This window comes from Camelus bactrianus, chromosome 16 (genome assembly GCF_048773025.1).
Source record: "Camelus bactrianus isolate YW-2024 breed Bactrian camel chromosome 16, ASM4877302v1, whole genome shotgun sequence".
Lineage (NCBI taxonomy): Eukaryota > Metazoa > Chordata > Mammalia > Artiodactyla > Camelidae > Camelus > Camelus bactrianus.
The window spans coordinates 45802817-45857077 of NC_133554.1; the positions used below are offsets into that span (position 1 = coordinate 45802817).

At 38.5% G+C, this 54261-nt stretch overlaps 2 protein-coding genes, 1 long non-coding RNA gene and 1 other non-coding gene across 5 annotated transcripts; 2 read left to right on the forward strand and 2 right to left on the reverse strand.

Annotated features, from left to right (window-relative positions):
• The first annotated feature begins 985 nt into the window (after nt 1-985).
• On the forward strand, nt 986-38349 carry EFCAB3 (EF-hand calcium binding domain 3). The gene is made up of 8 exons (XM_074342209.1): nt 986-1437; nt 21189-21346; nt 22802-22873; nt 23984-24104; nt 30887-31080; nt 31398-31582; nt 35191-35313; nt 37882-38349. Exons 1-8 carry the CDS (start codon nt 986-988, stop codon nt 38206-38208), a joined length of 1632 nt encoding a protein of 543 aa, XP_074198310.1. The 3' UTR covers nt 38209-38349.
• Nucleotides 9647-9757, reverse strand: LOC123617151 (U6 spliceosomal RNA). The gene has a single exon (XR_006725257.1). It is a non-coding gene; the product is annotated as a U6 spliceosomal RNA (small nuclear RNA).
• Nucleotides 38350-40190: 1841 nt separating the features above from the next.
• LOC141573648 (uncharacterized) lies at nt 40191-42147 on the reverse strand. The gene is made up of 2 exons (XR_012499613.1): nt 42012-42147; nt 40191-41532 (listed from the first exon to the last, which is right to left on the reverse strand). It is a non-coding gene; the product is annotated as an uncharacterized LOC141573648 (long non-coding RNA).
• A 27-nt stretch (nt 42148-42174) lies between these two features.
• Nucleotides 42175-51884, forward strand: METTL2A (methyltransferase 2A, tRNA N3-cytidine). Of its 2 annotated transcripts, XM_074343433.1 has the most exons (9): nt 42175-42331; nt 42537-42628; nt 44347-44696; nt 45724-45773; nt 46123-46183; nt 47448-47587; nt 49099-49205; nt 50784-50849; nt 51428-51884. In XM_074343433.1, the coding sequence occupies exons 1-9, from the start codon at nt 42222-42224 to the stop codon at nt 51580-51582; spliced, it is 1131 nt and encodes a 376-aa protein (XP_074199534.1). In that variant the 5' UTR covers nt 42175-42221; the 3' UTR covers nt 51583-51884. The 2 variants fall into 2 exon arrangements, with proteins under 2 accessions (XP_074199534.1, XP_074199533.1); XM_074343432.1 differs by having other exon boundaries at nt 50784-51570.
• The last annotated feature ends 2377 nt before the right edge of the window (nt 51885-54261 follow it).

Consider the following 54261-nt stretch of genomic DNA (forward strand, 5'->3'; position numbering starts at 1 on the left):
ATTCAAGGTTATTTAAGCATCCACAATTTTTGGTTAGCATACAGACTGAAGCTATTCCACCCTCACATATTAGAAGGTGTGTGGACAATGGGTTGAATCCATTAATAGAGGTGACTATAACAGGGTGGTGGGGTAGAGAAGTAGGGAATGGGGGAATGTTTACAAAAATAAAAGACAAGGTCTTAGCACTCAGATTACATATAGACTATTCAGGATGATAAACCATATACATTTTAAAAGTACTAAAGAATGCCTACAGAGTAGGGTTTAAGATACGATAAGCATAGAAGTGTCACTGAAGGCATTAATTCTTGTAACATTTATTGAGCACTACATACACATTTTTTAGTTATCACAATCCTGGGAAAATTGAGGCTGAGGAAGCATGCATAGTTTGCCCCACTGCATACAATAAAGAGGATTTGAATTTGGATAGATCTGTCTCTAAAGCCCATGCTGTTCACCATATGAAAATAATGGAGAGCTCAGGTTGGATTAAATCAATGTGAACAAATTACCTACATGGTTTTAAAGAAAAGATACTCTAAGTCGTGGGCTTTAGTTCAGCAAACCTTAAAAACGATTAATTTCATTGAATTGGATTTATACATCGTTTTAGGGACTACTGGGGAAAGCGAGGAAAAATCGCTATGCGTCTTTTCTTCTACCATTATCATTTCACCTGCAGAATGCAAGAAAAGAAAAGTTGATTTTCAAAGAAAAGTAAAGCATTTCTTCTAAAAAAAAAAGTGTTAGTCCTTTGAAAGTCTGCCTGGAACAAATCTCAGTAAGGTTGTGGGACAAATAGCTTCGAGCCGCTGTCCACTACCGAGTAGCAGAAACTAAGGATGGACTGTTTTAGAAGAATGGGAGGATGGGAGGTTTTCAAAGGATAGATAAAAGATAAAACTGAAATGAGGTTAAATAGAGTGGGACAGCGCGCCAGGGAATGAACAGAGTGCCAGGAGGGCAAGGAGTGCGTAGAATGGAGGGAGAGAACCAGGCGGGAAAGAAAACGAGGAGAGGAGCCCCGTCTCTCAGGGTCCAGGCCGCCGAGCCCTGTCCAAGCGAAGTCACTGGCCCCTATGAAGTGGGGCAGACGCGCGCGGCCGCAGCGCTGTCCAGTCTGCGCGGAGGCCGCGGCGACCTCAGCCGCTCCCCGGAGCAGCGGATGCCCTACACCGTACCGGCGGCGGTGGCGGTGGCAGCCGCAGCGGCCCGGGTCCCCCAATCGCCCAGCGCAGGGGGATCGGTGGGCGGAGCGTCGGGGCGGTCAGGTGACCTGGGGGCGGGGCCTCGCTGCGCGGGATCCCGAGAAGGAGGCGGGGCGAGAGCGTTGTGCTGCGCGAGGGACCGAGGGGCTGGCTTGAGGATTGGCTACCACGAGGGAGGAAGGGGACAAGGACGGGGCAATCTGGGAACCCGAGGGGGCGGACGGTGGGACCCTTACGGGACAGGGGTGGGGAGGGGAGACTTGCTGAGGCCATGGAAAGAATGAGTATCTGTCGTTGAGGGCAGGAAGAGTGCAATGCGGTGTTAGGAACAAAGAACAGTTGCGAAGGTGAGTGAAGGTTCCAGAAAGGTCGGCAAGGTGACCAGAGTCGAACGGTCAAGGCATAGAGTGAGGGGTGACTGGCCGAGATCCGCAGGTCTCTCAGAAATGAGGGTAGTTCTAGAAGGCTGGCGGTCTCTGTGGCGGGGAAACTTCCCTGCGCCTTCCCATACTTGGACGGTTACTAGAGCTCTCGGTTCAGTCTTGCGGGCAGTTTACTTGTCTGCCTAACTTTCTTCCCAAAGAAGCCATAAGCGTCACAGGAGCAGGGCCTACTGGAATCCTCCACAGCGCGGGGTTTTGTGTGAAGTGGATGTTCACTCAGTATTTGTTAAACAGAGTGGGTGGTGGAGGTGGTGAGGACGAGTTTCACGTTCGAGCGTGAACGGCAGTAGATGCAGTGAAGTGGTTATGTTATGCAGTTGCGGTTAATGGACGTGTGCCGTCGACACAGCAGAGAAGGCGTGAGCGAGTGAGTAGGGTGGTTTATGAAGGAAGCGCTGTGAAAGGAAAGAGTAGAAAGTAATTCATCAAATGAGAAGGTACAACTGTGAAAACACAGTGTAAACCTTAAAGCACTAAACAAAATCAAGAATTATAGTAGTTGTTTGGAGTCAGCATCTCTCTTTTTTCTGCCTCAGTTCTGACTCTTGGTTTACTAAGAAGCAATGGAATTTTGTGAAACTATCCCTGGATTTGGAAGTCAGAGACCTATATTTTGCCACTACGTGTTTTGTTGTGTACATTGTGTGGGCAAATCACAATCTCTTTGTGATCTTTGCATCACTTTCCTCGTATATAATTAAGGGATTAGACTGGAAAGATTTCTAAGATCATTCTAGCCCTGTTATGGATTCTGTGATTTCATGTAACAATAAACAAGGAATCCCCGCCCCCTAGCCCTTAACATATATCCTTTAAATTACAAAATTTTGACAGTTCTATACTCTGTCAAGGACTGGAAAACTCTTTAGTAATAATACAATAGCTTGATCTACATAGGGAATGAATCAGTCATCATATTTTAAAAAATACCTTTGATATGTCAGAGAGTTTTGAATTTTCTCACTTTTTGATAGTCATATGGTGACAACCAAGATGCAAGGGGAAAAGAGAAAGGATGTTTTGTGTTTGTTAGTATAGTGGGCAGAATACAGGGTCTGGATGGTGGTGGCAGTTTTCTCTTACTCTCCCAGTACCACTGGGACCAGATGGGAAATAGATGCCCTTCTTGCTTCTCATAGCTGTTTCTAGACCTTTCTTCCTCTTGTTCTCAAAACTTTTCAGTTTTTCATCTCACATCATCAGATTATACCACCAACTACTAATCCTTGTTGCAGTCAGATTTCAGTTCCAGGCTTTCTACTAAACAATACTTCTGTCATAATTCTTGTGATTTTAGTATTCACATAGGTAATTCAATACCCTGATTTCTCAGTTCCTGCCCTCCTCTCACACAATAATTTCACCTTTCTGCAGTCACTCCCTTCTTCATAGCTTCAACCTTATATTAACAGTAACTGCAACTCCATTGTCTCAATATGTCCCACTCTCCAACCATCACATTTCTATCTTAATTTTTAAAAAAGTTATTAAATGTCCCTTGCCCTCTCTTGTCCTTACTTCCCACCCTACTCAAACCTACTCAGTTTGTTTCATGGTCAGTGATTAAAACCACTCCCTTGCATTCCCGCCACCCAGTTCTTTTATCACCTTTTCAGTTCATTTTACTTTATTGGCTAAATTGTAATTCTAGATTAAATCTAGATCTGTGCCTATTAAGTTTCAGCATTTTTACATTGAACATGGTTGGAGAGACACACGCAACCATGATTACTGGTTTTACTTTAAATTCATGATCACCTACCTAAAGGGCCCTTCAAGCTGCCCAGTAATCATATTGGATTCCCCTGGACTATTAATTCTTTTTTTAAATTTTATATTAGTATTCATTAGTTTTGCCCATTCTTTTAAAAATTTATTTTATTAATCAAAGTATAGTTGATTTATAATATATGAGTTTCAAGTGTACAAAATAGCAATTCAATATTTTTATAATTTATACTCCATTTATAGTTATTACAAAATAATGGGTGTATCTCCCCGTGCTGCATAATATATCCTTGATACTTACTTATTTTATACATAGCAGTTTGTGTCTTTTAATCCCATAGCCCTTTTTTTCCCCTCTTCCCTTCCTGCTCCCTGCTGGTAACCACTAGTTTGTTCTCTGTTTCTGTTTTGTTATATAGATTCATTTATTTTATTTTTTAGATTCCTCATATAGATGATAATATAGAGTATTTGTCTATCTGGCTTATTTCACTAAGCATGATACCCTCCAGATTCATCCACATTGTTGCAAATGTCAGAATTTTATTTTTTCATGAAAATAAGAAATTTTACTGAGAAATATTCCATTATATGTATATCACATCATTTTTATCCATTCATATTTTGATGGGCACTTAGGTTGCTTCTATATCTTGGCTATTGTAAAAAAATGCTTCTATGAATAGTGGGGTGCATGTATCTTTTTGAATGAGTGTTTTCATTTTCTTCAGACATATAGCCAAGAGTGGAATTGCTGAACCATATGTTAGTTCTATTTTTAGTTTTTTGAGGAACCTCCATACTGTTTTTCTATAGTGGCTGCACCAATTTACAATCCCATCAGCAATGTACTAGGTTTCCTTTTCTCCACATCCTAACCAACATTTGTTATTTTTAGACTTTTTGATGACAGCCATTTTGATAGGTGTGAGGTGATTTGGATATTAATTCTTCCACTCTCCTAGATGACTATTTTATAACAATACCTCTCTCCTCAAACCTCTAACACCTCCTCTGGCATCCTCATTCTCTGTTGATTAACTTGCTTCCTGTTTCACTAAGAAAACTAAAGCAATCAGTGATGATTTTCACAAGCTCCCACAACCACATCTACTCACATACTCTACATGTAATTATGCCCAAGTACTCTGCTGTGTCTCCTATTGCTATGAATATGTTCTTAGCCAAACTCTCTCCTCATGCCCTAAATCCCATTTCCTTTCTCCTACTTGATAATATTGTTTCAGTAATTCTCCCCGCCTATGTGATCAGTTTTTGCTCTCTACTAGATTATTCCTATCATCATATGCATATGCCTTTATTTTTTCCCATCTTAAATCTTCATAACCCCTCTTACTCCTCAACTACTACCTCATTTCTCTTTCCTTTTATAGCATAACTCCTTGAGTCATCTCTTTTGGTTATCTCCAATTTCTGTCCCCCATTTTCTCTTAACATCACTCCAATGACATTATTTCCTTATTTGTAATACCTAAATGGCTCCTTTTGGGGTAGTTGGTGCCCTCCATGTTGCAAAATCTAATGAATCGTTCAATACTCATCTTACTTGAACTAACAGCAGCATTTGTCACAGTTGATTACTCATTCTTCTTTTTTTATGTTTTATTTTTAAAATTTATTTGTTTGTTTGTTTGTTTATATTGAAGTATAGTCATATAGACTATCATTCTTCTTTTGAAGTACTTTTTTTTCACTTGGCTTTCAGGCACCCATACCCACCTGATTTTCCTCCTATAGTGACCAGAATGATCCTTTTAGAAAGAACTTTAGATCATGTCATCTCTCTGCACAAAACTCTTGAATGGCTTCCTGTCTCCTCAGAGTACAGGCCAAAATTCTTACTATGATCTAGGGACCTTGCATGATCTGCTTTCTTCCCTTGACCACTCTGATTTCCTTTCCCCTTTGCTTTCTCTGCTTCAGCCTCATGCCTTCCCACCATTCCTTGAACGTTCAAACCCCGTCTTGCTTTAGAGCCTTTATGCTTGCTTTTCTCTCTGGCTGAAATGCTCTTCCCTAAGATATTTATTGGCTCCCTACTTTAATTCTTTCAGGTCTGTACTCTCAAGTCTCCCTTTCAGTAAGGTCTTCCTTGGCCACCCTAATCTGTACCTTGCGTCTCTCCCCCAACACCATACTTAAGATTCTTCTCCCTCACTTTACGTTTTTTCCCTTAGTACTTATCACAGATAACATACTATATATTTTACTTATTTATCTATTTTATTGTCTTCCTCTCTGGCTAGAATGTAAGCTCCAAGAGGACAGGATTTTTTTTTTCTGTCTTGTTCACTGCTATATCCCCAGAAGCCTGAAAGAAAGCCTTGCACATCGTATGTGTGCAATATGTATGTGTTGAATTCATTGATGGAGGTATGAATGGATTGGAGAAAAGGGATACAATCCTTCATTTTTCTTGGTTTATCCTTGCAGATTCACATATATGTCATAGGACTGAAAAAGTTGAGAAACGATTCTGTTGTCAGAGTCATGAGGAAGAGACTTCCTGTGCTTTTTTTTTCTCAGCTTTCAGAGAGAGAGAATTATGTGGTATCTGATTTATCCAGCAGATTAAGACCTGCCAACTTTTTGATAAACTGATCAATAGTTATGTAACAGTTCTTCCTTTCAAGGTTTATTTAAATCTTGCTTACTCTGCTTAACTAAGTACTTTGATAACCTAAGAACTTTTGGTGAGTAAGCTCAGTAGGGAGAAAATTCTTTCTTTCCTTCCTTTCTTCCTTCCTTCTCTCACTCTTCCCTCCCTCCTCCTCCTCCTTCTGTCCTTCCCTCCCTCTCTCCCTCTCTTTTCCTCCCTTCTTTCTGTCCTTCTTTCATAATATGTATATAGCATTGTGCTTGATACTCTGAGAAATAATTCAAAGAATCATAAGTTACCAGCCCATTCCTTAGAAATTTAAGCTTTAGTTGGTATAAGAGCTATACATGTGATAATTAAATAGAAATACAAGGCAAATGATTAATGCCAGTTGAATAATGAAGGCAATAAGAATAGTGAGGACAGTAAGTGCTATGCCAAGAGGTTTAGAGGTAAAAATTGATCTGGTTAGAGAAACTCTACAAGGGGTTACACAGAGTGGGTTACTGGGGAAACCTATATAGCCTTCTAATGTCTTCTGAGATATTTTTTTAACATGTTTTCATTTTATTTTTAACATGTTTTGAATTCCAGGAATGTTGGACATGCTACATTAAACAGAAATGAATATTTCAGAAATAAATTATTTTAAAGTACTATCTCTCTATTAGAATATTAATACTTGAAGTTAAAATTCACAATATGAAAAAGACACTGATAATTGCAGCTAACAATTTAATGTAACTAGCAATGTAATAAACCACTCATCAAATGTGACTCAAATATGAGTAAAAGATATTGTGGAAAATTTGGGAAATTCTAAATTTCTAAAATTGGTTATCATATTTACATGATGTGGAACTGCTAAAACATCTTTTGTTTGCAATAGTATTGTTTTAAGAGGTAGTGTGTGATGCTGAAGACAGTAAGCTGTTGAGTTAGGCTGCCTGAATTCAAATTCTGACTCCACTATTTGTTGGTTGGGTAATCTTGGGCAATTTGGTCTAAGCCTTTATTTTCCTCATCTGTAAAATAGAGATAATGATAATTCCTTGAGAGATAGTTGTGAAGAATAAATGAAATAATTCACTTGAAAACGTTTATCATAATGTTTACTACACAGTAAGCATTCAATAGCATTCGCAATTACTGTGTTAGTAATTCTGCTTAACTGGGTTTATTTGAGTAAATAAATATAACTGAATTTTCTGTCACTTGCTTATTATTTATTTTATTTAGCAGGGGTGAGGGAGATAATTAGTTTTAACTTATTTTTAGAGGAGGTACTGGGGATTGAACCCAGGACCTCATGCATGCTAAGCATGCACTCTACCACTTGGGCTATACCCTCCTCCCCAGCCATTTGAATTTGGCTTTCTCTACTCCTTACATCACAAAAGGTAAAGTTAAGGGACTGGATGATCTCCTGTGATTTATGATCTATAAACTGCTTTTGCTAACTTTTGAATATATATCTGAGTTGAGAAATATCTATTAGGTATTATGCTATAAGTGTTACATTGAAGGAATAACTTCAGGTAGTTAAATATAATTACTTGCATCTCCTAAACAGGGATATGATTTCTTTTTCTTTTTTTGGCAGGAAACCCTTTTGTGCTGTTGTTAATTCACACTTGTTCATCAAGTTATTTGAATCAGTAAGGGCAGAATTTACCTCTAAACAGAAAAATGGAAACTAAAGTACATTTACTTTGCCAGATATTTTTCAAAACAGTTTCTAAAGATTCTTTCCTTTTCTTTCTTTCTTTTTTAAAAATTAGTTTACATTATCTCATATCCATAGTCCGAAGCAGATTTATACAGTGATATAGTGATAAGATCTTGCTTATAACTGAGGTGACTTTTGAACTCTTTTAGTGGACATATATTGAACTCTTATCCCAGCGACCCATGTAGTATCAAAAAATCTGTGATGTGTGACAGGAGTATTTTGGACGGTAGGGACTGGGATAATTTTTCAGGAAACCAAAGGATTTAAGCCTATATGAAAAGTTGTAGATAATGTAATTAATAACATGGGAGTCTAACCAAAAGTTAATTTAAAAGATACTGAGTTTCTCTAGCCTTCTTATCTGTGATTCAGGGGATGTTCTTTATCTATTGGCCAGTATCATGTCAATAAAAAACAAATATGGACTTAGTATTAAGAGATTTTATTCAAAAAGATGACTGCAAGGGAGTAAAGAGACTATTGAAATAGGAGGAGGGGTGACTGTTGCAATAGGGAAAACACTGTGGCCATAAGATCTGCAGGCATCTCAAGGGCTAGGCAAAAAGGGTTTTCCTTTATAGAGATAAGTAAACAAGGCTAAGAACTGGATATGGGGAAATGGGATGAAAGAGTGGCATGATAGGATAAATAGATCAGAGAATATTTTACCAAGAGGCCAGCCTATTCTCTGGAGATGTTGCATGCTGGCTGGCTCAGGCTGAAGGTGGACCAAAGTTCAGGGGCTAGGAGGAAGGAGAGGAGCTTAAAAAAGTTAGGTTAATAAGCATTTTGTTCTGACTAATCAGTGGGGATAAAACACTTCAGCTAATCATTTATGAGGCAAAATAAGGGAATTTTGAAGATGTTTGGCTTGTCCCAGGTAACCAAGAGGGGTATGTAGTGAATCTAAATCATTTGAGGAAAAGTGGTTCTTTGCAGTCAGCTATTATCCAGAGCATAAAAGGGTGAGGGCATTCCTTTAAATTTCAGTTTTTCAGGATCACAAGTCTCAGGTAAAATTTAACGTTGTCATCTGAGAGTCTTAATCTTCTGATTGGCCTAACAGAGCAGTATCTCTAACAGGGAGGTAGCTATTTTTTTTCCCCCCTGAAAAATCCAGTTCCCATCAGTCTGGTAACTGAAGGAAATGGTAAGAGTCTCTTCTCCTTAGGCTTATATATCTTTAACTGTACAGGATGAATTAGATATTACGCTAAGATATTACGTTTTCAGAGTCCACAAATTATGAATCACAATGAGACACAACCTTTTCCTATAAAGCTCCTTTTCTCCTTTGGCAAACTCCAGTACTTCCTATGTAGTACTAATTTTATGAAGACTATCTAGAAATAGATATTATGCCCCATCTAATATTCACTTCCTTTTTATTCTTCATAAAGTCAGAAGGGAATATCAGCATGGGAAATTCTTAGACTGATATGATTGAATTAATTCCCATAGAAAACAGCTATATTCATGCAACATCCCTACTTAAGTATCTTCAGGATTTCCCAATGCTAATAAAGTCTAGACTCCCTTGGCTTAACAATCAAGATGTACATGGATCCACAAAAACCTGATTTAAATGAGTGGCACACTTGGTATAAGAGACTAGAAAAATGAAGGGGACTGTGGTGATCAGGAAACCTTAGGCTCCAGTTGAAGGGGTGACAGTTGCTCTGCTCCTGTCAGTTATTCCTAAGCAGGAATGTCGGCCATATGTTTTCTGATCTTTGGATTTTTCAGAAGTCATAAACTGATAACTCTTAAATTACTTATGTTTTCATTTATGAAATTCAAGTTTTTTAAATGTTATTTAAGCCAAATAAAACATTTGCAGTCTCTTTTCTAATAACGAACCCTAACCCAACATACCTTCTTTTTTGCTCCCACTGTCTCACTTCATGCAATGTTTGTGGTTTTTTTCCCCACAAATTTGCGTGTCATCCTTGTGCAGGGGGCCGTGCTAATCTTCTCTGTATCACTCCAATTTTAATATACGTGCTGCCGAAGCGAACACTCACTTCATGCAATTTTATCCTTTATTGGGACTGAACTATTCCTTGTCTCCTAATCTCCCATGATTACTCCACATGCTTTTGCTTTTCTTTCACTCTAGACTATTCTTCCCTCAGTGCTACAGGCTACATATTAAAATTCTACTTCTCCCTTCACATAAGACCTAAAACTCTGAAGAAAACATAGGAGAAGAGCTTTATGACATTGGGTTTGGCAATGATTTCTTGGATATGACACCAAAAACACAGGCAACAAATGTGAAAATAGATAAACTGAACTACATAAAAAATTTAAACTTCTGTGCATCAAATGACACAATCAACAGAGTGAAAAGGTAATTTATAGAATGGAAGAAAATATTTGCAAATCACGTATCTAATAAGGGGTTAATACTAGAATATATAAAGAACTCCTATAACATAACAAAAAAAGACTTAAAAGTGGGTAAAAGACTATAATGGACATGTTTCCATAGTAGATATACAAATAACCAACAAGCTTATGAAAAGACACTCAACATCACTAACCATTAGGAAAATGCAAATTGAAACCACAAAGAGATACCATCTCACACCCATCAGAGTGGCTACTATCGAAAAAAACAGAAAACAACAAGTGTTGGTAAAAAATTAGAACCTTTGTGCACGTTGGTTAGAATGTAAAATGGTGGCCACTATAGAAACCAATATTTCCTCAAAACATTAAAAATAGAATTACCATGTGATCCAGCAGTTCCACTTCTCAGTATATATCCAGAAGATTGGAAGCAGGGTCTTGAAGAGAAATTGGTACACCAGTGTGTCACAGCAGCATTATTTATAATAGTCAAAATGTGGAAGCAACCCAAGTGTCCATCGACACAAAAATAGATAAGTAAAATGTGGTACATATAATGGAATATTATTCATCCTTAAAAAGGAAAGAAATTCTGATACATGCCACAGCATGGATGAACCTTGAGAATATTATGCCAAGTGAAATAAGCCAGTCCCAAAAAGACTAATACCTTATGACTCTACTTACATGAATTTTCTAGAGTAGTCAAATTCATAGAAGCTGAAAGAATGGTGGTCATTAGCTTCCTTTTGTCTTGGTAGTCCCTAACACAGTCGGTCCTTATTAAATATTTGTTTAACATGTAAATTAAACCTTCCCTTTCCCTCCATACCCCTAGCCATAGTGAAAGGCAATGTACCAAGTTTGGAAAGACTAGGGAAAGGTCAAATTATGCACATAATAAATAAATCCCCAGAGCAGGAATAGAAAACCTCTAGAATTGCAGGCACCGAGTGAAGCCTGAAACAACTTGGGGAGGGGCTTAAGCTAAGCTTCTGCTGCCAGAGGTATCTGTGTTTACCCATCATGAAGACTAGAGACACTCCTAACTCCTATGCTAAATGATTTAAATGCCATGAGACTTGTCAGAATATTAAAGTTACTGATTGAAATAATCATAATCCTTTCTTTGATCACCGTTTTCAATAATACTATAGATTACAAACCTATGAGAGTTTGATTTTTTCCCTCTTCCTGGGTGTAAACAATTAATGAATTGGTTCTTAACTAACATTCAGCCATGGCAGCTGGGTAAAATGTTTTACTTGAACAACTTTTAATTCATCAATGTTTAACATGAAATACATTAATACAGAATTAAAAAAAAAAACTTTCCCTTCCCTAAAATCCCACCAGTGTCAAAAAATTCTAATTCTGTAACCCACCCCCATACATACCTTAACAGTGCTAAATGACCCACACTGAAAACAGTTATTCTAAAGCTGGAAGGAGTTGTAGGTCATTCTCACCTGGGCCTGAGGCTGAGAAGTGAATGAGGTCACAGTTGTGTGATGGAACAAACCCTTCATTGGATTCTTGATCTGACTGAAGCCCAGAAGTTGTAAGTAGCACAGCTTAGAAGTAGGTAAATATACAGATTTTGTAGGAATCTACAAAGAGTCCTTTTTTTTTTTTTTTAATCTGTCATCTCAGTGAGAGATTGAAGGTAGTTTTTTAAAGTAATGATTATTTTGAGCCATGAGGATGATTCCACAGCATCTTTCAAATGCCTAAATTGTCAAGCCTCTCCGGAGTTCCCAGCTCTGTGGTAGGTTTCTAGATTTTGAGCACATGTAATTGAGTTGTTTAAAACAGCTGCTTTCCAGGGTCTGAGGTGAAAACTTGGGAAAACTGATCGAACTCTAAACAAATGTTCAGAGATTTTTTCTTCATAGTCCAGTAGTATATGATTGTCTACTATTCCTAAGCCAGCAACCCAGTTTTGTCAGTGAACTGCCTAATACACTCTATATATTGAAAAGATAATTGGAGAGTTAAAACCAACAATAAAAGGGGAAAGCGCTGCCAACCCAGCTTCTGGTCTACAGGCCCTGACTCTCAAGCTATGCAGAAGTAGAAAGAAAAGACTACGGAGACCATAAGGATTAAAAGTCCATTCAGGAGGGTCTGGGGTAGCAAAACAGCATTATATCCCATCCCGTTCTTACTTTTGAGAAAGATCAGTAGGTTCTTAAGAACTGACGGGACACAGGTGGAACTCCCAGAAAGAAACCCTGGGAAAATCTTACTACCAGGCAGCTACCAACATATAAATGATTCGGTAAATATTTTGCAAATGCTATAACATTTTATTCTCTGTCAATTATGAGATGAAAAATAAATTTTGTCTTTAAATAAATTTTTCTGCATATTTCCAGGATGCTCTACCATTTATTTTTTAAATAGGATCAGAATGATACTATTTGAAGGAGGAGCAATGGCAAGAAATTTTGATTAGAAATCTTGGGATGGTAAAGGGGCCCTTCCACAATGGCATTCCAACTTCGCAAATACCTCTAACTTGAATTTGCACATATTATCATACCTTGAGGCCCTGGACTTCAAACTCCAGGGCTTGAGTTGGGAAAGAATCTTTGCTTTGATCCTTAATTGTATCTTCTGAATTCCAGACAGAAGTACTGGCCACATGGCAGTTTCTGACATTAAAGCAAAACTTGAGCTGAATCCTCTAACAAAAGTACCCAACTTCCATGGCAATAGGTAAGTAATGAATTTATTAAGATGATAAATATATGAAGATAAAGAATTATTAAGGTGATGAATATATTAAGTACCCATAAAGGCCAAGATGAAACAAGTTAGAACGCTCTTCAAATATCTATTCTGTGATAAAGTTAGTTATAAAACAAAATATATGAACTGAAGATAAGGATTCTTTAGGAAAAGTAAAAAATATATATCCATTTTGATTAGAGAAACAAAGAGGTCTCTTTCCTATTCTCCCAAATGAGAGACTATTTTTGTGTGAGAGGAGCCTACAGGGGTTAAGAAGTTGTCACTTATACATTAAGACATTTTAAGTGCCAGTTTAAAGGGGAATAAATTTAGAGGATCATAAAGAAGATCTAAACCCCTAAGCAAGTCAGAGTATAGGCAAAGGGTCTGAAGCTCAAAAATGGCCGGTAAAATGAATCTGGTAAATTAGCTATGACTAATCTTGAGCTAAAATTGAGAAGGGAGGTTTGCCTATGATATTAACAATAATTTTTTTCTCAGTCTGATAACTACAACTTCCAAAAAACAGTAGCCACTAATGACTGAAAGTGAAAGCCTGATGTAAATTTTATCAGATTACAGAAAGAAAAGCCTCTCTCCTCTCACAATTAACCACTTTCTTTGCCACTTTGAGGGTATTTCTCCTAGTGTCCTTGACTATGCCACTGCTACAGGAATACATTACTGACTTTTTTACTGGGACGTGGGTAAGACAAAATCACAAATCCAGCCAAATCCCTTGATCTCATTGTTCCCTTATCTTGCATTACAAGCTGTCTTTTGAAGTAGTGACTTCCTTGTCACTGAAAGTAGTCAAGCAAAGACTAGATAATACCACTTGTAGAAGGAATTCCTACATGAGATGAGAGGCTAGACTGGGTTCATTCCAAATCAAAAGTTCTTTGAACCTTTGAAACACTGTAAAATAAAAAAAAAAACTGTTTCCTATGTTCAATCCAAGGTTTGAAATTCTGCCAAGAGTATTTTTTTTTTTAATGTAGCTAATAAAGACATTTCCTGGCCTTCTACTTTCCTCTTGCTTCTTGAGAACTTCATATTTCTCTATCTACTGCATCTTTTATATTATGCAAAAGAAATCTGTTTATGTTTAGACACATGACAAATATAAAATAACTTATCTGAGTAAAGGCATCAAGTAGGTAATAAAAAGGAAACACCAGGAAAAAAAATCAATGTCAGTAAAAGCTGAGAAAATAAGACTAATTAGTTCAAATTCCATGTCAAAAAAATTGAGAATGGTGCATTTTGAGACCTTATAACCTCCTTTTTTCCAAGGTCCCTCTTTGAAAATGAGTTGATTCTACTACATACTGTACAGAATGCTAAATTAATAAACTATAAATTTTTAATATAACTATCATGTTTTAGTACTTCTTTTAGTTTTACTTTTTAACTGCTTATAAAAGCACAAAAACTAAGGAATTACGTATTTCTTAAAACTTTTAGTTCTACTAGTATCAAAACTAAATGCATTTTAAATAAAATTCATTCATAAAATTATGATTATTATGTTTATTATTACCATATTATAAATAAACCCAGTTTTGTCTAATATATTTTTATGTTCCTAAAATAATAAATTACTGCAGATTTATACAAAATACTCCCAAAGTATGAATATTTTTCCTCTTTTTCCAGATTTTATTTTCCTGAGGAAATGAAAGGTCACCCAGGGTTCCAAACTTTCCAGAACTGTTCTCTCCCAAAGAGAGCTAGATAGATACAGCTGATATAGAGACATCTAGAGAGAGAGAGATCAATCTACCTCTCTCTCTCTCAAATGCTGGTAAAAAATACAATTTGGTAATTAAAGTCACACAATAAACATGAATACAAAAGTTTCACTCTAAGTGTATTCACCATAAGATTATCTAAAGTCATTAAAAATTTGAAACAATGTATTTCTAACAATACGAATAGGTAAGGCTTAGATTCTCTAGCTTTGGAGTCAAATAAATGTGGGTTTGAATCCCAGGACTTCCATTTATTATCTCTGTGACTTGGGACAAGTTATTTAATTCCTCTGAGTGTCTGTTTCCTCTTTTGTAAAATGGGTAAAGTCAGATTTTTAAGGGGGTAAGGGTGATGGGCAAGTATAGGGCAGAGGTGGACCTTAGTAGCCAACATTTTCTCACTGTCCATCCTGTACCTATTGTCAATCGACAGTAATGCTTACAGTCATTCCAGTCAGCAAAAACTAGTGAATGGAACTAATATTTGCTGGTTTCAAATATGTATCTCTTTTTGCAGGGATAAAGATTTACCAGAACCTCTGCCATGCCAACCAAAGCACAAAGAAAGGAAGTTGAGCCCTTCACAAATGCGAGGTAATAACCATCTTCAAAACGAAAGCATAAACAAAAGCCCCTTAATATATCTGATCACTTTTTTCTCGAAGTGAGATCTGGGATTTCAAGGGTTGTCTACGGTACTCTGTTATGTGAAAGCAAAAAATATATATATTTTATAATTCAGTCTAATTTGTGGAAAGGAGATTACTTTTGAGTAGACATCTTTGAGAATTTAGACAATCCTGGCCAAATATTTTTATTCAAATAAGATCTTATGGTGTGGAGAAGGAAAAATACAAGGTCAACAACAAGAATTTGTTGATTGAACCATTTAAATTACAATATGACACAAGTTATGATTGGGGAAATATAGAGTTAAAGGAGCAAAAAAGAAAGTCTCCTAACTTAGTCTCAGCAAGGATAGGAGGGGAGTCCCAAGGAAGGCTGAATAATGAGTAAATCAGGAAAAGAGCACAGAGAAGAGTGTTCTGGGAAGAAAGGCATCTGCAAAGGCCCAGAGAAAAGGGAAAATGTGACATACTAGAAAAACTAAAAAAAAAAAAAAAAAAAAAAGGTCAAGCGTGGCTGTGTTTGGGTTCTGGGAAAGCTAATGCTTCACCCGTCCAAGTTTAGAACCAACTGAGAAATTGATCTAAGAGACAGGAATAAAAAAAATCACCTTTATTGCTGAGAAAGCTGGCTTGGAAAACAGAAAAGACTATCAAGATAAGAACTGTGTTTTTTCACTGTAAAACTGAGCTAAATGCCTTAATAATAACAGTTTATGGCTTTATAAAACTTCAAGTTTTCTAAAGTACATTAATATACATCAGTGCTTTAAGGGTACCCACGATTTGTTTTAATCAGGTATTGTAAGACATACAGCCATAGAAATGACTGTCATGGAAGAAGTTTTTTATACTCAAGAGGTCCCTAGAAATCAGAGGTGCAGCACACCATGAAGAGGGATACAGGGAAGCACCAGAGTCAGTCAGGAGGCAAAGGGTAGAGGGAAGTGGGCAAGAGTCTTAATGTGGTTTCTGCAGGAAGATGAGGCAGGATAAGCAGGTTTAGTATTGGCTAGTTCAGATAGTTTCAGTGAGCTCTGGGTTTCAGTGCTGTCCCTAGTTAAAGGGCTGTCCCTAGTTGTCCCTAGTTGTCTCTGCAGTAATTAGGACAGAGAAACAGTGGCCCAGAGTGTAAAAGCCTGAGAAAGTGGGTGGTTGGGGATATGGTCTCTGCATTGGTTGGTTTGTATATGAAAAACATGCTCACAGGCAAATCTTTTAATATCTCTAGGAAGTCCCTAGCTATGGAGGGGTAGGCCCTCCAGGATCAGCAAGGCCCCAGATATCAAAGCATCAAATACAGACACTAGAAAATGTGGTTGTTGTGAGAATTAAGCACTACGCAATATTAATTTGTCATTCTACAAATATTTATTGAACACCTCCAAATCTCCAACATCTGCTCCCATCCTCACTCTCAACTGATATCTTTGCTTCCTACTTCTCTGTACTCACAGAATTCGGATTCTGCAATCAGAATAAAACTTCCACATCTACCCCCAACCAGCATCTGTGCCCACAAACTCTGTCTTCCTACCTCTTCCACAAATGAACTTTACACTTTTATCTAAAGCCAATCTTTCCATTGTGGATTAGAACCCATCCCCTCTCTCATATTCAAAGATACTACCCAAGAAACTGTCTCCCCCCAACACCAATTTTTTTCACTCTTTATCATTCCTATTATCATACAAATTTACTGTTCTCTCTCCTAAAAAAATGCATTGTGACTTCATTTCCCCCTCCAGTTACCACACAATTTCTTTGCTCTTCTTTGAAGAAAAATTCCTCAAAAGAGATGTCTACACTCATTGTCTCCAAAACTCCTTTTCCTTTTTCTTCTTGTCTTTATCCTACTCACACAAGTGGTGATCTCATCTGTCTTAAGATTTAAATACCTACATGCCAAAAGTCCCCAAATGTATTTTTCCAGCCCAGGCCTCTCCCCAACTCCAGATTCATATCTAACTGCCATATGCAATTGTATATGTAATAGACGCCTCAAATTCAACATGTCAAAAACCAAACTCCTGACAACGTTCCTCTTACTCTTTATTGTAGTAAAATATACATAAAATCATAATTTTAATCATTTTTAAGAGTACATACAGATAAGTGGCATTAAATACATTCACACTGTTCTATAGCCATCACTACCATCCACCTCCAGAACTTTTTCATCTTCCCAAACTGAATCTCCATATCCCTTAACCACTATTTCTCCTTTCTCCTCTCCCCTCAACCTCTTACTTTCCAAATTTGCTCTACCCATAGATATTGATATTTCATCCTTCCACTTGTTCTGGAAAAAAACTCTGGAGTCATCCTTGACTCTTCTCTCTCATCCTACCTCTAAATCCATCAGGAAATCTCACTGCTCTACCTTTAAAATATATCTAGAAGTCAGTCACTTCTTACCACCTCTACTGCTACAACCCTGACCTGAAGCGCTGTTATTGCTCATCTACAATAGCCTCTTACATGAGGCTAATCTCCCTGCTTCAACCCAAACCCTCACAAAAGTCTGTTTTTCTAACAATGGCCACAGTGATCCTGTTAAAATATGTCAGGTGAGGGAGAAAGAGATGCCAACCTAAGTAACATTGAAAATGACATTTTGACTAGAAACTTAATTGACTAGTCAGTTAAGACAACTCAAAAGGAACTGTCCATAAATAACATACTCTGATTTGTAAAGTTGTTTCCCATAGGAGTATAGATTAATAATTCTCAAACTGTCGTACATGTATACGATAATTGAATAAATAAGTTAATGGATGGTAGATGGTGGGAACCAGGTTTCTCACTGTTGGAGTGGGCAGTTTCAGATAAACAAGGGAAGAAGGAAAAAGTGAAGCAGTGGAACTGAATTAGAGTCCGAGACATCAGTGTACACTCATGTTGAGTTTAATAAGTATAAGATGGATAGATCAAGAAATAATTACAGATATGTGTGTACACATGGGTTAATATATGTGCATATATTTCCCAGCTCAGTCTGCTGAGGGGACTTAGAAGCACTAACACCCCCACAGAAGCAAGCATACCCAGCACCCAGATCCTGACGTCCAGCATCAGTCTCCTATCAAAGAACCAGTTCCTTGGATAAACGGCTGATTCTAGGGCTTAGGCAGAGAATATATAAGATGAACCTGGAATGTCTTGGCAGTGCCAGAAAGTAAGAAAGAGTTCAAAATACAAAAGAACAGGAGCATGTCAAAGGGATACAGAAACCAAACTGTAAGAGCTCACAACAGCCAGAGCTGGAACAATTTGAACAACAAAAATAAGTAGAATAGTATCATTAAGATAACTCCTAACTACTTAATATCTGTTGTTGCAGTTCGGAATAGGATCTTATAATCTAATTGGTTTATAGCATTATAATAAATGGTATTAATCTTGTATTAAGCTCTTTATCAAACTCTTATTGAGTCTACTTGTTAATCAATGAGTTTCTTTGAGCTTAACAAGTTTTAATTATAATGCTAGGTACAAGCTTAACAAGCCTAACAAACTTAACAAATTTGTACATAATATTATAACCCATTTCCTAAAGTTTACTTCTGTTTCACTGGCTGTAACTTCTAAAATAACATTCAATATAGCAGTGTAAGGCCCCTTATTTTATGCCTGTTTTTAATAGGACTAGTTCTGCATTTCACGTCTATGAAAAATGTTGGCTATTTATCTGAAATAAAGTCTTTTAAAAGAGTAAACAGAATAGAATAGAATTGGATTATAACTCAAAGCATAAAATACATATCTGTAAGTCCCTACTGATAGAAATAAATGATTGAATTTTAAAAATGAAGAAGAGACAAATCTCTCTTACAAAAGAATTCCAAATACTATATGTAGATGTTACCTCTTTCAAGAGGTGGAGCTTAACTCCCCCTACCCCTGAGCCTCTGTCCCTTGAGTCTGGACTCCCCTTAACGACTTGCTTCCAAAGAGCAGAATATAAAAAAGGAGGGAAGTAACTTTATGGTGGAAAAATCTGACAGATATACGTCAGCCAGATAATCAAGGTTAACATCATCAGTGATGTCATGTTGATAGTATGTAGCCTGGATGTAATGATGAGAACAGCACTTCACTTCTGTGGTCTTTCTCCACCAAACTCATAATCTCAGACTAACCATGAAAAAAACACCAGAAAAACCCAAATTGAGGGACTTCTACGAAATATCTGAACAACACTCCTTGAAACTGGCAAGGACATCAGGAAAAAGGAAAGTCTGATAAACTGTTATAGAGAAGAGGCTAAAAAGATGTGATGACTGAATGTAATACTACAGTATCCTGGATGTGATCCTGGAACAGAAAAAGAAAAAGGGTGTAGGGAGAAAAACAGTGAAATCCAAATAATGTCTGCAGTTTACTTAATAGGACTCCACCAATGTAGGCTTCTTAGATGTGACAAATGTACCACAGGAATGTAGGATGTTAACATTATACGAAACAGGGTGAGGGATCTCGGGACCTCTCTGTGATACCTGAAATCAGTCTGAAATTTTAAAATAAATTTAAAAACATAACCACATATGCATTACCTCTCTTGACCTTTCCTACTCCTTTCCTCTTCTCACTCTGCTCCAGCTACACTAGCATCCTTGCTGTTCCTGGAATATGCGAGGCCCAGTCCCCTTAGGGCCTTTGCTCTAGCTCTTCCCTCTGTGTCTCCTCCTAGATATCCACTTTCTCACCTTTCAAGTCTTTGCTCAAATTTTACGTTTTTATACAAGCAAACTATCCTTCAATCCCTGGAACTCCCAATCCCCCCACCCTGAATTACTTTTTCTCTTTTCTGTAGTGCTTACCACTCTCTAACCTTCTAACATGTTCTCTAACTTACCTTCTTATTACATTTACATACAGGTAGAGATCTTTGTCTATTTAGTGTGCTGATATATCCTAGGCACATAGACAGCACCTAGCACATAGAAAGCATGCAATAAATATTTGTTGATTAAGCTGCATGAATACCTACTACGTGCTAGAAATACTAGGAGAAAAAAGAAACAAGTCAGAGATAGTTCCAGCCCTCAAGAAGCCTGCCTTTTATTAAGGGAGAAAGATGTTAACTTTTCACACAATTATAAATCAAGTATTACCTCTATGGATTAACCACTCTGACACTGAGATGTTCTCACTTAAATGCGATATGAAATGTTTTATTCTGGTGCCATTTAGGGTATACCTTGTTCTGAATGTATTCCTTAATTTTCTAATTTTAGAAAATACATGTCTTAGTTTGGCTCCAGTTAATACTTGAGCATTTCTTTGAAAAAACTTTGAGTGTATACAAAACATTCAGACCTCACAGTTCTGTAGGTCAGAAATAAGGTCGGCTTGCCTGGTTCGTCTTCTCTGGGTATTACAAGGCCAAAATGAAGGTGTTATCCAGCCTGGCCCCTTATCTAGAGGCTCTGAAGGAGAATCTGCTTCCAAGCTTGTTTAGGTTTTTGGCAGAATTCAGTTCCTTGCAGTTGTAGGGCTCAGGTCCCCATTTCCTTGCTGTCATCCAGGAGCCTCTCTCAGACACTTAAGGCTGCCTGCATTCCACATCACATGTCCTCTCTGTCTTCAAACCAGCAATAGTGAGTCAGGTCCTTCTCATGCCTTGAATCTCTCACTTCTGCCACATCTCTCTTGCTTCATAAGGAATCCATTCAGATAATTCAGGATAATCTAATTTAATTACATCTACAAAATCCCTTTGTCCTATAAAGTAATACCTTCACAGGCTCCAGGAATTAGGGTGTGGACATCTTTCAAAAGCCATTTGCCTACTTGCTTTTCCATCAATTTTATTCTACTTCAAATCTCATGGAAGGACACTGTGCTTCAAAAGAAATGTCTATTAAATACTCACTTCTCTAAATACTTTTTCAGAACATGATCTCCAATCAACTGTACTGTCTGTCCTAGTTCCATTAGAATATGTATTTATTCTTAAATAACTGTCCTAACTTAATTCCATTTCCCCAGCCTTCCAAGATGCCTACAACTTCTTTAACAAGGATAAAACTGGCTGTATTGATTTACATGGAATGATGTGCACTTTAGCTAAGTTGGAAATGACTCTAACCAAGCACGATGTCTATAATGAATTAAAATGTGCTGATATTGATCGTGAGTACTTTGACTTATTTTTTTCATAAAAGATTTTTATGAATTTTTTTCTAAGATTATGTAAACATGAGAAATAAACCTCACTTATTTGCCAGAAGTACAGATATGTGTTTCTCTTTAAAGTTATCAGTGAGGTGTATGTACAAGTTATAAAATCAAACTAATGCTACAAAGTAGGCTATTCTTTGGAAAATCCCACGTGGCAACTATAAGTGACTGTCATGTTTAATATAAAATTCAGATTACCTGTCATGACATACCATGAAGGGTGCCTTGAAATAACAGATACAAAGGCATTGACAATTTCAAAAATAACCTGTTACTGTTACCCAAAAACTGGGTTCCCCTCTTGGTGGCTGTTGAGCCAAAAGACACAACCAAGCCCAAGAACAGGAGAAGTAAGGATTTATTATTTGCAACAAGTAAGGAGAACACCGGGGATATTTCCCAAAGCAAAACTGGGGAGGTTTTAAGCTAAGGGTACATGCATATTCATGAAGGGGCTTGAGCAAAGGAGAAGTCATAGAATTGGGGCAAAGGTCAACAGAGTCCAGGCTGCAGTTGATTGAAGTCACAAGGGTCAGCAGAGGTCAGTGTCATCATTCCTTAAGCTTTAGGTAGTCTGGTGATTGAATGCTCGAGGGGTTTGGATCCTGCAAAACAGCTCAAGTATGTACTTTAGGCTAATCTTTACCTTTGAAACAGAACTGGGAGTCTTTACAACTGATATATTGTCTCCCATATAGTTATTTTCCTAGCCTGGTAATACCTGTTTGTTCTTACATTCTTTGTTCCTTTAAAATCATTAATTATGAGGCGTATTCTTCTGCAAGGACAGGCATCGTGTCCAGGCTTAAATCAAAAATGGCTTAAGCCTAAAGTGGCTTCTCTTATGTCAAGAAAGCTATGCCTAGTTCTCTTCCTCCAGGGACCCCCTACCCTATCTGCGTACCTTACCAGGGAAATCCAAGCCCTTTGTTTCTGTTTGAATCTTAATAGTACAAATCTTCCTTCCATCATTAAAAGCCCACCTAATATTGACTCTTAAATGCCACATCATTTTTACTGCTATTTTTTAAAGCATATAGGTAATGTTTTCTTGAATATACTGACCTAGAGACTAGTAACCCAAGCTGGTATGTTGTGTGGAATATATATTCAGCATATTATCTCCTTTCCCCTCTCCCCACCCAACTGCCAGTGCCCCATTCAATCAGCAGCAGTTCCACATGTGAGTCAGTCACCATTTAATTAAACTGTCACTTGTTTCCACTAAATCTGACTAAATTTTTATTCTTTCATTGAAGTACAAACACTCTAATAGCACTCACTATCCTTTAATTTTAGAGGAAATAGGCTGCAACTCAGGGATATCCTAATAATAGAAATATAGAGGTGGGTATGAAGTGAGAAGGTAAATTTATTCTTGTTCTGAGCCTTAGATCTCTGTTGCAGGAGATGGGAAGGTGAATTTCTCAGACTTTATAAAGGTGCTAACAGATAAGAACCGCTTCCTTAAGGCTGTGGGTGAGTAGAGGTATCACTGAATACATGGCAGTTGCGTAGTTGCAATTCACTGCATAGTAAATATTATTCACTTAGGCCTCCAATCAGGAAGGTATAGTCTGGAATGTGATTTACTTTCTTTTTTTTTTTTTCTGTCGTTCCTGGGTGGGCACAAACTGATTTATTTTGTACTGCTTCTCTAAAACAAAATTTGCTAAGAAAATTGATACAGTTTTAGAATTTTAACTTAAATGCATCAAGTCCATCTGCAGAAGACACTGCTTTTTGGCCTCCAATGAGAACATTCAAGCAGTGGCGTAGAAAATTTTGGACACCTTTTATGGTATTCTAATTCTTTACCAAGTGTATGCGCTACTTTGGGAGGCACTCCTCTTACAAAAGAAAAATGCTCTCTCTTATATGCGAATTTGGGTGTAGATAATTCCTTGTTCCTGAAAGATACCCTCCTCACCCTGATGAAGCTTCTGCCATCAGTGTTAGGGCTGACGAGTCTGCTGGAGGTTAGACAGCATGTTCTCACACAAGGTTATAAATGATGTAGAGCTATACCCGATTTATTGTTATTTAATGTTTATAATCCTCTGTTTGTTTATAAGTTTAACAGGCTGCCTTGGAAAGTCTAACCCTATTCATATCATGTTTTCCAGAATAAATACATTCCAAATTCCAAATATTGTAACAGTTTTAAAAATACATCCTTTCATAAGCTATGAACTGTCTTAGGATAAATAGAAGCTACTATTTCAAGTACCACTATAGTAACAAGGGTTCGCCTGTAAACCAGAGATGTATTTATCCATAATTCCTTTACCTAGAAGAACAGAATAGTCCTTAACACATAATTCATGTTTATGTTGAATTCATTACTATATTTACTTAGAAGCCACTGAACTAAAAGTATTTAATTTCAAATTCCATGATTATTTTGTCTGTTCAGTAATCAAAATGACCTTTCTACCAAATAGAACAGACTTTGAATGTTTTTCTATAATTCTCTAATTCTTGACTTGGTATTAATATTGTATATACAGTAAAATACTGTCACTTTAGTTCTTTTTATGACAGATGTTTTTTTCAGATGACATTTTGAATCTTTCTTTCCCTCCATAGTTCCAGAAAAGAAAACCTGTTTAGATTTAGCTGGCAATCCGGGGATCCTATTGTTTGAAATTCTATCAAAGCTTGTAGAGACTTCAGCCTTACCCAGAAAAGCTATAATGGAAATAGTAAGGTAGGTAGCAAAGAAAGGGACAAAAATGACCTTCTCAGAAGCATTCATGAGGATTTTAACAATGCAGCCACCTTTCCCTAACATCCTACTCCACAGGATCTGCTCCAAAGCAAAGGAGAAGGTATATGGGCAGATGCTCACGTGCCACAACATGAGACCATATTCCTTCATCCTCTCAGCACTGCCTAGTTCTGAAATTTCAAGGCTGACTCAGACCATCTCAGGGCCCCACTGAGGACCTAAGACAGCCAGAAAAGTTCAGCCTCTCCTACCCTAGGCTAGAGAATCCCAGAGGAACAAGACTTTTCCAGGAATGATTTTTGGGTGGGCTTGGAAATCTAGTTTGAGTACAAGAGACTCCTATTCACACTGGAACTACCAGGGGCTCTCAAGACGTCTTTTGAGATGAGGTACAGCAACTTCATACCTCCCAAAGCAGTCTTTGGACTGAGCAAAACCAGAATTAGGCTTGAGAATAGATGATGAGGAAAGATTCTCATACCCAAATGTGTTTATTCCAACAAATATCACTAAAGACAAATTTCCTCCATCTATTTGTCGTTGTATTACAAAAATTAAATGTTGCAGTTATCAGTCTTTCCAACTCTTACTCTTTCAAAGCATTTTGCTATCCCACCTAAAGAGACTTAAAAATACCACCAACAATGTAAAAATATCCTCTGCTCTTCAACAGATAATCTCTTTATACTATCCTACACCTCGGTCAGATGCGGAACCAAGGATGCACAACATTCTACTCTTCATTCCAATTCAAATATGTTTATTAAATGCTTGCTGTTGGTACACAAATTTGGCACATGGCTTAACCTCTCTCTCTCCGTTTCCTCATCTATAAAATGGGAATAATAATACTTATAACACAATTATAGGGCAAATGTGAGGATATGTGATAACACAGGTAAAGGGTTTAGCACATCATAAGAGCTCAATAAATGTTAGCTATTATTATTATGTGGAAGTAACTAGAATAAACATAGAATATACATATCATCCACTTAACTTCATCTCTTTACTGGGTATGCCCACTTTACAGATGAAAAACAACTAAAGCACAGGTCAGTTAAGTAACCTGCCCAAAGGAGCAGTGTTGCCTAGATTTTAGCAGTCTGATTCTAGAACCCACGCTCTTATCCACCTCCCTGCACTGCCTCTCACACCCAGTAAGTGCTCAGGAAATGTAAGCAGATGTTGGTGTTTTTACTGGTACTATGTTTGTGGTTGTTACTTACCATATACCTGTTATCAAGGAGGTCAAAAGCATTTAATACACAGTATTTGCATTTAAGAAGCTTAAAATATAAATGGAGAAAAAAGTCATAAATATGAAGATAACTAAATAAACATGTGTAAGTAAAATAATACAAAATATATTACATAATTAATTGTCAAATGAGTGAGAGATCATTTGTTTCCTGAGAAAGCAGGTCCTGAGCTGTATAATGGTAGAATTTGATAGGTATTCCTATAGTCGATTATACCATTTGTTGCAAAGTTCTGAGCAAGCACTTGACATACATTAGCTTTTCCCTGGATTATTATCTCCTGACTAGTCTCCCAACTTGCACCACAGTCTACTCTCAACACTCCCTCTGCCTAGCTGACTCCTTGACTCCTAAAGCACCAAATGAGCCTTTTGAAACATTGTCAGATCATGTAACTCCTCTGCTCAAAACCTCCAAAACCCTCCCATTTCCCTCAGAGAACAATAAAGTCTTGACATGACTTAAATTGGCCCTCTATGTGGCCTGCACTCACCTTTGACCTCTTTGACTTCATTTCCTGTTAACTCTGCTCAAGCCATGCTGGCTTCCTTGCTGTTTCTCTCATACACCGGATGTGCTCCCTCCTCAAGACCTTTGCACTTGCTGTTCCCTCTGTCTAAAATGCTCTTTGCCCTGATATCCACATGACTCACCATCCCACTACTTTCAGGTCTTTGTTCAGATGTCACCTTCTCAGTCAGGCCTCCTCTGACTACGCTACCACTGCCTGTCTTCCCTTCTCTGCTTTACTTTTCCTCATACTGCTTATCATCGTCTAACATAAAATTTACTCATTTAATGTTTTATCTATTTTCTCATGCTAGAATGTAACTCCATGAGAGCAGAGATTTTTTTTTGTCTGTTTTATTCTATTCACTGTTACATCCCCAGTGTCTGGAAAAGTGCCTGGTACAAACCAGGCACTCAGCAAATATTTGTTGAATGATCTCATTTAATCCCTACTTCAGTGCTGTGTTCCAGTATCTTATTTACAGGCAAGGAGAAGGAGGCATAGAGATCAGGCTGTCCATCCAGCGCAGATCCGCCTCCTCTATCGTTTCTGTCTGCCTATTGGGCAGTCCCATAGGTACCTCAAACACAAAATGTCAAAACCTAAATCATCTCCTTCCCCCCATCTCCACTTCCCCCACCTCCACTTTTACTAGTTCTTCTACTTGGGTTTCACCATCTCATGTTTATCCGATTGCCTGAGCCAAAGGCCTCAGCTGCTGCTGCTGCTCTCTGACCCCCTACATCCAACCAATCACAAAATCCTGTCTATTTTACCTCCCAGACATACATCAAATCCACGCACTTCTCTCTGTCCCTACAGAAACTAGTCTAGCGTATGTCACTACCTTCTTACACTTGGATTACTGTGGTATCCCCCTACCTTGCCTCTGCCTCCATTCTTGCCATCTCTACCCACTTTCCACATTGCAGCCAGAATAATCTAACATTCAGTTAGAAACTATTTATTGAATGCCTACAATACCAAGTACAGATCTGATCTGGTCATATCATTTACCTGCTAAAATCTCTACAGTGGCCTCTCATGCCCTTCTGAAAAAGTTCCAACTTATGATATTTTCAAGGGCCTTTGTGAAATACCTTTTGCTTAACTCTCCGGTCAGTCTCACCTCTGGTAACTTCCCCTACCACATCCCATACTAAATTTGGTTCAGGTCCTCAACTACTCCATGCTCCCTAACCTCCAAGTATTTGCCTAGAACATTCTTTCCCCTCTTGTATCAGTTTCCTAGAGTTGCCTAGCACAAAGCATGGACAATACTAGGCACTTAATATTTTATTGAATATAAATGACTTTCCCAAGGTCATACAGCTATTATATAACTGATTCAGTAATCCAACAAGAGATTTTGTTTGTTTGGGGGCAAGGTAATTAAGTTTCTATTTATTTATTTATTTATTTATTTATTTATTTATTTATTTATTTAATGGTGGTACTAGGGATTGAACCCAGGACCTTGTGCATTCTAGGCATGTGTTCTACTGGGCTATACACACCCCACCTCACCCCCAAATAAGAGAATGTTTGAGAAAAAGATTTAGAAAACAGACTGCATATGACGTTACAAAACAATTAACAGGTAATTTGGCTAGAACATGAGGTTTGTGAAGAGAAACAGTAGGAGATAAAGTTGGAAATGTGGACTGGATCCAGATTATAGGAAATCTCTAGGTTTCTTCTAAGCAGTTGAGAAGCCATTGAAAGTGCTGGAAAAGGGGAGCAGTTGGAAGGAAAGACTTTGATAAAGGGGTAGGAAGTTTGACCTGGAAGTGTTATATAGAAAAGTCTTATAAAGACAGACTGATGGCCAAGAGACAAGTGAGCATATGAGAGAAATAGCTCTGGCAATAGGAGAAAGGGCTTGGAAAGTGGAGGAAGCAAAGAGAGGCCACAAATCCCAAGATCTGAGGCTTTAAAGTAAAGTAGAAAAGGGTGGGTCAAGATAAATAGCAGCATTTGAGTCAGAATGACTAGGAGCCAGCAAATAGAAAGATGATGATAATAAAATGGGTGGGGGGTGGGGTGGATTTTTAGACAAGAAATATTTGAAATTAGTGGGGCAGCTAAGTGGAAATGTCCCACAATAAGTTTGAAATGCAAAAGTAAAACATACAAGAAAGACTGAGGTGAAAATAATAGACTTAGAAACTGTTAATACAGAGGAAATAACTTAAGCCAGCCATTAATCTGCATAAAATGAAGAAAGAGCAGAGAGAGAAAAGAGCAGGACTGAAGACAGACCCATAAGGACTTCCCATATTTATGGAATGGGAGGGAACAGAGTCAGCAAAGGAAATACTCATAGTCAAGAAGAGAACCAGGATAGTACGGAGTTGGGAAGCCAGGGCCACAAAGAAATTCAAAACAAGATAGACTTTCCACCAGTATTAAATACTAAAGTGAGGCCAGGTAAAATGAGGACTGAATGGATAGGATTAGATGTGGTAGTGAAGAAATCATCAATGACCTTCAGTTCCAAAAGGATGATGGGAGGAAAACCAAATTTTAGAGAGTTAAAAAATAAGGTTAAACATACGAGAATAAATGTATATTTTTACCTCTTTTCCCTTCTGAAATTGCACTAAAATAATAGTAAAAGTATTTTAGAGGGCATAAAACCCAGGGAGAAGAGCTAACAAAAGATACCAACATAATTTTGGAAGCTGGAAAGGAAATGGATGGCTTAATTTACTAGCTAGTCAGATCAGAAGCTGAAACTTGAGTACCTTTGTGGAGAAGGTCAAGAAGCACCAGCCCTCACTGCAGAACACTTGAAAGGCTCAGGAACTGAGACACCAGGAACCTCTAATGGCAGAGAGGGCAGGGGAAACCCAAAACAGAAAGACCAGTTAAAAGTAACATGAGAAGTAGGTTGACCCTTAGATTCCTCTCTCTAGCCCTACATAGTCAAGTGACTGCCTGGCAGTTAACTCTCTAAAGAGGTTGTACCAGAAAGACTGTTCAGACTTAGGGAGACCAGACATAACTGAGGATGAGGGTATCATAGTGAAAACAGGATTATATGAAAGTCTACTTGCTGAATGGTGAGACCCCACCAGCCCTCTTCCCCTTCCCTAGGTCCCAAGGTGTTGACAGCTAGACTTACACCACTCAGGTAAAATATCAGAGGATCCCTCTCCAGGAAATTGACTAGCCCAAGAAAAAAAACCTACAGATACTCACAATTAAAAGGTCCCTTGATGAAGCAAGGCTCCAACCAATTACCTAACAGTGAAATTCTCACTCAATAAGACCCACCACACTCACACCAAAGAGCTTCCAATTGGCTCTAAAGAGTGTTTACTCTCACTCTTAAACATGAATAGACATCCAAGGATCAAGAGATATTTTTAAAAAACCTGTGTTACTAAAGAAAGATTAAAACAGGAGGGAAGGAAGGAATCAAGGGAGAGAAGGAAACAATTATAAATATAACATTTGATATAATCATCAAACAAAGATTAGAGTTTCAGGAAAGGGAAAGACTCCAGACTAGAGCAGCAGTTCTCAAATTGGGCATGTGTCAGGAACACCTGGAGCGATTGTTAAAACGCGCTACTGGGCCACATTCAGTAGGTTTGTGTGAGGACCAAGAATTTGTATTTCTAACAAGTTTCCAGTGCTGCTGATGATGCTGGTTTGAGGACCACACCCAGAGCCACAGAGAATACTTTGAGGAAAGGAAAGCTGAGCCTTAGAGAATCTGGTAGGAATTAAATTACACTGAGAGAAACGAGCATTATTCTATTTTCAGAGACAAGTGAGAACATTGTGGATGGTTAGGTTCAAGGTTAGGGAAGGAAGTATCTGGTTATAAACCACACTCCAATCAGAACACTATCGGCACATCTACCCACCCACTTCTGCAGCTCCAACATTTAGAATGAGTTCTTTCCCTCTTCCTGAGAGGAAAAGAAATGTTGCCTGTCACCATCTCAGAGAGAAATGAGCCTCTTGTTGCTGTAACAGACAGAAGACTGCAATAATGAGAAGCAAGGTCCTGTGTCATTCTCTTGGGCACTCCTCCACTCAGCACACTGAGAAGTGAGGTCTTCCAATTTGGTACTGAAACCCCCACTGCACCAAAACAGTGAGAAACAAGTTCTTCCACCTGAGCAGTGAGTGACCAGATCCCCACCTCAGCTGCAAATAGAAGTCCTCTGTTCCAGCAGCAAGAAGGAATCTGATCTGTCACTGATATTTCAGGTTTGCATGTTTATAAATCATATGTTTATACGTTTGGGGATGTTTGTGCTATGAATTTGAGTCCCTTATCATACATAGCCTGCTGTACTTATTCTTAAAGAATTTATAACCTAAAATGCATAGTAACGTATCTCCTAAACCTGTTCATACACATGTGCACACAAACACATGCGCGCACACACACACACAGGTTGCAAAGAACCGCAATCAATAGTGATTTACTGTGGATAGGAAGATTACTGGTAACTCTTCTTTATGCTTGTCCATATTTTCCAAGTTCTCTGCAATGAGAATTTCTTTTAATTAAAAAAAATTGCATTTTAAAACCCAACACAAAGTAACGTAATAGTAGGCATGATTAATGTTTGTATTCAAGCTGGTACCACTTAAGGGCTTGTCAAAGATCATAATCGGTAAGTATTTTTCTAGACAAGACTGGGAGGTCTTGGGGAAGCCAAAGCCCAGGAATCACATACATAAAGTAATCAAATGGCCTATGGAAAGGATCACTGGATATTCTATAAATATCACAGAAACAGGCACTCAATAAATAATATTAAATGAATATATGAATTACATTTAAAATAAATGTATTCATCATATATAACTTTTTTTTACTTTACCATGAACTCTTTTTTTTTTTTTTCATCATATATAACTTGCAACTTGACTTCTTTTTTCCTTTCTGTCCAGCACTCAGGCACTTTTTCAGTAGGATTATAGCACTTTTTATCCATCTCTGGATTACTTTTTTTTCCTAGCTATTTCCAAAGAAAATTCCAGGAAACCACCTCAGGAATATTGTGGAGTCCCTATGCTATGGGTTATGGAAAAAGGAGATTTAAGCCAGACATATGTACACCTCCAAGCTCAAGAACAGCTGCCTTTGCTAATGCTGCCCGGATTGCAATAATGAAGGAAAAGGATGTATTTAAATTTCTTGAAGAACTCAAGAGTAAGAGCCATTTGTCCTCTCCCCACTATTTGTATATTACTGGTCAGAAATAAATACTAGAGCCAAGTGCTTTAAGAGTAGGGCCATAGCTGATTCTGAGTGACTGGTCTCTGTCACACAGATATCTTTTGAAAACAAATGTACTTCTTACCTGAATCCCCAGACAACTAGATGAAGTTGAGGGTCGGTGGATGGGTGGGAGCAAGAGAGGAGTGTCGTGGCCACTGAGAAGAGACAAAAAGCAAAATAGGCACCACATGTATGTCTTTTATGAGAATTTCTTACATTATTTGTGATGCCATTTTTTATCTTTTTAGGATGCAGTCCTCTTTCAGATAGCCCATATTCAAAAATACCCATCTTTCCACTGTTTCCTAATGTGGATGGTGTGGTGATGGGAAAGCCATTCAAAGACATACAGAAATTAGAAATGCTACGGAGAAAGGAGCCTCTGAATTTCTTTGAGAACTATTTTTTCCATAAAAAGGACTGGAAAACACAGGTGAGATTATATCATTATCAGTTAAATAGATAGGTTTCTAAGTCCTAGCTTAACAGAACTAGTAGCATGCTTTTTAGTGGCAAATATTTTCAGTCATTGGGGAGGATATAGCTCAAAGTGGTAGAGTGCATGATTAGCATGCATGAGGTCCTGGGTTCAAACCCCAGTACCTCCTCTAAAAAAAGTAAATAAACCTAATTACCTCCCTCCTCACCCCAAAAATCCTAAAATAAACAGAATTACCTTGGTTCCATTAAAATATATATATTTGTTTTCAGTCCTTATATTTCAAACCAGATTCTATAGCCGTGTTCCTAAATTTAAAGCTGAGGTATAAAAATTTCATTTTATTTCAACAAATAGTTAAACTTACTGAAAAATAAAATTCTAAACTTGGGTTAGGGGTGGGAGATATAAGAATAATAACAAAAAGGCCCTTAGGTCCTACCTCCAACCACTCTCGCATCCACTCAGAGAACAGAAGCTGTTTTAGGCTCCCTCAACTGGTTCTAATTGAGGTTAGGCCAGATACCATGGGATAAGAGGACCAGGTCCACAACCCAATGGAGCAGTGCTGTGATGGAGGGATGGACCATTCTGCCCTTGGACTAGAACCCCCTTTATAGTCACAGCTGCACCTTCTGGCCCTCCTTCATGCTCTGTTGCCTCTACTCTATTTGCCTCTTTTCCAAGATACACTTTGTCATTATGAGTCTCCGGCAAGTATACACTAGTTTCTGGATATTCTCTAGGAATCTCTGGCCTTGCCACAGGTTTGTCACAGGCTTCCCAGCCTGAGAAACAAGATGAAGATTTGACTGGAGATCAGCCCATCCTGTGGGGCATCTCTGGGTTCCAGATGTTCATGTTTTGTTCACATCACTAAAAAAACACTAGAGAGCCCCTCCAGGAACAGGGTTTAAGAGTCCCAAAGGCAGAAGATGGCAAAAAACGAGAAGTTGCCAATTAATGGTCATAAAGTCTCAATTATGCAAGATGAGTAAGTTGTAGAGATCTGCTATACAACATTGTGCCTTTAGTTAACAATACTGTATTATACACTTAAAAAAAATGTTAAGAGGCTAGATCTCATGTTAAGTATTCTTACCACAATTAAATTTTTAAAAATTTTAAAGAGTCCCAGAGGAGTACCACAGTCACAAATGACCTCAAGTTCAGACTTTGTCTTTATTTCTACAGATGAAGTCATACAGGCAAATATAACTGACAGGAAGGAAATAAGAGGACATTTATATCCCTTTAAATTTATTTCCTAATTTTGAACCCTCTACCTGTGATGTTTATATGTGTATTGTCAATCTCTCCAACTAGAATATAAGGTTCATGTAGGCAAGGACTTTATTTCTTTCACTGAGGTACCCCTATCACCCATAAGCCTGGCCCACAGGAGACTCAATATTTTTTGGATGAAAGAAAACTATGATACAAGTTCTTTATTTTTTGAGAGCACACTACATGCTAGATTGTCTCTAATCATCTCAGTGGAGATAGTGGAGATAGTATCAACAGCTTTTTTTTAAATTGAAGTATAGTCAGTTTACAATGCTGTGTCAATTTCTGGTGTACAGCATAATGTTTCAGTCATCCATATACATACATATATTCATTTTCGTATTCTTTTTCATTATAGGTTACTACAAGATATTGAATATAGTTCCCTGTGCTTGTCAACAGCTTCTTAAATGGTTTCCTTGCTTCTACCTTTGTCCCCTTCAGTCTGTTCTCACACCCACAGGCAAATATCACTGACAAGATGGAAGTAAGAGGACATTTATTCCTCTTTAAACTTACTTCCCAGCATTGAACCCTCCACCTATGGTGTTTATCTGTTTATTTCAGTCTCTCCAGCTAGAATATAATCTTAGCGACTAAAGCGGTTCCATTAAAATCAGTCAAAACTCTCCAGTGGCTTTTTTCATATCACACAGAGTAAAAGCCAAAATCTTTACAATAACTTACAAGGTCCTACACCACAATCTAAACCTGAATCCTCCAATAATCATAGCCACAATGACTATTTAAATTTAAATTCACTAAAATTAAATAAAACTACAAATTCAGTTCCTTGGTCATACTACCCACATTTCAAATGCTCAATAATCGTGTGTGGCTAATGGCTATCATATTGGAGAATACAGAAATATAAAATTTTCCATCATTTTGCAAAGTTCTACTGGACATCACAGATTTAGACCCTCGTTGCCTATTTAATAACCTCGAGGTCTTTGGCTTTGCTCTTCCCTCTGCAAGAATGCTATTCCTCAGATATCTGCAGAGCTTCTCCCTCAACTCTTTTAGGTCTTCACTCAAATGTTACTTCAGGAAGCCCTCTCTAACCACCCTATTAAAAATCATAGTATCTACATTGTCAGCGTACTAACTGCCACTGAATTTTTCACTTCAAAATGGTTAATTTTATGTTGTGTGAATTTTCACCTCTATAAATTTTTTTAAAATATATATTTAAATAAAATCACAATCTCCAATGCCCTATCCACCTTCTCTGATTTATTTTTTCCATAACACTTACTACCATCTAATATACTACATATTTACTATGTATTACATCTAATATACTATACATTTATATTTATTATATTACATATATGTATATTATTACTACATCTACACCTACTACACCTATTTCATGTATTACATTTGTAAATATTATAATATACTATTCCTAATGTACTACAAATATCTACATATATGCCATATATATATTATGAAGGGGTTTGTATATGATTAAAAGACCATTTCTACACCACTTGTCAGATGTTTGGGGGGCACCTGGTATAGTGCCATGTGTAAATAGGCATCGAGCAAGTTCTTTCTCAATAGTGAAGCCTACTTATAAGAGAAGTATAGTCCAGAGGATAGTTTATGTCTGGGATGGATATGGAGGTTAGAGAGGAGCCAACTCCATCCTCACCCAAATTTTCAAAGCACTGAAAATGAATGCGCCCTACAGAGTACAGCCTACACTACTTCTAGAATTCTCACAGGGAACCAGCCATCTGTTTTCCCTGTTCCTGGGCTGCTGAACAATGCTGGTGGAAATCATGTAAATATGCGGATTACTTTCTTTGAAAATATGTATTACTGAGTCTCATCCAGGCTCTCAGTACTGCTTTTCTTCATTTGCTGTAAACCCTCTTACAATCCTCATAGTGGCTGCTGGAAAATCAGACCGTCAAACTCCTTCAGCTAATGATCCTGTCTCTCCAAGTCTATGAATTCTTTTAACTCTTCTTTCCACCTTAGGGATTTCTTCATCCTTTAAGCCATTTTTTTCCTCCTTCCCTCTTAAAAGTGAGAATTTTTCCTAATTTCCAAGGACAAAGTCTCCACCTCTATCTTTATTCACCTCCTGTACCTTATTCCTCCAGTTTTTCTCTTTCCAGGGCTGGCTTCATGGGTGTGTAATCTGTGCAATTACACAGGACCTTGTACTTAGAAGGGCCCTGAGTTTGGTTTAATGTTCTTTTGTTCAGTGCTTTCATAATATAGTATACTTCTGTGTATGTCTTTGTTATATAATTCAAATGAAATGCATTACTAACCTTCTTTTTAAAATGTGCATAAAGGCAGCAAATATAAAGCCTATTGGCCCTGCCTCAGGCTACCCAACTGACATCCTCGCCATTGATCAAATGCTTAAGAGAAAGCATAACTGGACAGTGTCTGATGCAGCTGCTATTAAACAGCACGTGAGTATTCACTGTTTAATGCCTTCCCAGAAAGCACTGACAAAAATGTTTTCTACTTCAGTACTACAGCCATAAAACCAAGAGCTTTTTTTCTGAAGCCCTATGTCTTTAAGAGAAGGTCATTTCTAAAAAAAAAAAAAAGACAAGGTCATTTCTCATTTTTACCCATTGTACTGACATTTCTTGCTCTGTAATCAAGTGGATTCAAATGTTAACTTATAATTCACCCTGCTAATATAATCATCTGTAGAGCCATACCCAGCATAATCTCTGGGACACTGATTTGTTTCATGCCAGAAACAGCAAATAGTTAAGGTAATAAGCCTACAGTCACAGTGAGGGGTGTATTCAGGGAATCATGATGAGTGAATGTATCTTTATTACAACAGCTAAAAGAAGAATAGTAGTTTAAGCATGTTTCTTATATGCCAGGCACTGTGCTCTATATGTACTCTACAAGTGCTCTCCAGATCCTAATTCATTTACACAATCCTTTGAGGTAAGCACTGTTATTCCTTGTCATTTTACACATATGCACGAAGAGGTTAAGTGACTTGCCCAGAGGCACACAGCTAGGAAGTAATAGAGCCAGAATTATAAGCATGGGCAGCTTGGCTGCAGAATCCACACTTTTAACCACAACTCTGTGCTGCTGTCTACTTTTATGCCCTGACTTCTTAGCAACTTTTGTACTCCAGAGAGAGACTGGGTGTATTTATTTTATGCCGCCTGCCTTCTGCATTTGACACTAATGATCAAGCTCTCCTAGACACTTCCTACTTCCTTGGCCTTTACGATTCTGCATCTTCAGTTCTCCTTGTAGCTCTGTGTCCTTTCCTCTCTCTTCTCTTTCCTGAATGTTCATTTCTTAAGTCTTGACATTCCCTAGTTTTCTAGCATCATCCTACTGCTCTTCTCACTATATACACTAATCCATTCATTTGTTCAGTAAATATTTATCCTGTGTTAACAAAGTTCTGGCATTAGGAGATACCACAGAATAAAAAACACAGTTCCTACTCTCAATGAGCTAGGAGTGAGGGTGGGAGACATGGAGAAGAAAATGAGCAGTAGTAATATATTGGGATAAATGGAACCACAGGTGGTCGGTGCTGCATGCCACAAGAATACAAAGGAGTGGGCTCCCAACCTCTGTCTCATCATGGCATAGATTCACACTGGAGTAAATGGAAGCCACTTATAGCTACAGGGCTCCAGCCCTGACGTACTAGCTGCCCCAAGGGCTAGGAAACTTGAAAAAACCAATAATTTGGCATCCCTATAACCCTGTCCCAGGAGAACAGTGGAGGTCTCTGCATTGAACGCAGGGCAAGTATTCTTTGAGCTATCCCAATCTACCCTCCTTGTTTCACCTGTCACCTATATACTGATCACTCCTAACTGTCACTAGCCTAGACTTCTTTCCAGTATTTCCATCTTACTGCACTGACTGCCTGATGAACATTTGTACCCTGCTGTCTCCTAGTATATCAAACTGGGCATGTCCAAAACCGAACTCATCATCTTCTGCATCAAAATGGCTCTTTCTCAGGGATCCCATATCTCAGTTGTATATACTACAATCTACTCAGTCACCAGAACTAGAAGGCCAGGAGCCATCCTTAGTTTATACTTTTCCCACACTCCTCAGGTACACCAATCACCAAATCTGTCTACTCCCATTTTCCCGAAGATTTTTCAAATCCATCCCCTTCATCCCATCCTATTACTAATGCCTTGACTGAGGTCCTCATTAGGCCTCACCTGGACAATCACCTTCACCCTGTTATCCTTTCCTCATAGCTCAACCTATGCTCCACACAGCTGCTGTGGAGAATGGATCTAACAAAAATCCAGCCTGTCACTGATCTGCTTAGGGAATGAATGCTTCCCTCTCCATGAGGGCAGGGTTTTTCAACTATATTTTCTGCTCAACACAGCTGTGGGATTTATCTCACTTCTAGCAGAAACATGGCTCACTACAGCATGATTTTCACTAAGGGCTCCCCCCACCTCACTGAGATCAAGTCTTAGGGCCTGATTGTGGAAGACAACATCACCTTGCCTGCCTCTCCTCATCACTCCTTCCCTCTCACTTTAAATTTGACACTTTAGCCATACCGAAGTACCTGGATTCCCCCTACCAACTCTGGGATTCATCACCTTTGAAGCCTTCGTTTATGCTAGCCCCTCTCCCCAAACACCTTCCCATTAACACCCACTCCCTCAATTTCATCAAATCCTTAAGGACATTCTCAACTTCTCCCTCCCTGCCCTAGGCCGTCCTTGGCACTCCTAATATATCCAGAACCTATCTCCATCCCACATTTTCCTCTTTTTTAGTCTATTTTTTTAATTCTCATAAAATTTCTTATTATCTCATTATTCCCAAGTAATACATTTTCACGGTCCATCAATTCCTAACTCACACATCCTCAAGGAGCACTACCCAATATATAAATTCAGTGACTTTCAAGTAACCTGGAAACATAACTCAGGATATCTAGAATTGTGGTCCACAAACTAAAGCTATTTTAAGGTAACTACTGTAAACTTCTCTCACCGCAGGTAAAGAGAGCTACAGATACCTATCACTTGGGAATTGCACTTGAGCACCGGAAACAAATGCTAAACCTTTGGCGGAAAATCCGAGGGGATTTGATTGGGATCGACACTAAAAATGAGTCTTTTTATGATACTTTTTCTACTTATACATGGTCCTGGAATGTCTGCCAAGAATTACTTTCTCCGAAGGACTTAAGGTTGTATGATGCCTATGTGAATAGAAATTCCTTCCACAACTCTGTATACTCTTCCTCTTCGGATATCAGTGAATGTCATGTAGACACAGGAAGAAAAAGAAAACGGAAAGGTTTCAAAGGGTTTCGACAATGAAATTTCCACATTTTCTAAACAGATCATTGCAAACTACTTTTTCATAGATATCAAAATTATTCTTTCTTTTGTCTAGTACATTCTTAGCAGCTCGAAATGTTGACATCTTTTGAATTCTGACCAGTAAAAAAGTTAAAGTCATACTATGGTTTCTCTTTCCTAATTCTTACTAGTAAATAGACGCCGCACTGTTACTTCCCTAGCAACCAGCTGCACTCTGCTGCCCCCATCTGGCCCCAAACTGCCTGGACCGCAGCAGAAGGAGAAAAGCAAAGCTGGCACAGGGCTGCCCTTCTGAACTCCTAACAGCCTTCTCAGCAATAAGCACTTGAGTTTATGTGACTTAAGTGGCATTAGTTTCTCACTGTTTGTGAAAGAGGGCAGAGGCAGCAGATGACAATGACCTATCAGTTTCAGGGAATAATTTCACCCTCCCCCAGGGAACCTTGATTAGATTTGAGTTTTCCTAAGGCTCCTTAGCCACACACCTTCAGATGACTTGGATTACTCTTAAAAATAGCTGATCTCATCCATTACATTTGTCTTTGTTGTTCTTTAGTGCATTTAATAAAGAACCACATGATAATTATATTGCAAGTTTGAGGGCTTATAATTTTTTGTGGAAAAACATAAGTAGCATAAAATTTACTATCTTAATCATTCATATTTAAGTGTATATCATCCATTACTTTTTTTTTCCTTTTAGAAAAAGGAAAAGAAATGAAGACAGTGGCTTATAAAATAAAATTATAACATGCAAGGAAAAAGGTATGAAAATAGTGAAGGCTCCTAAAACTGTTAATGAAATAGGCTTGAAGTAATTTTGTATTACCTTGAATATTCAACTGTCTGAATATATTTGTAATTCTTTATAATGTTACGATGGGGGAGGGGAATAGCTAACCTTATAGGTAAGTGACCATGTTTTCTAACCAAAAAACATTTATGGTTTGATAAGAGGGTTTTTGTTGGTTTTTTTTTTTTTTGTATGACTGTGAGTATAACAGGCAATGTAAGGGATATAATTTGGATGCCAAATACCTGGAATATTTCCTTGGATCAATGGGATAACAGGACAGAATATTTTTAAGTAGATATTTCCTGGAAAACCTAAAATGTACAGTAATACATTCTATTAAATTATCACACACTGTTGATGACAGTATAAATTGGCATCTCTCTGATGGAATACAATATAGCAACAGGTACTCAGCCATTTATTCACCAATTATTTCCTGAGTTGCATACTGTGTGCTGGACCTTGTTCTCAGATCTGGACAAATAAGTGAACCAACAGATAAAATGCTCTCACTTCACAGAGCTTAGTAATGGAGCTAATTATAGCCACTGACTCAGTACTTCCACTTCTAGAATTAATCTGAAAGAAATAATCATGAATGTACAAAATGATTTAGTTATAAAGATTTTTTTCTCATGGTGAATTTTTGACAGTAAGAAACTTAAAGTAGCCTAAATGTCCAACAAATCATGATGCAACTATACAAAACAATACCAGGGTCATTAACATGATGTTGTAAAAGGATATTTCAGACGAAATAATAATATTCACAATTACAACTTCTAAAAGGCATGAGAGAACTTTATGGGGTTATTCTAAAACTTAACTATGATGATGGTTGCACAAATACAGATTTTTATGAAAACTTCAATCTATACATTTTAAATGGATGAATTTAATTGTACATAAATTATCAATGAAACTAAAAAGTGGGGGCACAAAGCAGTTTGTTCTAAAACTCTTTTTTAAGTTAATAGTTATTTCTATAAGTAAATTAGGAAAAAAACACTGGAAGGATACAAACCAAAGTGTTTAGTGGGTTAAATTAAGGATGGGGTGGATGTTTTCTTTTTTTCTTTTGTCTTATCTAAATTTTCTTTTGTCTTATCTAAATCTTATAAGTGTTCTATAGAAAACATATTTATTTTACAATGAGAAAAAAACCACAAAAGCTGTTTTAAAATTAAAGTTGTTAAACCAGTTTATTCAATATCTAGGGCTACTACAAAGACTGTCCAAGTTCTATGACATCTTGAGGGCAAATTAAGACACCAGGATCCCTTCCCCAACCCTTCAGCTCCAGAGCACATGCTTACACATCCCAAAACTCCTATTGATTGAAACTGAAAGAAACGCATGAAACAATTAACTACCCCTGTCCAGGGTCAACACTCAAGGCAATAATCAGTCCAGACTGATAGTTCTTAACCTTTCCATGCGTTGAACCCATGCCACCGACTGAACTGGAAGAGTTCTCACTACTCACCAGCAGAGGGACCCTGAGCCCCTCTGAAATGTAGTGCTTGCTGAGTACAGGCCAGGCTAAAATCTGATGCCACAGAGGACTCACAGCTGTGTCTTCCAAATTCCTTCTGAAATATTTTAGGTGCTTCAAAAGTTGGAGAAAAATGAGTTGTACAGGTCAACCAAAGACAACTGTATAAAAGTTAAGTTTCAGATACTTTACCACATTTTATTGAAAGGCCCAAATTGCTTGATATTTTAAATGTCTCTAATTGGAACTAGGGGGGAGGGTATAGCTCAGTGGTACAGTACCTGCTTAGCATGCAAAAGGTCCTGGGTTCAATCCCCAGTACTTCCTCTAAAAATAAATAAGTAAGTAAGCCTAATTACCTCAACCACCTGCCCCCCAAAAATAAAGTTAAAAATAAAGGAAAGAATTTAAAAAAAAATTATTGGAACTGTTATAGCAAGTAAGCTCAAGTGAAGACAGAGAGCAAGCTATCTGCAAAAAGATACACAGTGGGACTGCTGATTGGGACCAGAACAGCTTTTGGTGAGGGGGCTGTAGGATGAGAGAACAAGATGCCAAGAATAAATATAAACCAATCACCTTACCTGCAAACTGCTGGCCTTGAGAAAAGATCAAAATCCTTGTCCTTGTTTTTTGGAAAGGAACTTGTGTTCAAAATGTTTCAAAAAACCATGAGAATGGCAAAACTATTTTGTCTTCAAATAAAGTACAAGTTCCTTACTATCTTATCTTTTTGATTCACTCCTATATTCTTTTGTGTGGTTAGAGAGGGTTTAGGCTTGTTCTTATTTTTTTGGTGGGAAAGTTATAGAACCTGTCATTGCTCCCTGTAGTTTTGCCCATGGAAAGACTCAGCAATGGAGTAAACTATCACTGGTTACCAGTGTGCTTAGTACTACATTACTTAAGTAGCTAATTAACGCTTCTCTTCTTCCAAGTGGTTGTCATCACTCTTCTCCTGGAAGTCTTCTCAACTAACCTTATGTTGACAGCATACTTTATTCTTTTGAGAATCAATTTGTAGTAATTACTGAAATAGAAATGTAAGGATGAAAATATATTAATATAACGAATTATATGTGTGTATGTGTTACAATCCTGATTGTGCGAATACGCTCCCATATGGATAATTCAAAAAGGTAGATGATTATAAAACCTTTTAAAAGTTTATCCTTGGATATTACATTTGATATGATGGAGAAAACTTGTGTTCTCAGAATTCACTTCGCATCTTCCTCCCGAAAAGTAGAGTGAGGATATATGTATATATACATTTTTCCCCCTTTCTGACGCTAGGAAAATCTGACTATAGAAGCTGGAAAACTGCCCTTTCCTCTTCCTGCTTCCTCAAGTATCCTGGCCATTAGCTCTACAGTGGAACTAAATACTGTTAATTCTTAAAGTGAGTCAAGATTTTTCCTGTCTTACAACTTAAGGGAAATTGGGGAACCTGGTAGAGGATTCCAGCACTGAAAGGCGGATCAAACGTAACGTCCCCCACTTTCTTACCGGCCTGCACGTGTGTCAGCTCCTCCTCCGGGGCGAAACTCCGCCCGCCGGTTCCCTACGCCGCAGAGCCCTGCCCCACGCAGCTGAGCCCAGGCGCCGCCCCACCCGCCTCCGTCTTTTCCCGCCCAGACTCTGCGCCTTCCGGAAGGGGCGTGGCCCCGTAGGAAGTTCTCGCGTTAGGGGAAGGTAGAGATTTCCGCTTCCGGTGTCATGGACGGTTCCTGGTCTGAAGGTGTGCCCGCCGCCGTCGGCGGGAAGAGGCAGCAGTTCGGGAGCCGGTTCCTGAGCGATCCGGCGCGCGTCTTCCACCACAATGCCTGGTAACCGCCCTCCCCCTCGCCTGGCCTGCGGCTCGGCCTCTGTCCTGCGGCCGCGGGCGCTCCGAGAAGCCCCTGACTGCCAGCCACGAGTCCAGCTGCCCTGCTCGAGGCGCTCTCCTCTCACGGGAGAGGCCCTCCTGGGCCAGCAGCTCACCTTCCCCAGCGGGAACCTGAGGCCTCTAAGCTGCCCGTTTGATTTTCCCAGGGACAACGTGAAGTGGTCGGAAGAGCAGGCCGCGGCGGCCGAGAGGAGAGTCCAGGAGAACAGTACCCAGCGGGTGTGCCAGGAGAAGCAAGGTGCGCCTAGGTGGGCCCCGAATAGTATCGACAGCCAGCTTATTGCTGGACGCGCGTTCTCAGAGAGGCCAGAGAACCGAGGCTGCCAAGAGTCCTTGTTACTGAACTGATACAGAACTCGCGGGTAGAACGGGAGGGGGAGGGGATGGGCAACGATGGAAAAGGGCTACACCTTAAAATCTTGTTAGAACAGAGAGTGTTCTAGTTTTGGTGTTTTGCTTGGAAGAAGGTAACTGTATCTTGAAAGTTTTTTCCAGTGACTCAAGTTTTTGGTTATGTTAATTAGACATTAATACGGCTGACCTATGGCAACCGTGTGGTCACATGATTGTCTTAGAGGAGTACTTTCTACATTATTACACTTTGCCTGAGGAAATGTTGCCACTGAAGCTAGATATGAGTGATCAGATTGTAAATATTGGGGGGTTGGTGGCTAATGGCTGGTGAATTTACATCTTTTTCTTGTGTGATGGCTATGAGGATTTAGGGCTTCTGCCAAGGAAAGATGGATGAAGAAAAGTGGAAATAAGACTGGTCAAAGAAAAAGAGGCCTCTTCTGGAGAGGTGGATGCTTTCATTGCAAAATAACCCAAGTATAGCTAGGACTGGTTGGGCCTCTGTCCTAAATGACAATTGAAGGTAGGACTAGAAATTGAAGAGTAGTAACCACTAAAAGGGTTCTGTATAACAATGAGAAGATTCCAGTTACAAAATGTTCACCTTACATAGTTTGACAAAGACTAGGTCAAAGTAAGTTAAAGTTGAAAGGGATTTTGAAAATCATGTAGTCCAATATCCTCTTTTTACAGTTAAAGAAACTTGGACCACAGGACATTAATTGCCTCACCCAGAGGTAAGCAGTTAGTAGCAGTGGTGGAACTAAATCCAATTTCTTAGGTTTTTATTCATCCTCCTACACTAGTCAAGGCCTTGTGTTAGCAGAGAGCAGAAAGCTGAAATTAAGTTATAAACCATTGTTATCTCAATAAAAAAATAGTAATTTTTTAAAAAGAAAAACAAATCTAAGACTGCCTTGATCATGTTAAACAACAACTTTCTTTTAAACAGTCCATACTTATTTAGTCTCTCCTGTACCCTATCATCAAATCTTCTCGTTTGAAGACATTTTTCCCTCTTGGCAGCATTGTCTATGTTCCTTTTAGCTTTGTGTCAATTTTTAGTGTCTATTAGTAGCATTGAATTCATTTTTGGGCTCCTCATTTTAAAGAACCACAGACAGGAAGCTTACTTTAAAGATGAGCAACATATATTGTAACCATTGAGTTCATATGGGGAGTAACTGAAGAACCTGGGACATCTAACTTGTAAAAGAGGATTTAGAAGGAGAAGTAACTGCCCTCATACAAAAGAGTTGTTCTGCATAGCTCTGAGAAATAGTAGGACCTTTTGACCAGAAGTGATTAGACAGATTTTTTTCTTAATGTTAGGATTTTCTAATAGATAAGGGCCATCCAAAGATGTGGGAGAACTGATAGGTAGTAAGTTGCCTGGCAGAGGTTGGACTCTGGAAGGACGAGATAGAGAGCAAATTCAGGTGTGGTAGGCAGTCAGACTAAACGACCTCCAGCTCTGAGACTGTGGCTCTACCTGAATATAACTTTCAGTATAAAACTCGGTGAAGCAAGATGCTGCTCGACATTAGATACAAGTAAAATATTGACAGGTGGATCTTACAGTTCTTTCTTAAATATTTACAGTTGATTATGAGATCAATGCCCACAAATACTGGAACGACTTCTACAAAATCCATGAAAATAGGTTTTTCAAGGATAGACATTGGCTTTTTACTGAATTCCCAGAGCTGGCACCTAGCCAAAACCAAAAGGATTTGCTCTCAGAGAACAAGAGGAGTGAAGTACCTGAATGTAGAAGAAGTGAGGATGGACCTGGTTTAACAACAGAACAGCACGGATGTTCTTCAGACAGCCTTGGTGGACATAAAACACAGCTGCCTCCTGTGGAGGAGAATGTAACTCAGACACTCAGTCACCTGGAAATCTGTGCTGATGAGTTTCCTGGAGCCTCAGCCACTTACCGAATACTCGAGGTAACCTCCCTTTATTGTCCTGATAGTGAGGTTAGTGAAGCTGTCGTATTATGCACATGGGGTGGCATAGAGAGGCTGACCATAAAAGTAACTTCTCTCTGATTAAGCTGGCTAGACTTGACCTTATCTTGGTCTGGAATCACCTCCATTTTTGAACTAATGGAATGCTCTAGATACAGGCCAGCTATGGTGGTCATGGTAAACAAAGCTCACCTGAGGTACTTCAGAAAGTTGTAGCATGGTGCGCTACCTGCCATCTGGAAAAGAGTCCCAGGTCACAAGACAACTTCTGTTACTTCTCTTCTAATACACTTGTAGAGGTTAGTTGACATGATGCTACTCAGGTGTGGGAGAAATCATGTCCTCTCAGTTTGCATGGTGGGGCAGAGGCGAGGCTAGGCCTGGAAAAACATCTAGGGTGGGCACTGTAGCAGAAGTTCACAAATAGTGACTGCACATGCCACTGGAAGCCAATTAGCTTTGGGGCTGACTGAGTCCTATAACATGACCTTTTACTAGTCCCTTACTCTCCCCAAGCAGAATGGGACTTCTCTACCTCTTTCTGCCTCATAGCTAGGGGTGTTAGTTGAGATAATGTATGTAAAATTGCTAAGGATAGTGTCTGGCACACAGTAAGCCCTTAGTAACAGTCACTGTTTTTGTTATTAGCACACCTAGCACTGTACTTAGGACAGTGTAACTATGGTCCCCTTTTCATGAATTTTTCCAATAACATAGCAGAGTTCAGTAAGAAGATAAGTTGTCTACAGGAGCATTTGTCAAAACGCAGAAAGTAAAAGCAACCCATGCCCTTTTTTCCAGACCAGCTTCCTCCTGCTAATGAAAACCCATGCTCTCATCCTTTATGGCTGACTCTTCAAGGGTTCCTGAGGTCAAGATCAGGGAATGTCATGGTACTGTTTAGGAATATAATTAGGCAAGATTATCTATTGTTGATTATTTATCTAGCTTCAGGTAGTTTATTCCTTGGAAAGTTCTGTGATTAATAGTTCATTTCTGTCTACAGGTTGGTTGTGGTGTGGGAAACACAGTCTTTCCAATTTTACAAACTAACAAGTAAGTTTGTTGTGAAGTTTGACTCTGACAGCAAAGAAGAGCGAAGTAGGGGGTTATTTCTCAAAACTCTTACTACATCAAACTGTTAACAGTGGTTTTTGGGAGCCAGACTGGTAACAGTGGTTATTGGGAGCTGTGGGTTACAGGAGATTAAATGTTTATGTCATCCATTTATGAATTGTTTTGATTTAATGTGATTTATAAGTTACTTTTGTCAGATAAATTAGTGGGTTTTAAACCTGTTACATTGTTAATATTTGATGCCTTTGATATTTTAACAGGAAAGAGAATAGACCTAATCCAGCTTGTAATCTTAATTGTTCTGCTGGTTTTTTTCTGCCCATTTCAGTGACCCAAGACTCTTTGTTTACTGTTGTGATTTTTCTTCCACAGCTGTAGAACTGGTCCAGGTAAGTGCAGTGGCTCCTATCATTGATTTTCACTGATTAAAGAGGAAAGGGTCTGCTAAAAATCAAGATCTCTAACTATCTTCTTATTGTACTTGGTCTAAAAGTAAAAGATGCACTGAAACAGCCTGGAGTAGAGGAAAGGGCCAGATGTGAACACAGAATTTGCCGCTTGCTTGCTGTGAAACTTTGGGAAGGTCTCTTGACCTCCCCAAACTCATGTTTTAAAGATTGAAATAACTCAGGGTTCTTTGAGTTACAAGTTAGAGAAACTTCTATAATTAAAGGGAATGTCATAGAACTCAAGAGAGTATTGTATATCCAGGACTAAAAGGCAGGCCTGAAAGGCCAGCTGGCTGGCTGGTGAGATGTTGCTGCCCCCTTCTATCACAGCACCTCCATCAAGTTCACAGTGTCTTGCCTCTCATTGCCCATTTACCTTTTGCTTTGTTTTTCCTTTGCAGACCAGCTTTCTCTAGTAGGTTTTTCCTGGTTTTGCACATGACTCCAACATACTTGCCCCTCCCAGTCCTTTACAAGTTCCCCTGTTCAGATGGTATCAGAACCTCCTATCCCAATTCCAAAATCTCCAGACAGTCAGGTTGACACAACCCAGCTAATAATCTACTTGCCCTCTTTAAATTAGGCCAGTGAGGAACAAAGTCATGTTTTTGGGAAAGAGAGATATGAATGTGTCTGTTACAATCACATATGGTGCTCCTAGCACAGGAGCTCGGAATTGGTAGCTTTGTCTTTCTGGAATTATTCTTATGAACCTACACCAGATGAATATTGAGGCTTATCTTTAGTTAATTTTATGATAATAAAACATAGGTTAAATCTTCTACATCTGAAGAAATAGAGTTCCCTGGAGAATTCTGTGATCTGTATAATGTGTTGTAGTTGGGAGTTGTTTTAAATCATTTGCTTTTCATTATGTTTTGTTTCTCTCATGAGGTTTCTCTTTTCCCTTTCTGTCATTTACCTTCCTGATTATTTTCTGGTCCTGGGATCTAACTATGTCAAAATAAAAACTAAAATTAGAGGAATCAGGAATGTTCCGTTTAAAAACTACCAGTTAGATTCCACAGGCTCTTCTCTGGAGTAATTCCTTATTCTTACTCCTTGGGTGAGAACGTTTGCCATTAATGGCAGGAACTGTATCCTTCAGTGGGAAGTAGCAGGGATTACATTTAAAGCAAGATAGCTTTTCCTGAGGCTCTCTAACCAGTGTCCTCTAACCAGTGTCCTCTCTTCCAATCTGCAGACAAATTCAGCATATGACCCTTCTCGGTGTTTTGCCTTTGTTCACGATCTGTGTGATGAAGAAAAGAGTTACCCAGTGCCCGGGAATAGTCTTGATGTCATCATCCTCATATTTGTTCTCTCGGCAATTGTTCCAGACAAGTAAATTTTAGATCCCTTAACTAGTAGCATAGCAAAAACAAAGCTTTGATCTCAGGAACCTTGATATCAGAGTTAGGCCCTAAATAAAAAGGATTTTATTAATGTTCTGATAGACAGGAAGAAGCCATTTCACCGTACGTGATAGGAGCTTCTCAATCATTTTTCTAAATTTGTTTTGAAGTCTAACTGCTGTTCCAGCCTCTTAAACTCTAAACCTTTGCTTGTTGACTGCAGCAGTTGGTTTTTCTTTTCGTTGCTATGGTTTAACATCCCCAAAGAATTGGGGGGGTCCTTCTTAGTGGGTATGTGGAGAAATTCCTCACTGATGATCGCATAGCATGGTGTTCTAGAATTGTGGGTGCCACAGCTGCATCCCTTTAATGGGCTTTTAAAATGCTTTAAATAAAACAGGCTTTATTAAAAGCACAAAATTTACAGTGAAGCATAACTCAGGTATTCTCTGATATTTAAGTTCTTTGGAAAACTGTAGTACAGGAGGATTCCGTAAAATCAAGAGTAGCTAAGGAAAGTCAATTTCTTTACCATAAAAGATACCACTAAAGCCTCTAGATATAGACACCAAGTCGTCCTGATGAAATACTGTCTCAAGGAAGCAATATCAGTCAGGAGGTGGCAGGGGTGGTGGGGATGATAGACTTTCTCTAGCTGGCATTTCCCCGGAATAGCATTGAGTCATTTGACCTGAGAGGGATAGTATGAGTGCGAAGTAAAGGCAGATGGAGGACGCCCAAACAGCCTGGCATGGTTTTAAACATTAATAACTACAGAAGTTTACATGCTGCAAACTTTAAAAAACTGATAGACTAAAACAAAATATTAAAAATTTATTATTAAATAATTAAATAAATAGACTCAGTATTTCAAATGGTTTTTGTAAGTTTGAAGCATATATACTTCTGCAGTGGTTAAAGCTGAAACCTGCACTGAGATTCTATATATGGAAAGTGCAGTTAGAAATGTAAAAGCACTCTGCCCATAGTACTTATTTGCATATAGACTGTATCACCATGTAAATTGTAAGTTCTTGAGGTTTGGTCTGCATTTAACAAATGGAAAGATAAAGTCTGCATTCAGAGAACTTGGGCCCAGTGGGACAGGCAGATGAGTCCACTAGCATACCCCACACTGGGTGGTCAGGGGTCCACTCAGGGATTCATGGGAGCCTGGGGCAGGGGTGGCTTCCCCACAAGGAGTGGAAAGTGAGCCAGGCAGAAAGCAGATAACCTCCCACACTGAAGACGCAGCTTATCTTTGGGCCTCTTCATACTGAAGGCACTGGATCAAAGCCACAGTTGTGAGCAGGCATTAGAAGACAGACACATCAGAGGCTTGGACATGGCTTGGGTTGTAACTGAAACAAAAGTAGAGGAGCTAAGATTTCAGGGCTCTGTGTCAGGGTTAGGAAGTCCACTGGCTTTTCAGCATATAATGCAGGGAGAAGGAACCCTGTCCTTAAAGAGACCTGATCTTCATTCCCTGCTGCCGCACAGGATGCAGAAGGCTATCAACAGGTTGAGCAAGCTTCTGAAGCCTGGAGGGGTGATGCTTCTGCGAGATTATGGCCGCTATGACATGGCTCAGCTTCGGTTTAAAAAAGGTATTTTCCCACTATAGTTGAAGCAGTGGCTTTGCCATCAGAGTAGTCATACAAATAAGTAGAACAAAACAGAAACTCTAGAATTAGATAACTCAGTATATAAAGTCATTTAATACATAGTAAGGGTGGTATGCTTTTGGAGACTCATATAATCTATTAGGGAGATCTTTTTTAGAAAAAGTCATTTGATTACATAAATAGTTTTAAGTGTGGTATGGCAAAAGATACCATTAAAAAGTTAAAAGACAAATGATGGATTGAGGACAAGTACTTTCAGTTAATAGAACAGATGAAGACTTAATATCTATGCTCTTCAAACGGGGCTGTTGGCAAATTGATAAGGGGAAAGATCAGTGACCCACCCAAAAAACAGACAAGAAGTGCTTGAGTTGATTTACTGAAGCGCATATCCAGATGGCCAAAAACAAAACGTCAAGAAAATAATAGCAAGGAGATACTAGTTCTTAAACCTATTACTGGCTGATTCAAAGAAAGAGATACGTTCCTCTGTTATTGGTAGAAATAGGAACTGTTAATGCCCTTTTCTTAGCACCCTGGTGTTACCTATTCAGTTCAACAATCCTTTGGGGAATTATTCAAGAACCAACACATCATATGTGTATAATAAGCAAAAACCAAGCACTGCCTCTGGACAGGGCAATGTTGTGCATGTCGTGAGGTGGAGCCCATTCCATTGTTCTCTGAGGGGTTTCCATTCTATATCAGCAAGTGAGAAAAGCAATGTGCAGATCAGCATTTTAAACATAATCCTGTGTATAACAGTAGCTGGAGGAAAATAAGTAAAATTATTTTGATACTCAAAAGGTTTAGGGGGGTGGGTATAGCTCAAGCTGTAGAGCGCATGCTTAGCATGCACAAGGTCCTGGGTTCAATCCCCAGTACCTCCCCCAAATATAAATAAATAAACACAATTACCTACCACCCATAAAGAAAACAAAAATCATTTTAAAAAATTTTAAAAAAAACCAAAAAGATGTAGAAGGATTATGTCAGAATGTTAAATTGACAAGATCAAGGGGCTTAGCAGCAGAAGGGGAATTGTGGTCATGATAAAAACAGTATCCATGTGGTCATATTTATGAATGTGCATGTGGACACATGGAGAGACATGCAAAAGGACAATCACTGAAATGGGAATAGTGGCTGTCCTGGGTTCCTTAAACTTAGCTATATTCCTTTAAAAAACAAACAAACAAACATGTTTTTAAAGGGGGCAAAATGCTATTTAGAAAGTTTTTGGTTTTGCTTTTAAACAAAATATATGTATTGTATTTAATCCAGAAAGAAACAAGTTGTTTTTATCATGAAACAACTTTAGAACAGCGGCTGATAATTGCCTGTGTTCGCTAACACTGAAGTTTGATTATTCCCCTTGGGCTCCTCTTCTTCAAAGCGCCATTCATTTGTAGGCAAGAAATTGCAGATTCCTACAAAGTGTAATCCATGAAAGGATCTGTTCTCTGCCCAAGAAATTGATATCTTGATGCATATTTGATTGGCAGTGAAATTTAAAGAAGTGCTTTTGAAGTGTCTCTGGTCTACCCCATCACCCTGCAGGTCAGTGTCTGTCTGAAAATTTCTATGTGAGAGGTGATGGCACCAGAGTTTACTTCTTCACGCAAGGTATGAAAGCCTCATCTTTGTTTATACTGACAGCCCCCACAACACCAGATAAATGTTGCTCAAGGTGCTTTCAGAGGAGAAATCATCTGACCCCTTCTACCTTTTGCAGCTTCTTCCCTTCCCCACCCCTCACCCCTACTCTCAGCCAACCTGAACCACTCACTGTTCTCCAGATAAGCTCAGCCTATCCAAGCCTTCTGCTCCCCACTTTGCTCTTCTGCTCGCTCCCCTTCCTCTCTGTCACTTTATCTAAAACAGGAAACCTGTCTATTTTGCAAGACTCCACTGCAGCTGTTTCAGCCTCTAAGCTGAGTTGTACCTTAGGTGCACCTGAGATAGCGTAAACTCATTGCTCCCATCAGCTGAGTCTTAGAGAAGCTCTCCCTGTGGATTCCAGCCCTTCACACACGGTTGGCCTTCCCCTACCTTGCTGTTACCAAGCTACTACTGCATTTATAACTAAACAATGCTGTCCAAGCCACTTAAACCCTATAAATAAGGACATAATCTCAGAGCCCTGTTTAACATGGCAGATGGTAGACACGGGAAAATATGTAAACATCTCTTTTCCAAACTAGATGAACTGGACACACTTTTCACTACTGCTGGACTGGAAAAGGTTCAGAACCTGGTGGATCGCCGGTTGCAAGTGAATCGGGGGAAACAACTGACAATGTACCGAGTTTGGATTCAGTGCAAATATCGCAAACCTGTTCTATCCAACACCAGCTGAGAGGCACCTGCTCCTGACATGCGGGTTCACTGAAGCTTTTTAAAAGAACATCTACAAACAGGCTTTGAACCTAGGAAAAAACGTTTTTTATCAAGAGTCTAACCATTTTGCTTCACATTTGTAAAGCCCTGTGTTACATACTTTTCTCAAGTTTTTTCTATCTTGGAGATCTCAAAGAATCTTGCCACTTTGTAATTTAATAAGTGAAACATTATTTATGGAAATCAGTTTCTTTCCATGCTTAAGTATTATATATGATAAAATAAATGACTAAGTTGCATTAAATTATTTGGGGATTCAAATACCTGGACTAATCAATTGATGCACACAAAGATGAACAAAGGTCTCGTGCAGTGGTTGGGGAAGCAAGTTGGGAAGAATCATCTGTATTTGGATGTTTTCCTGACTCAAAAAGAAAAAAAAAAGCATCAAAATATGGTGTCCTTGTTAATTATTTGGTCATGGTCTCCGCTTAACCTTAGTTCCATAGAATTATAAGCACTGTTCCCCTAAGTAACCCATGTCTAAAAAATTGAAAAGATCTTCCCTTTTAGCAAATTGTCTCTTTTTTTGTGTGCCATTAAATGCTTGACAAAAAAGGAATTGAGAGAAATTTTAGCCATTTCACTTCTGAATGTGATCATTTCATCAGTGTTAGTTTTTTGCTGTGATGGTCCACGAGTTATATGATGTATTCTTAATTTTTACCAAATTAAGAATTTTCATTTCTTCATTCCTACATGTTGAATTTTTTAATGCAAACTTAAATATTCTCATAATTGTTTCAGTTATGAGAATGTGATAAGACAAGCAATTTTTTTTAATGATTCCAAACTTAACAGTGAAGTATAGTACCAGGAGTATTACAATAGTCAGCTTCTTTCTGAATCATTTTTAAGAGTAAGTTGCAATGTGATATCCCAACACTACTCTATATTTTATAATGTTAAATTCCTGTAGCTGAAGATGTTCTGTATCACCAAATATATGCACCAGAAGTAGAAATTTACATGGAAGCACTACCATCCACAGATAACCAAGTTTTCCCAACAGTCCCACTAATATACTTTGATCATTTGAAAAAAAACAAAAACAAAAAATTCTTGTGCTGCACTTGGTAGTCATGTCCCAGTCTCCTTTAGTCTAAAACAATCCTTCAGGTTTGTTTTCATGACCTTGACATTTGAAGATTACAGGCTATTTTGCAGATTTTCCTCAAGTTGGGTTTGTTGATGCTTCATCATGATTTAGTTCAAGTTATGTATTTTGGGCAGGAATATCAGAAGTGATGCTGTCGCATCTTAACACAGTAGGTACATGAATTTGAAGTACCCTGTTGGTGGTGTTAACCTTAATCACTTAAAATTGAGATTGTGCCTCCTGGGTTTCTCCATTGGAAAGTTACTGAGAAGTATTCTGTAGGATAGTACTTTGAGACTAAATATCTCATTCTTCATTAAACTTCATCCTTAGTTTCAGCATCTTTTGCTGTTTCTTGGCCGAATTACTACCACAATGGTAGCCAAGTAGTGTTTTCAAATCCCACATTCCTTCTGCACTTACTGATTGGCATTCTGCCATAAGAAAGGCTTTTTTTTTTCTCCACATTTACTTATCTTAATTTGTATTCATGGAGTTCTGTTTTAATCAATGATTATAGTACATTACTCTCACTCTATATTTTGATGCTCATGTTGTCCCTGATTTGGCCAGTGGGAGTCCCTTCAAATGCTTCTGTGACCTTTTGACACATGCAGGGGCTCAGGCTTTATAACTAAGCCCAAAGCACAAGGCAGATGCTGGGAAGGGGAAGAAAAATTGTTCCTGTTGTGATGAATGCTTCAGAGATGCCAAAGGGAGGTCTTTTATGGGTCATTTAATGTATTTGTTCTTCATTTCAAAAGACAAATGAAATATTCCAGTACATAAAGCACAAGTTGTTCCAGGCTCGTCTTGTATGTTCTCTGCCCCAGTCTGAACTAGCCATTATCTCCCATAGGGTTCCAGTTCTTTTAGTGGAGAAAGGTATTTAGAAACCAGCGTAAGTGTGCTCATTGCCCTTGGGGTGTTCTGTTCCCAGTCCCCCTTAGTGGTTAGAACTCAGGGATATATGTATGTATATATAACTTGCATCTATATTTTTATACTTCAGTACATATTGAAAACCATCAGTTCAGACCAGTACCTTTCATTCCAACCCAATACCACAGGATTTATTCTAGTTTTTATTCTTTCTCTCTATACATGTTCCCTTTTCCAACAATCCCAAACTCCCATGATCCTCAATATATCAGGCCAGTCTCCTCATACATAACCATTCTTTTGTCACTACACATGGATGCCCTCTCACTTCTCTTGGGCTCTGACACCACACGCCTCCAGCCACTGTTTCCACCATTTCCTCACAAAAACACCCTCCTCACCCTGCCCTGGATCCGACACCCCACAGGGCTGCCACCACCCCCACCACTACCCCTCTGCCCCTGCACTAACACCTACCCTGCTTGGCTTCACCTGCTGAATTTTAAAAGGTGGGAGGGAAGGAGGAAGGGAGTTTCCATCTTTTCCTTGTAATGAATTTATTTAAATCTAAAAGACTGAGTCACTGAAATGTATTTCATTTGTCTTTTGAAATGGAGAACAGATACATTAAATGATCCACTAAAGACCTTCCTTTGA

Coding starts and splice junctions, on each gene's coding strand:
- METTL2A (XM_074343432.1), top strand. CDS start 42,222: ATGGACGGTTCCTGGTCTGAAGGTGTGCCCGCCGCCGTCGGCGGGAAG. Junction 42,629..44,346: donor GGTGTGCCAGGAGAAGCAAG/GTGCGCCTAGGT, acceptor AAATATTTACAG/TTGATTATGAGATCAATGCC. Junction 49,206..50,783: donor TCAGCTTCGGTTTAAAAAAG/GTATTTTCCCAC, acceptor ATCACCCTGCAG/GTCAGTGTCTGTCTGAAAAT.
- EFCAB3 (XM_074342209.1), top strand. CDS start 986: ATGGAGGGAGAGAACCAGGCGGGAAAGAAAACGAGGAGAGGAGCCCCG. Junction 22,874..23,983: donor CCGCTTCCTTAAGGCTGTGG/GTGAGTAGAGGT, acceptor TTCCCTCCATAG/TTCCAGAAAAGAAAACCTGT. Junction 31,583..35,190: donor AAAAGGACTGGAAAACACAG/GTGAGATTATAT, acceptor ATGTGCATAAAG/GCAGCAAATATAAAGCCTAT.